Source organism: Staurois parvus, unplaced genomic scaffold (genome assembly GCF_062004578.1).
Source record: "Staurois parvus isolate SC_StPar_1 unplaced genomic scaffold, SC_StPar_1.0 ptg000502l, whole genome shotgun sequence".
NCBI classification, from domain to species: Eukaryota; Metazoa; Chordata; class Amphibia; order Anura; family Ranidae; genus Staurois; species Staurois parvus.
In genome coordinates this window covers 64,101-136,189 of record NW_028318298.1, presented here as the reverse complement: position 1 = coordinate 136,189, position 72,089 = coordinate 64,101, and the positions used below count along the sequence as shown (strand labels likewise).

Sequence of the window (72,089 nt, the reverse complement as noted above, 5' to 3'; positions counted from 1 at the left end):
GTTCCCTCTTCTCTGCCATAATTCCCTTGTTCTCTCCAATCTTTCTCCTGTGGTCTGTAACCCCTTGGTGCCATATTCCACCCCCGGTGATGGTATGAAAAACCCCCCCTCGGTGGAAAAAAATTTTGGTTTTGATAACCTCCTCTCCTATATCCATTACCCCTATATCCACCTTGACCTCTATAGTTGGAAAAACCTCTTGAAGGTCTACCACTATATTCATATTGATGAGGTGATTTATCATGAACATTTTCAGGTGTTCTATTGCCAGAATTCTGAAATGTCACTTTTTGTTTAGGAGAAGATATAGTGGTTTGATTAACCGTTGGGGATTTTAAATTAGGTATAATAATTTTTTCAGGTGTAGAAAGTTGGGAGTCACACCCATCTGTAGTGATCTTATCTTGCCATTTATACACTCTATTACTCCTATAATCTTCAGTGTCTCTTTTATATTTTTTAACCTTTTTGTTTTTAGTTCTCTATCATCCATTAATTACTAATTCTAACTAATTCTCTATCATCCATCCCATCATTGGCAGGTATATCCCATCTCAACCTCCTGGGAGTAATTTTCTCTTTTAGATAGAGTTCCAAAGTATTCACATCCCACCATATTTTAATTTGCTTCTCCAAAAGGTATTTTAAACTTTTGAAATTTTCTTCTAAATTCATACTATTTGAAATACCCATGGGATTGAAAACTTCACTAATATCAACTTTTCTTTTTTCCATATATCCAAAAATATCCATGGCTGCCAATTATAAAATCCCTCTAAAAAGAGAAATTACTAAAAATAAGAAAAATTAATAATAGCGCCTATGGTCAAAATTATATAACTTACTAATAGTGTACCAGCTGCAAAAAATCACCATATATAAAGTGTACCAAAAAATAAATAATTTGCGCTAGTAAATGTGTATAAATATATAAATATATATAAAGAAATCATCAAATCATAAGTCCAGAAAAAAAAAATATATATGCCAATACCACAAAAAAATATAAAAAAACTTTTAAGTGCAAAAAACTTTTGTGCAAAAAAAGTGTCTGAATATGAAAAATTTCACCAAAAAACCTTGATAATATAATGGCAGATCAAATATGGTGGGATGTGAATACTTTGGAACTCTATCTAAAAGAGAAAATTACTCCCAGGAGGTTGAGATGGGATATACCTGCCAATGATGGGATGGATGATAGAGAATTAGTAGATGAGTGGTTTCAGTTTTTTAACCATTGTGAAAGCAGTTTATTGGAATTAATTATAAAAAGGCGACAGGTTAAATTGAGGAAAGTAGACTTTAAAATTAAAGAGTTGAAGGATGTGATGTTACCTTTTGCAGATACAAATGATTATAAAGATCGATCAAAGAATTTACAGGATCATATTGTTAAAGTTGATAAGGATACTAAAAACAAAAAGGTTAAAAAATATAAAAGAGACACTGAAGTTTATAGGAATAATAGAGTGTATAAATGGCAAGATAAGATCACTACAGATGGGTGTGACTCCCAACTTTCTACATCTGAAAAAATTATTATACCTAATTTAAAATCCCCAACGGTTAATCAAACCACTATATCTTCTCCTAAACAAAAAGTGACATTTCAGAATTCTGGCAATAGAACACCTGAAAATGTTCATGATAAATCACCTCATCAATATGAATATAGTGGTAGACCTTCAAGAGGTTTTTCCAACTATAGAGGTCAAGGTGGATATAGGGGTAATGGATATAGGAGAGGAGGTTATCAAAACCAAAATTTTTTTCCACCGAGGGGGGGTTTTTCATACCATCACCGGGGGTGGAATATGGCACCAAGGGGTTACAGACCACAGGAGAAAGATTGGAGAGAACAAGGGAATTATGGCAGAGAAGAGGGAACAAGAAATACAGAGGCAAAAGAGGAGGAAGGAGACAAAAAGAGAAAAAGAGAATAATAGGGGCAGGAATTTATAACTTGAGTGATGTTACTTTTTCTGAAAGAGAAATTAAAGTTTTGGACCTTGGTTTGAAATATATACCTAGGACGAATTTAAATAAATTCGATGTTTTTATTGATTTGCAAAAATTTGTGAGAAAACTTAATATTAAAAATGTTTTTGAATTGAATAAATCTCAAGGAAACAATCCTACTTCATCTTCTCATGGTTTTCAAAATAGTGGTTTAAAAAATGCTTCTACATTTAACCCTAAGATTTCTGGTAATGCTTTTTTGGAGGTATTTAAAAATATGGTAGAAAATGAGATTAAGAGTATTAATGTTAAAAATTTGTACTATATTCCACCAGATATAAAATTGGGTATTGAGGATCTTGAAAAGAGAAAGAATATAGTAATTAGAAGTGCTGATAAAGGGGGAAGTATTGTTGTTTTAAATAAGAATGACTATGAAAAAGAAATGAAGAGATTATTACAATCTGAAGATACATATAAAATTTTGCAAAAAAATCCCACTAAGAAACTTAAATTACTACTTAAGTGTATTATTAACAAAGGAAAAGAGTTGGGGGTATTAACTGAAAAAGAAGCAAAATATTTATTGATTAAACATCCGAAAATACCTACTATATACTATTTACCAAAAATACACAAAAATAAGGAGAACCCACCGGGGAGACCCATTGTGAGTGGGATAAATTCTTTATTTGCAAGAGTTGGTGAATATGTTGATACTTTTCTGAAAAACATTGTTATGACAAATAGGGCTTTTCTGAGAGATGGTGGACATCTTATTAACATTCTTAAAGAATTACATAATGTTGATAATTGTATGTTGGTTACTATAGATGTAGAATCTTTATATACTAACATCGATCAAAATGATGGAATTAATGCGGTAAAATGGGCCCTTAAACATAAATCACTCCTGAAAAGATCGCAGAGGAAATTTGTTGTTGAATTACTTGAATTTGCGATGAATAACAATTTCTTTTGGTACAACAACACTTTTGTTCAGCAATGTAAGGGTGTTGCCATGGGGGCTAAGTATGCTCCCAGTGTGGCAAATCTGGTAATGGATAAATGGGAGGAAGAAAGTATTTTCAATAAATGGCCAGAGATGGCGCTATACAAGAGGTATATTGATGACATTATAATGGTATGGGATGGATCCAGAGAAAAGCTCGATTCCTTTATGGAATATATTAATATGAACCGCTATGGATTGAGATTCACTGTTATTAGTGATTTTGAGCAAATTAATTTTTTGGATCTGGTCCTATATAAAGATAATGGTCAAATTTGTACCAAAACTTACTTCAAGGAAGTGGACAAAAACAGCTATATACCTATTTCTAGTGGACATCATCCAAATTGGTTATATAGCACTCCAAAAAGTCAGTTTACCAGATTAAAAAGAAATTGTAGCGCTAACAAAGATTTTTTCGATCAATCTGAGGTGTTAATTGAAAGATTTATAGAGAAAGGGTATAAGACCTTTTTGATTAAAGAGAGAAATTCGATTAGTATTAAAGATAGGGAGACGTTTCTTGGAAATAGAAAGGCTCATTTGGGATTTGAAAATAATGTACCCTTTATTACTAACTATAATATGCAATACAAAAATATTGAACGAATTTTTAAAAAATATTGGCCCATTTTGTTAAAAGATGATATACTAAATAAATTCTTATCTAAAACTCCTAAATTCATTTATAAGAAAAATAAGTCTCTTAGGATGAAACTGGCTCGCAATGTCATCGAACCCCCAAAAAAGTTCGATCTGTTTCCAAATTTAAATGGTTTTTTTCCTTGTAGGAAGTGTAAAGTTTGTAGGACTGTAAAAGTTGGTAATAATAAAAAAAGAAAGTCATTCTGCTCTTCATTTTCCAAAAAAGAATATGATATTAAATCCCTGATTACATGCAATTCTACACATGTGATTTATGTTTTAGAATGTCCATGTCATTTGAGATATATTGGGAGAACTGGGAGATGTTTAAAAACAAGAATAGGCGAACATATAAGAAACATAGTAAAAGGATTTGATAAACATAGTGTATCCAAACATTTCAAATTGGTACATAATTGTGATCCGAGCTTACTTACCTTTTATGGGATCGAGATGGTAAAACCCCATTGGAGGGGCTCGGATTTGGTTAATGCGATTTCCAAAAAAGAGACGTTTTGGATTTATGAACTAAATTCCTTGCAACCATTTGGGTTAAATGTCGATATAGATTTGAATTGTTTTCTCACAAATTTTTAATTTTTAATTTTTATGTTATTTTAAGTATATTTTTATATAGGCAACTGTTTAAAGATGATATATGGGAGATTGTATGCTTTTTGTACAATTTCTGTATTATTTTTGTATTATTACTAGAGTTCCCCTTTATTTGTGTTTAAAGTGTTACTGGCCCTTTAAGTTCCCTTTTTGAAACACAGTCTTAGAGGGTACTGGCCCGTTAATGTATTTATTTATTTAATTTATTTATCATTATTGTTTTATTTAAATTTTTTTGTTCTCTTGTTTTAAAGTTCTTTTTGCTTGTGATGGCAAATATATTGGATACATTGTATATCCTTTGTGGACTCCTGCCATCTATGGGGCGGCTTGCTTTGCTTGATTCCCCATTGATGTCAGCTGTTCGTTTCCTGTGAGTGAATATTTAAGGAGGTTGAGACGTCTCACATCTATCCGCTCCGTGAGGACGTCGATGACGAAACGCGTAGGGCGGAGCTTGATTGATGTGACGTCATTACGTTTTTGGCTGCCAGCTACTGCGCATGTGCTGAGTAGCCAGGCTCGTTTATGTGATTGCTGTTATGCTGTTGATGCTGGTGTCGGCTGGGACACCTCTTGAGTAAGTGCAATGAGTACCTAATAAAGGAATTGGTTTTTATAATATTGCACCATGAAGTCTTTCTGTTTCTCTCGAGTGCTTGGCATTTCCCCCCATGGATACGTTTGAAGGTGGTCCTTTATCTATTGGAGAAGTGGATTTTCGATTAACTACAAAGTTTTTCATCCTGTTATTTCGATCGATGAGGATCGGTGTGTTGCAGAGTTTCCGTTTCTGAAGATATATTTATGGATGATCTGCCATTATATTATCAAGGTTTTTTGGTGAAATTTTTCATATTCAGACACTTTTTTTGCACAAAAGTTTTTTGCACTTAAAAGTTTTTTTATATTTTTTTGTGGTATTGGCATATATATATTTTTTTTCTGGACTTATGATTTGATGATTTCTTTATATATATTTATACACATTTACTAGCGCAAATTATTTTTTTTTTTTAATATGTTACATAGTTGGTCTGGTTGGAAAAAGACACAAATCAGTCAATTTCAACCAATAGAAGAGGGAATTATATAAAATACTATATACACAATCCTATACCCACAGTTGATCCAGAGGAAGGCAAAAAAAAAAAACAATAAAGCACAAGTCAATTTGCTCCAGCAGGGAAGAAAAATCCTTCCTGATCCCCCAAGAGGCAATCAGATATTCCCTGGATCAATTTTACCTATATTTTGCGCATTTCTGAAAGAATCCAGGACTTTTTTTAGAACAATCTGTCCTTCTTTTGAAACAATCTGGCCAGAATCAGCTCTTGAAGGAGTCTATTCGACATTTTCACAACTCTTACTGTGAAGAAGCCTTTTCATATTTGGAGATAACATCTGTTTTCCTCTAGACATGAAGAGTGCCCCCTTGTCCTCTGTGATGACCATAAAGTGAATCACTCTACAAGTTCACTATATGGACCATTTATGAATTACTACATGTTGATCATATCCACCATTAATCACCTCTTTTCACGAGAGAATAAATTCAGCTCCTCTAATATTTCTTCATAGCTGAGCTCCTTCATGCCTCTTATCAGTTTGGTTTCCCATCTCTGCACTTTCTCCAGTTCCCCGATATCCTTTTTGTTAATTGGTACCCAAAACTGAACTGCATATTCTAGATGAGGTTTACTAATGATTTGTACAGGGGCAAAATTATGTCTTTCTCTTTGGAGTCTATAGCTCTCTTAATACAAGAAACGATTTTGCTTGCTTTGGAAACCACAGCTTGTCATTGCATGCTATTATTAAGCCTAAGATCACCTGGATCCTTGTCCACCATTGATTCCCCCAGCTGTTCACCTCCTAGTATGTATGTTGCATGCGTGTTTTTAGCTCCAAAATGCATAACTTTATATTTATTTATCAATTAAACCTCATTTGCCACATAGTTGCCCAATTAAACAGTACATTGAGACTAGCTTGTATGTTGGAGACATCCTGTAAGGACGTTATTCCACAGCATAGCTTGGTGTCATCTGCAAAGACTGAAATGGTACTTTTAATCCTAGACCCTATATAATTTATAACTGTATAATAAAAAGTAAGGGTCCCAACACTGAACCTTGGGTACACTATTAATAAACTTACACCATTCAGAGTATGAATCAGTAACCACTACTCTCTGAAAACGGTCTTTTAGCCAGTTTTCTATTCATTTACAAACTGATTATTCCAAGCCTTTAGACTTTACCTTACACATTAGCCATTTGTGGGGAACTGTGGCAAACGGTTTTGCAAAATCTAAGTATACTACAGTTGTGGCCAAAATTATTCAACCCCCACTGAAATTGAGTGTTTTGGCCAGTTTGACATTGCTTTTGATCATTCAGTCATCTTGCTTACATTTACATTAAAGAGGCACTTGTAGGTCAGACAAATATAACATAACAGTTATAATGAAATAACCACAAATGTCTTTTCTGTGCTCACAGCATTATCAGTTTTATTCAACCCCCAAGTGACATTCAATCTTAGTACTTAGTACAGCATCCTTTTACAGTTATAACAGCTTTTAAACGTGAAGCATAGCTTGACACAAGTGTCTTGCAGCGATCTACGGGTATCTTCGCCCATTCTTCATGGGCAAAGGCCTCCAGTTCAGTCACATTCTTAGGCTTGCGCACTGCAACTGCTTTCTTTAAGTCCCACCAGAGGTTCTCAATCGGATTTAAGTCTGGTGACTGCGATGGCCACTCCAAAATGTTCCAGCCTTTCCTCTGCAACCATGCTCTAGTGGACTTGGAGGTATGCTTGGGATCATTGTCCTGTTGAAAGGTCCAACGTCTCCCAAGCCTCAGGTGTGTGACGGACTGCATCACGTTTCCATCCAATATCTCCTGGTACTGAAGAGAATTCATGGTACCTTGCACACGCTGAAGCTTCCCTGTACCTGCAGAAGCAAAACAGCCCCAAAGCATGATTGACCCTCCACCATGCTTCACAGTAGGCAAGGTGTTCTTTTCATCATAGGCCTTGTTCTTCCTCCTCCAAACATAGCGTTGATCCATGGGCCCAAACAGTTCTAATTTTGTTTCATCAGTCCACAGAACACTATCCCACAACTTTTGTGGTTTGTCCACATGGCTTTTGGCATACTGCAGTCGACTCTTCTTATTCTTTGGAGACAGCAAGGGGGTACGCCTGGGAGTTCTGGCACGGAGGCCTTCATTACGCAGTGTGCGTCTTATTGTCTGGGCTGAAACTTCTGTACCCACATCTGACAAATCTTTTCTCAGTTCCTCAGCAGTCACACGGGGACTTCTCTCCACTCTACGCTTCAGGTAGCGCACAGCAGTCGAAGTCAGCATCTTCTTTCTGCCACGACCAGGTAGCGTTTCAACAGTGCCCTTTGCCTTGAATTTGCGAATGATGCTTCCTAAGGTGTCTCTTGGTATGTTTAACATCTTTGCAATCTTCTTATAGCCATTGCCCTTCCTGTGAAGAGAAATCACCTCTTCTCTTGTCTTCCTGGACCATTCTCTTGCCTTCACCATGTTTGTAACCACACCAGTAAATGTCTAGAAGGAGCTGAGTATCACAGTCATTTTAAAGCTGCCTAATTGGTGCTTATTATGCTTGATTGCTGCTCGGTGACATCCACAGGTGTTTTCAATACCTGATGGAAAGCACCTGTATGAACCTCTGTTCTTCAGAGTGGTAGTCTTTAAGGGGTTGAATAATTGTGGCAATGAAGAAACCACATAAGAACCATTTACTACTGTATTACATAAACAATTGATGTCATTTTAGTTGCATTTGGGTAGTTACAACGTCCTTGTAGGATTTGATTCTGAATACAATTCCAAATGTACACTATAGTCCCTAAACCCCTTTACAGCATTGGGGGTTGAATAATTTTGGCCACAACTGTATATCCACAGCCACTCCTTTGTCCATGTTTTTGCTTACCTCAGATTTGTTTGACAACTTCTGTCTTTCATAAATCCATGCTTCTCGTTATTTTTTCTAGCAAGAACTCATCTATGCGGTCTTTCAATAAACTCTCAAGTATCTTCCTAACTATAGAGGTTAAACTAATAGGTCTGTAGTTACTTGGTAAAGACTTTGATCCCTTTTTAAATATAGGCATTATGTTGGCCTTACAGCAATCCAGTGGTACTATGCCAGTCATTAAAGATTCCCTAAAAATTAGAAACAGTGGTTTTCAAATGACAGCTTCATTTTTTTAGGACACATGGGTGTATGCCATCTTTCCAGGATCTTTATTCACCTTTATTCTGTCTAAGCATTTCTGGACCATATAAATTTTGAGCCATAGTGGTTCATTTGGAGATATGTCAATATCATCCCTATGGACATGATCTCTCCCATGCTCCTTTGTATACACAGAGCTGAAGAAGGTATTTAAAAAATTTGCCTTCTCTTTGTCTCCAGTCGCCCAATTCTAAATTATTGAGCCTCCATGCTCAGACCTGACCTTTTTACTATTAATATATTTGGAGAATTTTGGGGGTTTGTTTTACTATCTTTTGCAGTCTATCGTTCTTGTTGAATTCTTGGGCCCTTGATTTCCTTTCTACAAATTCTTATATATAGTTTGTAACAATTAAACAACGATAGTGTTATTTTCATTTTTATATTGCTTTTAAAAGCTCTTTTCTTATTAGATTTCATGTTAGCCTTTTAAATATAGTAGTTTTGAAGAATTCCCATTTTTGTTCTGTGTTCTTCGATACCAATATTCCCTCCCAGTCTAAGATTTGGAGAGCAGCCATCTTCCTTGAAAAAATTGCTCTCTTAGGGCTCATTTACATTTGTTTCAGCTTCAACACACAGTAAAGCGCATACCGCTTTAGCATGCTTTTATTAGTACCCCTGTTCAGCAGATCCCCAACTCATTGGTACCCTTGTTCAGCAGATCCCCAGGTTATTGGTAAATTTGTTCAGCAGATCACCTGCTCAGTAGTACTCTCAGCTCTTCTGCTCCTCCATTCAGTAGTAACCCCCAGCTCTGCTGATCCTCTGGTTTGCTGTTTCTCCTCTCTCTCGGGTCCCCTCCGGTTATATTGCTCCCATGCTGTGCAGCCCTGTGACATTACTCGTTTCCCTCAGCTCTGCTGATTCTCTGCCACTCAGTCCTCTCCCTCCAGTCCCTGCTCACCTTCTGTTAGGGAATGTGCACACCATGTGTGCCATCTGCTCTGCTCTGGTCCGGAACCCCAATCACCTTTCTGCTGCTCCATGCTGCACACCAGATGTGATGTCTGCACCAGACACTCCCAGAAGAATGGAGGCTCGTATATCTACAAAGCGAAAAGGGGGGGGGGGGAGTTAGTGGCGAAATGCCTATGATTTGCAATGGAATGGAAAGCTCATCAAGGTATTATGGTCAGGTGTCCACAAACCTTTAACTATATAGTGTATAAGCTAGAAATATATGTTATGTTGCTTCTGTAAGCATAACCTGTTATCCAGTGAAAAGGGGGACAGAATACACAGACAGAATAACCTTTTATATAATATATATATCTAAATATTGCATATATTTCCAATATATTAATTTCCTCAGTAGTACACATATTTTATAATAAAGATGCTTCCGGATCAGTGATGTTTTGAAGCACGAAGAAAGCGACATGGGGTATAATTGTTGAAGCGAAGCAAACCAAAGCAAAAGCAAGGTGCAAACAGGACTGTAAGTTAACCAAGTTTTTTAGTGACAGGGGCTTTGGTTCACATTCAGAAGGCTTTAAAAAAGCATGTATGAAGCCACATTTTGAAGCATGTATAAAAAGCCTTAAAAGTTAAGTGTTTTTTTATCTTTCCAGTATGTATTTGTTGTTTACAGCTAAGATTACATGAAATCATGTTATGGTCATTGCTACCCAGATGCTTTTTTTTATATGAACATTAGTAATAAGCTCTGCATGGTCTGAGATTACGAAGTCCTACAGATCATAATTTGTAGCTGAGGCCTCTATGAACTGTACCATAAATGTGGACCATATGTAATAGTCATTCTATAAGACTATCACAATTATTATTGTTCTAGGCATACCTCTGCAAGGTATTATAGACATACCTCCACAAGGTAGAAGTCCATGTCTGGAGAACTCCAATAGCTAATTGAGCTCCAGACTCCCAGTACCTCCAATGGACTGCAAGGAGCAGCAGTCCTCCCTGCAGCAATCACATCCTTCTTCTCCTGTGTGGGCCGAAGCCCATCCTACCCTCATATTTATATCAGAGGTGAGTAGGCTGGATCCAAAAATCCCAGAAACAACAGCACAAAACATTAACCCTCTCCCAGCCTGGGTTAGCAACTGTCTAGCTAAATAATCTGTAGGCAACCTGCCTACACACTTGCTCCAGATATGCAAGGCCCCTCTAATGGACTGTCCCCCTATACTGACGAGGTCTCTCCTCCTTCTCACCACCTCTCTAATGAGTACATATAGACCAACAAAAAACTCTCTTCATAGTGTAGTGTTTATTAAAAATGACCACCATAAAGGAAGTTTCCTGAGGACTCCGTATTGGCAGAACGTGTGGAGGCTGAACTTCTGGTTGTCATTTCTGGTTCCAGTGACATCAGTTCTGGGGCGTAGCTTTCCAGTAATTGGAACACTGGAATGGCTCCAGTGACAGCAGAGCAGCTGCATTTCCAACAATATACATACATCAAAGTGCTGGTCGTTTTGGTGCCATTCTGGGTACAAGCATATGTGAGTCTACACTTTTAAATATGTTTTATGGTGACAATTTTTAATAAATACTACACTATGAAGAGCCTTTTGTTGGTCAACACAGTATGTACCCACTGGAGAGGTGTGGTGAGATTGAGAGACCTTGTAAATATAGTTGGAGAGTGGATTAGAGGGGCCTGGCATATCTGGAGCAACTGGAGTAGAGAATCTTTTTTTACACTAAAAGAGAGTGCACTTTGACCTTATTATACCAAAGGGGTCATATAGATTTGGTGAGTGAGCATTTCTTTCAACTATATGGGTTGAAGTGCAGCTGCACAGTGGTGGAGGATAAGAAGAACATAACCTATAAATTTAAAGATTTGCAATTGCACTTATGGACACTAGATTCAATGTGGAATAGTGTATATATAATAATCTCACATTTTTGTTTATATTGTAGTTTATGCACAGGAACGTTATTGGATTTATTGGAGTATATAGCGCCACTTTGTGTAGAATTATCACAAACCTAAGTTCGGGCTGAATTTAGGCTGTTGGGATATTTGGACAATATCTGAACTTTTGCGACAATTGGCAGGAATCACTCTGCAATCTTCAAGTGCAAGACTTTAGTCAATGATGGTTTTGTGCAAAGTTGCAGCCCACACACTGTAAAAGGCTGCTGCCTCAGTAGCCCTGTGTCAATGAGTGCGAGTTTAGTGTGGGAGACTAGTCGGTTGAACTAAAAAAGAAAAACTGACAGATTGCCATAACAACACAAGTGATTTTGATAGTGGGGAGGCTCTCCTGCCTCCCCCCACTCCCTGCCAAAATTCACAGATGCTGGTTTTCCATCATGTCCCTTTGATAAAAGCAGGTTGTTAGACTAGCTTCTGTTGGACAGACAGCTGTACACATTGACTGAAAGTTGACCGGTTTTTGCTGAACCAGACAATTTTTGGGCCAGTGCCTACCCAGCCTAAAAAAAATATAAATACATCCTCTTACAGTTCTAGTAGAAAAATGGCTGCAAAATGTTCTAAAGAACAATCAACAGATAAATTGAACAAGCTATTCTCCTGGGCTATGGAGCTGTGGGATCAAAAATCAACTTGATTGATTTTTACTTCCTAAATTGACAGTTGAATTGGAAACTGCATCAGAAGTACAAGTCTGTTTTATCACAACATTATTTAGATTTCAGGCAACTTTTGTCAGGCATCACAGATTTTAATGTTGGAGAAAAATTATGACAGAAGTGGTTTATTCAATATCTCACTCTTTTCTCTTCTTTTTTTTTTTTTTCAAATTTTGCACACATGTAAAAATGCACATTTTAGGCCTGAACATACTGTAATATATAAATTCTGAATCCAGTAACCATGTAAAATAGAATCGTGGCGGTTGCAACGTTTTATGTCACACAATTATTACACTACTTTTTATCAAGTGTTGCCTAAATAAATGCCAATTATGTCAAGATTCAAAGCTGTGCATGTCTGTGAAACTACAATACCCAAAATTGTCCATAAGCAACTGTCACGGTATAGGGGCCCGGCCAATTATTAATTCCTGCTTACTGATCCGGAGTGTCACGATACAAGTTCTCTGCCAGCCCAGTTATTAATTCCTTCTTCCTTTAATCCCTCCTGGCCATAGGAAGAGCATCCTCTAATTAGTATTCACTCCTGTGTGCCAAAGGCCCCTAGCTGTAATTAACTCACCCCTCCACAAAAGGTCCCAAATTCAATTAGTATATCCTCCCATTGTTATCCTGTTTACAAATCCAAATCCAATTATTGTGTTCCCTTGTCCAGCCTGTCCAACCAGTCTTTTGCCTAAATATAATATCCCCCCCACTGTCCTCCTGTTTACAGCTACAAGTTCAATTACTGTATGTCCTTTCCTGTCCATTCTCTCCATTGTCATCCAAAATGTCCCTAAACTCAATTAAGGCAGTCCCTACATTGTCATCCTGCTAATGACCCCCCTCCACCACTCAGCCTGCTCAGGGGGTTTAAGAGGTCAGTGCTGGTCTCTCCTGAAGAGCCATTCTGCTGGGCAGCCACTGAGAGATCCAGCTGGACTCTAGTGGTCCAGGCTCTGCTTGGGACCCCCCAAGCCTGGGGGGGGAGATTGTCTGTACCTACCTGAGACCCCCAAGCTAAGGGGAGACCGCCTGGCCCTACCTGAGACCCTCCAGCTGAGGGGAAACCACCTGGCCCTACCTGAGACCCTCCAGCCAAGGGGAAACTGCCTGCCAGCTACCCGAGACCCCAGTCCAGGGGTAGATTGCCGCCTGTTGCCTGAAACCCCTGCCCAAGGGTAGGTTGCCCGAGACCCCAGTCCAGGGGTAGATTGCCACCTGTTGCCCGAGACCCCTGCCCAGGGGTAGATTGTCCGCCTGTTGCCCGAGACCCCAGTCCAGGCGTAGATTGCTGCCTGTTGGCCGAGACCCCTGCCCAGGGGTAAGTTGCCCACCTGTTGCCTGAGACCCCTGTCCAGGGGTAGGTTGCTGCCTGTTGCCCGAGACCCCTGCCAGGGGTAGGTTGCCGCCTGTTGCCTGAGACCCCAGTCTGCTGTGCGGTCACAGAGGGAGCCCAGCTGAGGTGGGACCCTCATGACCAGGCTCTGCCTGGGACCCCCCAAGCCTAGGGGGGAGATCACCTGCCTGTTGCCCGAGACCCCCAGACCAGGGGTAGATTGCCGCCTGTTGCCCAAGTTCCCTGCCCAGGGGTAGGTTGTCCGCCTGTTGCCCGAGACCCCTGCCCAGGGGTAGGTTGCCCGCCTGTTGCCCGAGACCCCTGCCCAGGGGTAGGTTGCCACCTGTTGCCCGAAACCCCAGTCTGCTATGCGGTCACGGAGGGAGCCCAGCTGAGGCAGGGCCCTTGTGACCAGGCTCTGCCTGGGACCCCTCAAGCCTAGGGGGGAGATCGCCTGCGTGGTGCCTGAGACCCCCAGACCAGGGGTAGATTGCTGCCTGTTGCTAGAGACCCCTGCCCAGGGGTAGGTTTTCCACCTGTTGCCTGAGACCCCTGCCCAGGGGTAGGTTGCCCGCCTGTTGTCTGAGACCCCTGTCCAGGGGTAGGTTGCCGCCTGTTGCCCAAGACCCCTGCCAGGGGTAGGTTGCCGCCTGTTGTGCGAGACCTCATTCCGCTGTGCAGTAACGGAGGGAGCCCAGCCGAGGTGGGACCCTCGTGACCAGGCTCTTCCTGGGACCCCCCAAGCCTAGGGGGGTTATCTATATATAAAACAAGCATGCAGCGCTCCTATAAATTATATAAAACAAATAAAATACAAAACATATGTATATTATTCCGAATTTAACATATATGCTTATATGTGTGCAAAATAGTGTATAACACACACAGCTATGAGTCACCGTGCATAGATACGTTCATGAATAAATTTCCAAAACTGAAACGTGAAGATGGGTGACAGTCTATTTGTAACAAACGAACAATATTCGTGACATCAATGGTGAGGAAATGAGAATAGTATGCACTAACCAGATAGCGCTATATAAAACGCATGTAGATGATGAGATCATCTAGGTGTGAACATCTGGACCCAGGTGTTCTGACTATGGCAACATCTATCACAGCATTTCAACAGGATTTCCAAATGGCAGAGCTCTGATTGAAGACCACCAGAGGGAGCCAGCAACCAGGATCTCTTCAGACCAGGTATCCCAAGGCGTATAGTGTGTTCACCGACCACCAGAGGGAGAAAGAGCTCAGGAGAATATCCAATAATTTCCTTAGGGAAAATTGGCTGTGTTCTCGGCTCGCTGTGCCGGGATCGGAGCCGCCTGGGTAACCGGAGACGTTGTACAGATCACAGCAGCCCTGCAATAGTGCATACTATTCTCATTTCCTCACCATTGATGTCACGAATATTGTTCGTTTGCTACAAATAGACTGTCACCCATCTTCACGTTTCAATTTTGGAAATTTATTCATGAACTTATCTATGCACGGTGACTCATAGCTGTGTGTGTTATACACTATTTTGCACACATATAAGCATATATGTTAAATTCGGAATAATATACATATGTTTTGTATTTTATTTGTTTTATATAATTTATAGGAGCGCTGCATGCTTGTTTTATATATAGATGTTATCCCAAGAGGTTTTCTGAGGTTTTACCTTTTTATGCTAAGCTGCTCCACTACACAGATCTAGCGCTCGTTTCTTTTAGATATTTGTTTGCTAGGGGGGTTATCGCTTGCCTGCTGCCCGAGACCCCAGCCCAAGGGTAGATCGCCTGCCTACTGCCCGAGATCCCAGTCCAGGGGTGGATTGCCTGCCTGCTGCCCGAGACCCCAGTCCAGGGGTGGATTGCCTGCCTGTCGCTGGAGACCTCAGCCTGGGGGGGAGATTGTTTGCCTGTTGCCCGAAGACCCTAGTCCAAAGAGAGGGGAAGACCGCACAAGCCAGCCTGCTTGAGACCCCTCGCCTGTCCCGGACCTCCAACAGGTATCTGTGTCTTACTTTCTTATCCCTGGGGGACCAGACACCCTGTCGGATCTGTGGGCACATGCTGTCCCCTGTTGTACCTGAACTGCTGATGGGACGATCCCGTTTTACCCGAACTGTTTCTGTGATGATCCTTGCCCCTTGTGGGATTACCATCTGCCACAGAGACTCTTCCTTTGCCCTTGGTGCTGGGCTACCAGTATCTTAGCTCCTCCTCGCTGTCACCCCCCTATTGGCCAGACCACCCGTGCCGGGACTTGTCTCTAGTCTGCGCACAGATCACCCTTCCTGCCATTTCCACATCGAGTGACTGTCATTTTGTTGTCTTAATAAAGCTTGGTGTGTTCTCCATCCTCTTTCTGTGTTCTGTCCTGCCTGCGCTTCCATCACACTTCACACAGTATTTACACTACTTTTTATCAAGTGTTACCTAAATAAATACCAATTATGTCACGATTCAAAGCTGTGCATGTCTGTGAAACTACAACACCCAAAATTGTCCATAAGCAACATTTAAAGAAAAATAGAGGAAGGTGCCTCTAATTGTAGTACTGACAATTTATTTAGTAAACAATGGATAAATTGAACTTACAAGATAAACAGTTAAAGTTAAGACTCATCGTGTGGTAATTAGATCCAGGTGGGACATCCAGCCGTCCAGCAGCAAAATCTGTCTATAAGATCAGGAAGTAGAGTCCAGGATGTGCCTGTGCATCAAAAATGAAGCTTGGAGAGCAGAGTCAGGTGTAGGAGGTGAAGGGGGCGGTAATGCATTTCGGAGCATGCTCAAAAGGCTCCTTCTTCAAACCTGAGCCCCAGTAGAACCCTGATGTTTTTATAGTGTGAAAGGAATGGGAGGGAGGCAAGTAGTTCCTGGGTCCTAAGGACCTACATGTTTTCCTGCATCGTACATGAATTAATACAAGTATAAAAAAGATATAAAACAGAAATAAAAATACAAATAAAAACACACAAGAGAATAGCTCTAATGCTTTTGGGTTAAAAAGTATACGAGTGTGTATGTATACATATAATAACATATATCTAAAAAAATGGCATATTCGATAGAAGGGAAATGGAAAATGACAATTATATTAAATCTAAAAATAAATAGAATAGAACAATGGAGGTGAAAATAAATATTAATAATAATGAATAAATCAATGAGATAATGAAAAAGGTAGATTATTGTACCATAAATAAAAAAATAATAGAAATAAATATAAAAGCAAAATTAAAAACAACATTAGAAAAACGTATTTTAATAAAAACACATTTTAATAAATGGGCTTGCTATAATAGTATGTGAATTTTATGTATCTCCTTATTATCCCTTTGTGATGTACTAAAAGGGATCGTAGTTAAGTGAGAGAGGGATAAGGAAGGGATACCTAAATTTGTTGGAGGAAAGGACTACTAGTGATAAAGTACAAACAACTGTATAAGGATATTGTGTTGATATTTATAACCACCATTTGGAAGGAAGCGAATGTCTCTATAAAATGGAGCTTATTTCAAGCTCTTCATTTAGGCCCCCAGGGGATAACACATCCAAGGTGTAGATCCAAAAAGTTTCCCTCTGACAGAGACGCAAAAAAACACTCTGCCAGAGGGAGGTCCCGTGGCATTCCTTCAATGATCCACACACTAAGACCGTCAGTGGATTTTTCGTGGCATTCAAGGAAATGTCTGGGTACGCTATGCTGATCTTTTCCCACCTCTATAAGGCGACGGTGCTCACCAAAACCTTTACGAAGGGTGCGTGTGGTTCTACCCACATAGTTCAGACCACAAGGACAAATTAGACAATAGACCACATATTCAGAAGGGCATGTGAAAAATTCCTTAATCTGATATGATATCCCTTTGACAGTGTACTCCTTTTGTCCATGATGAATAAACTGGCATGTCTTACATAAGGGTTTTTTGCACTGATACATACCAACAATAGGGGAAAGGGTGAGAGGAACTGTGTTCTTTCTCTTAGTTTTAAGTTTGCTGGGTGCTATTTTCCCTTTTAAGTTGGGAGCTTTCCTGTATGAAAACTTGTGTTGTTGTGGTAAAAATGATTTGAAGTAAGGGTCTTGGTGCAAGATTGGCCAGTGTTTACGTATAGTATATTCCATTTGCTTATGATGACTATGGAACTGAGTGACAAATCTAATCTGTGATGGCATATTGTCAGTAGGATGTTCTGATGTTGTAGGGCCATTGGTATAAAGTGTGTGGGCGTCTTCTACAATATCCAAAGGGTAACCCTTCTCGATAAATGTATTTTTAAATAATTTAGTCAGATTGCTGGGTGCAGTTATGGCGCAATTGACAAAATTGGCTTTTAGGAATGTTTCTAAGCTACCGTGGGTGGTGGCAACTCTTATAATGTAAAAAAGAGTTTCCGGCTGTGGGTTTGGTGCAGTTCCTGGAATGGATCTGATTGTTGCTATGATAAATATCAAGATCAAGAAAGGCTAGGTGGTTTTGGTGAACTACATGGGTAAATGCCAGGCCCATATCATTGATATTACAGTAGGATAAAAAATCCTGAATGTCAGTAATGTTCCCATCCCAAATAATTATAATATCGTCAATGTAGCGACTGTAATACACGATGTGTGATAGATATGGGTTGTTATGCCAGATATAAAGATGTTCCCAGTGGCCCATAGTGAGATTGGTATATGAAGGGGCAGAATTAGCTCCCATTGCTGTGCCTTGTAGCTGCAAGTAGAAATCTCTATCAAATTGAAAATAATTATGAGTAAGGCAAAATAGTGTAGCATTGAGAACAAATGTGGCCTGTCTAGGGTTAATGGTAGCATCCTCTGATAAAAAATGTTGTATGGCCCGTATGCCAACATGGTGGGGTATAGATGTATAGAGAGAGGAGACATCAAGGGACAGCCAATGATATGTAGGGTCCCACCGATAGGTATGCAGTAGTTCTAATAAGTGTCTCTGATAAATGATTGCAGATTTTGGGCTAACGGTTTTAAGAAGACATCTACATATTGTGAGAAGCAGCTAGAAACACTGTTCATGGTGGCCACTATGGGTCGGCCAGGAGGATTGGTAGTATTTTTATGCGCCTTGGGCAAATAATAGAAATACGTCGTGTGGTAAAATTCTCGGATCAAAAATGATATTTCCATTTTAGAAATAATACCATCATTAAATGCTTGGGTAGCTAATTGTTTGGCCTCAATACTGAATGTAAGGAGTGGATCACTTTTTAATTTAGTATATGTGTCTGTATCTGACAGTAGTCTATGCGCTTCCGAAAGATAGTCATTACGGTTTAAAATGACTATACTACCTCCTTTATCGGCAGGTTTTATAATTTGATTGTCGGTGGTGAGTAGCTTAAGAGCTTTTTGTTCGTCCCCTGTGAGGTTGTGTTGTCTATACTTATTTTTCTTAGTGTTGTTACACATAGAAATGAGGCCGGAATAGACAATTCAATAAAAGGTTTCCAAGCATGGACCTTTGTACTGTGTAGGGTAAAAGCTAGATTTGGGTCTCAGTGTGGTTTGTCTCATAACTGGAGAGGATATAAGGTGTTGTGGAAAGAGGACAGCCTCCAGTTCTGATAGATGATTATATTCAGAATTATCAGAATATAGTTCTTGTAATATAGTTAAGGCGGTTTGGTCATCGACAGAGATGTTTGGGCTAGTGTCATTGTCGTTGTCTATCTCATAGTCAGAAGGGCCTCTCTTCTCAGCCTTTATGCTGAAGTATCTTTTTAAAGTGAGATTGCGTACAAATCTGTTGAGGTCCTTGAACAATACAAAGGGGTTGGGTGGAATGGCAGGGGCAAAGGATAGTCCCCGACAGAATAGAGTGGTCTCCTGCGAAGATAAAAGATGGTCGGATAGATTGAAAATCTTTACCGTAGGTGCTGTTTTCTGAGATGAGGGTTGGGACTTACCTCCCCTTCCCCTACAGCCTCTTCTACGTATTTTCTTTTGCATTTAAAGCCTTTTAAAAGCCTTTAAAACTCATCCATTTACAGCTAATCATAAATGATTTGCCCTGTATATGTGCATTATTGTGCTCATGTGTAAGGGGGCAGAGGTAATTTTTTTTTTTCATTATATATATATAATTTTTTCAAATTTTTCACTTTATTATTTGTTCACATAACTTTACGGGTTGATTCGGAGTGACAGGTACACTTTATAGAGACATCAGGGTTCTTTTGGTTGCCTCCCCTATACTCAGACAACTCTGAGGAAAGAATGTCCTTGACAAGCAACCTCCTAGCCAGGAACTGATGGCTCTGAACCTAGAGATGCTCAGAGCCATAAACGGGAGGGTTCACACTTCACAGGAGAGATGGAGAAAAAGACATTTTCATAAAACCAATCCTTGAAAATGCTGTAACATCATTTCATTCATATGCTGGAGGTATGTCTGGCTGCTGAGAGGGGCGATCCTTTGGATAGTCTGTGTGTTTTAGTGAAGTGCATGTCCCATGATGCATTAGGAGATCACCAATGAGAGGGTGGGATTGTGAGTGTTGCCAGTTCTTGTTGATTACTTCTCATTTTCTCTGAGGTGGAACACCCAACAGGTTATGCAGGCGTGGATGTGTGGGACAGAGCACAAGCCTCGCCAGCCCAGGTCCTCCAACTAAATAGGGTGCTGCCTTAACCTCATCAGCACTGATTTGATAGAACTACATAAGGGAAGTTACACGACCGGCCACCTCTCAAGATGAGAGCATAGAGATGGCTAATCTTATAAACTGGATATTAAGGAGAATGAACCCAGAAAAAAATATCTTACAGAGCAAATTTTGAGTGGCTGCCACACAAAATGAAAAAGGAACTTGGAATTTATAGAGGGTAGAGATCGCTACTAGACAGGTGTCTTTATTTTTGACTGCAGTTCAGCCTGGAGTATTTTTTTGCATAGTTCAAATGTGCAGGTCCTGTATTGTAAGAAAATTGATCTTACTAGAAATTGTATTTATCTGTCTGAGAGTACTCTGTATTCCCTTCTCTCTTTCCCAAGGATCTCATATGTTTTTTGTCTTTTATTTAAAATTCTAACCACTTTTTAGAAGGGCAGACAGTCACAGAAGGGTAATCCATCATAAAGACAGTGATTGCCAAACAGTTTAACAGTTTACTGCTTACCAGGTGCTCCAGATTGACACATTGCAGAGCACGTTGACAGATTTGTGGGTAGAGCTGGGGAAGACCCAGCTGTCATGATACAAATTGGTACAAATGGAAAATTAGAGGAAGATGGAGCATACTAAAAAAAGATTTATTAAAAAACGTATTGGTTTGCCCTGGGACTTTAAATGAGGCCTCCATGAGGGACCCAATGCTTACAATTGCTGTAATGCTTACAGCTACAATTAGATACAGATAACAATATTTCCAAAAGGTGACTGTCAGGGTTGTCTAATGCTTGAGCTATGGAAGTAGGACCCAAGAGGACAAACAGAAGGTAGGTATAATGTAGGTAAGGTCCAATCCATGATGTCGCTCATGATGTCCGCATGCTGGCAGATGCCAGTAGTGCATGTACCTCCACCCACTAGCGGCTGCTACACTGCATTGGGAGGGATTGGTGGCGATCCTGCGGGACATAAATGGGAGGGAAAGAAGGGGGGGTCATTTTTCTTTTCATTTCCTTATCAGCAGACTATGGAGCAACACTTCAGCTCTTTGGCTGCAACATGTTTCACTTATGATGGGTTTTTGGTTCCCATCATTTGAAATTTTTAATAGCTCTGTGGATTGGGTGGTTTGGTTTTTTCCTCTTTTTTCCGTTCTCCTTTCTTTTGGTGGATTTACACTATATCCATATATCTCTATACATCTTTCTTTCTTTCTTTCTTTTGACACTTTGGGCATGGGCACTCTTTAGCGGCAGATTTTACAACTGATTTGACTTTCTCTGTTCACAATTATACTGTTGCTATTGCTCCACTTTATAAATGGGAGGGAAAGAAGGGGGGGGGGTCATTTTTCTTTTCATTTCCTTATCAGCAGACTATGGAGCAACACTTCAGCTCTTTGGCTGCAACATGTTTCACTTATGATGGGTTTTTGGTTCCCATCATTTGAAATTTTTAATAGCTCTGTGGATTGGGTGGTTTGGTTTTTTCCTCTTGTTTCCGTTCTCCTTTCTTTTGGTGGATTTACACTATATCCATATATCTCTATACATCTTTCTTTCTTTCTTTCTTTTGACACTTTGGGCATGGGCACTCTTTACCGGCACATTTTACAACTGATTTGACTTTCTCTGTTCACCATTATACTGTTGCTATTGCTCCACTTTATTTTTGTTGATACCACTTAGTTGGATTCCGGTACATAATATATTCAGGCACATATTTCCCTTATTGTTACTACTTTGGGTGACATCATGGATCAGACATGCCTTTAGCTTACCTACATTACATAGGTGTAAGAGGGGTCTTCCTGATAACGTCAGGCTCACCCACCAGGTATGCAACAGAACTATGGGATGGTAATTTCTAACCTTGATAAATTGCAAGTAGCCTTACTGTTTTCCTAATCATTCATTAAGGAACACAGGGTCAGATGGGACTCTGGACACTGGCAGCAAAAAAGCTAATAGTCAGTCCATATAACCCATCCCATGTCCATCATGCTTCAGTTCTCTTGCTAATGTCCTAGAAAAATAGATCTTCACTTCTCAAAAGAGACGCAAACTCATTTTACTTGACTTTTTTAAAAAAAAAAAAAATTCTTTCAATCAGGATTTTTTGTTTTCTGCAGAGCCAATAGAGCTCATTTTGCAGCTTGATCTGCACTGCGTTGGAGGTGGATGGAAAGAAAATAGCATAGACTATGGGCTGCTTAAAACATGGACCACTTCTTTTGTCTTTTAATTCATTTCTTGCCTCAACAAAACACTGAACGTTCCTGTAGAGTACAGTCCAGTGTTTAAGGATCCCATGGACAAAAGGCTAAAAATCCTTTCTTAGGCCATAGTCAGTTTTCCTGGAAGGCCTTTCCCTACAACTTGCCATTGCTTTTGTTTCCATTTGTCCTGAGTGTCTGCACCTGGGATATGACTAAACCACCTGGTGGATTCTAACTGATCCCTTAGTTTTGAAACAGCTGGAACTCTCACCTGTTGCCCTAGACTACTCTGTGGATGGGCTGGCAGATATTGTATGCCTCATATCCTGAATGAGCCTGTGTGTGCACAAGTGGTCTGCTGAAGAGCAGTACAAAAAGTGCCTATTGCATATACCCTTTGAGGAAGAGTGTTTCTTTTTGACACCTTTATCAAGGATGTCACTGGAGGACAGAGCACCTTCTTGCCCAGCAGAAGAATTCTAAGCCTCAATCTGAAAAAAACTTTTACCCTTGGTTCTAAAAAGAATGTATTCTCTTACTCCTAGGCGTCCAGATCAAAGGTCTGGTCTTGGAACCACTTACATTGTGGACTCCCAAATCCTCCTAATCTGGGGGCTAATCCTCCTTGCAATGAGGGCCCTACTCCACTACTCAAAGTGAGGGAACATCTGTTGGTCCTTTAACCCCACCTGGACCCCAAACATCTTGTATGCATGGGTAAAGCATATAATTTCCAGAGGCTTCAAGCTAGAATCTAAATCTCTACTTCCACTCTGCTTCATGTTGTCAACCCTACCATTATTGCTACCTCGTCTGGCAGACATCCATACACAACTCCTCTCTCAGAGAATCATTGCCATAGTCCAGAGATTCCCAAAGCTAGAGGGGGCATACTGGATTTAGATATGGATCTAAAAGCAGTCAATATCCTAATTCAAGTACAAAAAATAAACTTGGAATCTGCTAGGTCAGTCATTGTCTCCCTCCATTGGGGGGTATTTTCTTGGCTTCTGTGGAAAGGGTGTCTACTGAGTTAGAGGCTCTCTCATAGAGAACTGTTTCTTGTCCTCCACATAGACAAGGTTTTCTGTAGCCTTCTTTCTCTGTAAGGTGGTCTTTTTCTTCCACCTTAGCCAGGATGTTGTTCTTCCATTACTCTCTGTCCTGCTTCTGTGCACCCATCCCTCCTATATTGAATGTGGTGGGAGCTGTTCAAGTTAACCTCTCAGCTACATCTTTTTTCTTGCTGACCGTCTGCCTTTTCTTCAATCTGGAGGGTCCCTGTAGGGGATGGCCTGTCTCTCATTCCACATTCTTTTAGGTGGATTAAGCATCTCATCACTCAGGCATATAGGCTTGAGGACAAGGTTCCTCCCTTTCTACCAGGTCATTCTCTACTAGATAAGTAGTGCCTCCCTGGCCTTTTATTGTGCTTTATTGCTTGTTTGCATATTGTATGCTGTGTTTCCCACCCATCAACTGGATTGCTTTTGGACATTTCTTACATCTTGGGATCTCCTTCTGACCTTGTGCCCCCTAATGAATGATTAAGACAGCAGGATTTTTGACTTACCATAAAACTCTTTTTATGATCACTCCTACTCCTTTTGCATGACACTGAAGCATGATGGGAGTGGGAGGGAGAGGTCTTTAGCAAAAACACAAACATCAAAGATAAAGTAAAAAAGTTAATCAGTCAATATAAATTGACTGATTAACTTTTTTACTTTATCTTTGATGTTTGTGTTTTTGCTAAAGACCTCTCCACCTTCCTCTGGCACTTGAAACAGAGAATATCAGATAATGAGCCAATCATATCAACCCTGTGTCTTTCTTAAAACACACCTGTGGTAAGGATAAAACAGCTCCCAGTCCTGCCTATATCATATTAACATGATTTTAAATTGTTTTAAAGGGAAAAAAACATATAACATATTCAGCACTTCTTATCCTGCCTATATAATAACATTATAATAAACTGTTATAAAGGAAAAATTATATAATACATGCTCAGCTAAAAATATAGCTCCACCCTCCCAAGGAATATGATGTGGGCTTGATATTTCAGCTTACCTAGCTTTGGAAACTGTCATTCTGACTGAGCCACACAGTCAGTTGCTCTTATAATGTAATATATAATTTGAGGTGATTTGAATGCATACGTAGATGGTTTCATCCTTGGGAGACCAAAGCAGTGTTTCCTTGGTGAGAAGGGAACTATTGCACGGCTTTTTAAATCAAATCATTTATTATTTGAACTCGGGCAAGATGTCCTGATAGAGGAATTTATTTCTCCTGTAGGTCTGCCCTCCTTTTTTCTTTCTAAAAATAACATAATTAAAAAATACATTATTAGAATATTTTTGGAGGTATCTGTGTTTGACACAATAAAGCCTCATGCACGCTGGACATTTTTGGAATGCTGCTGTTGGGGGCGTCTGGCATTTTTTTTCTGCCTCTAAGTGCTCATGCATGATAGCCTATGTGTCCATACACACATAGGCGTTTAGAGGCAGAAAAAGAAAACATTGCCGGGACATCCAGGAGAAGAAAAATGCTTGGCGTGTGTAAACATGTCTAAAGACAAATTAACGCTAGGCACATTTAGAGCTGGAACGTTTATTCATTTTAATGGCCAGAATACATTATTATTCTGGCCATTTAAATTAATTAATGTCTAAGTCCTTGAAGCACCTAAATGTGTTACATATGTTACATTACGTAAGGTCTGAACCATGCTTTCTGAATGTTATCTGATGTCTGGAGTCAGTAAAGTGAACCTGTTGCCACAAACATTGGTGTTTTATTTTCTGTGAAGCATCCAGTTTACATTAAAAACAAGGCGTAGTAATAGAAATAGTAACAGGTGTCTTTGTGAACTGCCCCTTGCTGCTCTCTTCCCTCTTGCAGCAAATAGGGAGACCACTGAAGCAAACAAGGGCCATTTACTCAGTAATCCTGTTTTTTTTTAAGACAAGTTGGGTATTTTAGGAGAAAGGGATTCTGTGAGAACCAAAATGTTCCTTTACAATTATTAAGACAGCAGTTGGACTATAGGTTTTTCAAATTTTTTAGTAAAAGCCGTTGGTCTTTTTTATTTATTTACAGCAGTTTTGAGGGTTAATTGGTTTCCAGGAAAAAAAGGTGAACATCACGATGATACCCTTATGATAAAATATATTGATAAGAATAGTTGCAGACATAGAGATACTATAAAGCAACTTTTATTTTAAGTATATGAAATAAACTGTGTTTTGGGGGGAACTTACCCTAAGAACAGTTATTTGCTGGTTAAAAAAAACAGACACATATATAATATATATAATATATTTTTTTTTTTTCAGAAAGTAATTACAGAGTGAAAGTTTTTAATGGTTAAAAGAGCTCAAATGTCTATTTCCACATTCACAATAAGTACAGACAGAATCAGTGTAATCCCAAGACCCCCAATAGACCTATTTGCACCATTGCCTATGACGTCTCCATCTACATCCTCCTCTGTCCTATCCTCCCACCCCGTGATCTCATTCTCACTTTGCCCAGGTTGACCTCTATAGAAAGAGGAAGGCTTGGGTGGAAATGATAATCCTGATAGGTTCCCTGTGGGCAAAGGACTGTGTGAAGTGCAGAGCCGCATGTCCCGTTCCTCTAGAAAGCGCAGGTCCCTTCCCTTAAGAGCAGGAGGCGAAGAGCAAGTTACTGGGGAGCTGGAGACACCTGGGGAAGAACGGAACCAGCCCCATAGTGATCGACAACTGCAATCACAGTGCCAAGGGTTCCCATTGAGGCGCAAGAACTGGAGGGAGGGAAGAGAGCGCAAAGAGTCTCCTGAGAGAGAAGGGAGGCTGTTGTTAAAGAGAAAGAGAATGGTGAGGCTGCTTAAGCCTGTGAAAGCAGCAGGAGAAATAGTCACTAAGCGGTTACTATGAAGTAGAAGGCGATCCAGGCTTGAGAGGCCAAAAAAGGTGCCAGCTGGGAGCGACTGTAGAAGGTTTCCGTACAGAAATAGCTGTGTAAGATTTGACAGGTCACCAAAAAGGCCATCCTAGAAAAAAGGAGAAGAAAAAAAGTTAATGTGATGCCACCTTCTTTAAATTGTAGTTGTATAAATAAGTTATCATGTTAGAATATAACACCACTCTCAAGACAACTGTTTGTTTGATAATATGTTGCACTTTTCTAGGTGAATGTGAGTTGTTTTATTGAGGAGTCTAATTTTTCCAAATATTTCATCCAAGTACTGTATGTCTACCTGACTATGCTTGCTCTCCACAGTGTATACTTGGAGTGCGGAGACACAGTTGAACACAGCACCCTAATCATGGCTTCCCTGCTTTTTCACAGGTAAATTGCTGCTCACCTCTGCTTTCTCCACTCTAAACTGCAACCTTAACAACGCATAGAATCCTGCTATCTCTGGCAACCTCAACAACGCATAGACTCCACGATTCCTCCCTTCATGCTGCCAAACAAGCCTACTTTGTCACTTTCATCAATAGCTTGTCATCCAGTCCTCATCGTCTCTTCTCTGCTTTTAACTCTCTAATTTCTCCACCTCCACCAAGTACCTCACTCACTGCTCACGAGATTGCAAATCATTTCAAAAACAAGATTGATACAATTCATAGGGGCATCGTCACTGCACAGACATCCATTCCACTTATCATACCTTATACTAAACCTCCCTCAACACTTTCCTTTTGACCTTCCTACTACTGAAGAGGTCACTAAGGTTTCCTCAGAAGCCTGTCTCACTACCTGCCCACTGGATCCTGTCCCCTCACAACTACTACGGTCACCCTCTTCTTCCATCCTGTGCTCCCTCACTCACATCTTCAATCTCTCCCTCTATAACGGTGCCTTCCCCTCCCCTCTAAAGCATGCACACATCACTCCCATACTTAAAAAGCCCTCCCTGGATCCCACCAACCTGAACAACTTAAGACCCATCTCCCTGCTGCCATTTACCTCTAAACTCCTAGAACGCTTAGTCTACAATCGCCTGAGCTCCTACCTCACTGACAACAACCTTCTTGACCCTTTACAGTCTGGCGTTTGCTCACTACACTCCACTGAAACTGCCCTATTAAAACTCACTAATGATCTACTAACAGCTAAAACCAATGGCCACTACTCCGTACTCTTACTACTTGACCTCTCTGCAGCTTTTGATACAGTTGATCATCCCCTCCTCCTCAAAAAACTCCACTCTCTTTGCCTCCGAGACTCTGCTCTCTCCTGGTTCTCCTACCTATCGCAGCACTCCTTCAGCATTACCTATAACTCTGCCTCCTCCTCTCCACTTCCTCTTTCTGTAGGGGTCCCTCAAGGTTCTGTCCTTGGACCCCTTCTCTTCTCCATCTACACCTCCTCCCTTGGTCACTTGATAAACTCTCACGGCTTTAAGTACCATCTCTATGCTGATGACACACAAATCTATCTTTCTACCCCTCACCTCACCCCTTCAGTCTCCTCTCGCATTACTAACCTACTAAGTGACTTTTCGGCATGGATGTCATTCCACTTCCTCAGACTCAATCTTTCCAAAACTGAGCTCTTAGTATTCCCTCCAGCCCGTGCCCCCTCCCCTGACTTCTCCATCATGATCAATAACACAATCATCAGTCCCTCCCCTCATGCCAGGGTACTAGGTGTAATCCTAGATTCCCATCTGTCCTTTCAGCCCCAAATCCAAATCGCTGTCTAAATCTTGTAGACTTCACCTCTGCAACATCTCCAAGATACGGTCGTTCTTATTCTCGGGAACCACTAAGCAACTTATTCACTCCCTGGTTATCTCTCGCCTTGATTATTGTAAATCCCTCCTCATTGGCCTACCTAATCACAGGCTATCCCCTCTTCAGTCTATCATGAATGCTGCTGCCAGACTCATCCACCTTACTAACCGTTCTGTATCAGCCACCCCTCTCTGCCAATCCCTCCACTGGCTTCCCATTGCCCAACGGATACAATTCAAAACATTAACAATAACATGTAAAACCATTTATAACTCTGCCCCAAATTACATCACTGATCTTGTCTCCAAATATCACCCAAACCGTACTCTCCGCTCCTTGCATGACCTCTTGCTTTCTAGCTCCCTTGTCTCCTCCTCCCATGCTCGTCTCCAGGACTTCTCCAGAGCTTCCCCCATCCTCTGGAATTCTCTACCCCAATTTATCAGACTATCGCCTACTCTGTTTACTTTTAGGCGATCTCTGAAACCCTATCTCTTCAGGGAAGCCTATCCTGCTGTCAGCTAATAATGGAATCTTCTACTCTTCCTACCAGTACATTCCCCACAGTAAATACCTTTTTTACCACTAGCCCCTCCTTCCTAGATTGTTAGCTCCGAGGAGCAGGGCCCTCCTATCCCTCTTGTATTGAACTGAATTGTTGCTGTATTGTCTCCCATTATATTGTAAAGTGCTGAGCAAACTGTTGGCGCTATATAAATCCTCTAAATCCTCCGACCATCATCCTCGGGGACTTCAATATCCCCATCAACGACAACAACCCGGCTACTTCCCAATTCCTCCACCTAACCTCCTCCTTCGCGCTCACACAGCACACTCAATCCTCCACCCACTTCAGAGGGAACACCCTGGACCTCGTCTTCTCCCACCTCTGTACCCTCAACCAGTTCTCTAACACCCCCTTCCCTCTCTCCGACCACCACCTCATCACGTTCTCCATCTCCCCTTCCCCCAACTCCCCCCCCCAAAAACGCCAAACCATCACCAGCCGCAACCTCCGCAACCTGAACCCGGCCCCCCTCCACTCTGCCGCCGACTGCCTACACGACACCATCCTCTCACTGTCATGTCCTGACATAGCCACCACCTTGTACAATGACTCACTGTCAGCTGCCCTAGACTCTCTGGCACCCCTTACCACACGCATCATCAAACCCAGACCGCTTCAACCCTGGCAGACCGACAGCACTAAACGCCTCAAATGTCGCAGTCGCGCACTGGAGAGACTGTGGCGCAAAACCAGGTCCCCTCATACATTCTCCCTCTACAAATCTGCATTTCTCACCTACACCTCCTCCCTCCACGCCGCCAAGCAGGCCTACTTTGTTAACCTGATCAACACCCTCTCCTCCTGCCCCCACCGACTCTTCTCCACCTTCAACTCCCTGCTCTCCCCCCCCCCCCTCCTCCACTCAGTACCTCTCTCACCGCCCACGAGATTGCCACCCATTTCCACAACAAGATTGACGCTATCCGTAAGGACATCATCAACTTGCAATCTACCTCCCCACCTAGCCTCCCCACCCCCGTCACCCCTTCATCTTCCCCCTCCTCTGCCCTCACAACCGCACTGCCCCCCACCTCTCCCAAGGCCCCGCCCACCATAACCCCCCCTGCACTGCACTCCCTCAGCCCTGTCACTACTGAGGAAGTCGCCAAAGTTCTCTCAGAAACCCGCCTCACTACCTGCCCCCTGGACCCTATCCCCTCTCAACTCCTCCGGTCACCCCCCGCCTCCCTCATCCTCTCCCTCACCCACATCTTCAATCTCTCCCTCTCTACTGGCGCATTCCCCTCCCCCCTAAAGCACGCGCATATCACCCCCATCCTCAAAAAGCCCTCCCTGGATCCCGCGGACCCCAACAACCTCAGACCCATCTCCCTGATGCCACTCACCTCCAAGCTCCTTGAGCGCATAGTCTACGATCGCCTAAGCTCCCACCTTACAGACAATAACCTCCTTGACCCACTACAGTCCGGCTTCCGTCCCCTATACTCCACTGAAACTGCCCTACTCAAAATCACTAACGACCTACTAAACGCCAAAGCCAAGGGCGACTACTCTGTCCTCCTTCTCCTGGACCTCTCTGCGGCCTTCGACACAGTTGACCACCCCCTCCTCCTTAATAAACTACTCTCCCTTGGCATCAGAGATACCGCTCTCTCTTGGTTCTCATCCTACCTATCCCGACGCTCCTTCAGTGTCACCTACAATGGTGCCACCTCCCCCTCCCTCCCCCTCTCTGTTGGGGTCCCCCAAGGCTCTGTCCTTGGACCCCTTCTCTTCTCCATCTACACCTCCTCCCTGGGCAAACTCATACACTCCCACGGCTTCAACTATCACCTCTACGCTGACGACACCCAAATCTACCTCTCCACCCCTCTCCTCACCCCCACTATCTCCGCCCGCATCACTCACCTCCTAAATGACATCTCAGACTGGATGTCGCTACATTTCCTCAAGCTCAACCTCTCCAAAACCGAGCTCCTCGTCTTTCCTCCTGCCCACACCCCCCCCCATCCTATCCATCATCACCAACAACTCCACTATCACTCCCGCCCCGCAAGCCAAAGTCCTTGGCGTCATTCTTGACTCGAACCTCTCCTTCCAACCGCATGTCAAATCACTCACAAACACATGCAGGCTCCATCTCCGCAACATTGCCAAGATACGTACCTTCCTCACCCTTGCCACCACCAAACTTCTAGTACACTCCCTCATCATCTCACGCCTTGACTACTGTAATTCTCTTCTCACCGGCCTACCCAAGTGCAGGCTCTCCCCGCTCCAGACCATCCTGAACTCAGTGGCTAGACTCATCCACCTCACCACCCGCTCCACCTCTGCCACCCCCCTCTGCCTCTCCCTCCACTGGCTCCCGATTGCCCAACGCATCAAATTTAAACTTCTAACCCTGACCTACAAAGCCGTTCATAACACGGCCCCTGACTACCTCACCAACCTGATCCCCAAGTACCGCCCTACCCGTACCCTTCGCTCCTCACTGGACCTCCTTCTATCCTGCTCCCTGGTCTCCTCCTCCCATGCACGACTGCAGGACTTCTCCAGGTCCTCCCCAATCCTCTGGAACTCACTGCCCCAATCCATCAGACTGTCGCCTTCCCTCTTCACATTCAGGCGCTCCCTCAAAACCCATCTCTTCAGGGAAGCCTACCCCACCCTCACCTAACGGCCATTCTCCCTCTTTCCTCCCACCCCTCATTCCCCTCAGCCACTTCCTACTGTACCTTTACCCCCTCCCTCCTAGATTGTAAGCTCGAAAGAGTAGGGCCCTCTTACCCCTCGTACGTTGTTTGTTATTGCTGTACTGTGCCGTGTATTGTCCCCCCCTCTATTGTACAGCAAACCCTTTGGCGCTATATAAACTCGATGTAATAATAATAATAAATCAAAACTGCAGCGCTAAAAACACAAATAGAACCAGTGTACTTGACATATATTGCAATATAAAGTGACAAGTGATATTTAAAATGCTGATAATGAGCGTAACAAGGTGACAAAAGTGTGTCGTCCTATGATGGACGAATAATAGTGACATAAACACACATCGAAAAAGTATAACAGTTCATAAATAAACTAATCCTTAAAGTGTTAATATCATCCAATGTATGGTGAATATCGGTCACTTCTCAATGGAATTGCATAAATATGGTGCTCATGACTTCTTGTGGATAGGAAAAGAGGTGTGTTTGCACTCACCGGACGCACAACCAAATTGCGCATATAAATGGTAATCAGAAGGGCACTGGTGGTCATCTAAGAACCGATGGGGATAAGGCACTTCTCAGGTACTCGTTATACCCTGGGTATGGACTCCAGACCTCTCAGTAAGAACCCTCTCAGCAAACAGGGATCTCTCCTTGGCGTTAATTACACCCGGCTTCACAGCAATTCAGCAGCACTGGATATCCACCTTAAAGCAGCTCCAGGAATAAGCCACCAAAAAAAGACTAATATGGTGTAGTATTTTTATTATTAAGCCAATGGCATAACAGCTTATATAATTGCAGCTGTAGTAGGTATTCAGTCCATTATATATAAATGCAGAGTTGTAAGTAGCAATACCATAAATATAGGAGAGATTCCAATGGAAAATAAGTACTGGGAATGACAGAGATTCCACTAAGCAGTAATAAAAATGGCTGCCAGCCTTACATTTGGACCTGGCAGTGTGTGAAGTCAGCGTGGCAACCTCCTCACTAACGCGTTTCATGCACTAGCACGTTGTCAAAGGGATAGGCTCGCCGCCGACGTCTGCCGCTTAAATAGCCCTTCACGCATGCGCGAGTTGGGCACCATTTTGCCGGAGTCCAGCAGATCAACCACATCACTGCTGGGACACAGGCTCTGAAAACACCCGATGGTGTAATCGGTCATCAAAAATAAATTACTGAGATAGGTCGGGGCTGTATGTGTCTATTGATAACTATAAATACCTTGGAAAAACGAGGCTTAGATGGATACCTGAGTAAGAACATTGACGAGGTTGCTAGATTGAATAGGGAGGACCTTTTAGTAACCAAGAATACCGCCAATGCCCCAAAAATCTGTCCCTTTATAACTGGCTTCTCAGTTCAACATAGGGACATTGCGAAAATCCTTAGGAAAAATTGGGGGATCCTTAAGCAAGTTTTGGGTAATGTCCTCCCAGAACAGCCTGAATTTGTTTTTCAAAAAGCACTGACTCTTAGGCACCAAATAGCCCCTAATGTGGTTAATCCGCCCATTAGAATTACACTCTTAGGAGGGCTAAAAGGATTTTATCCATGTAATCGGTGCGTAATATGTACTTGTAATAGGACTAGGAAAAAGAAAATTAGTAATTTTAAGTCTAATGTAACTAATAAGAACTATGAAATAGAAAACCTAATCACCTGTAACAGCACTCATGTTGTATACATGTTGGAATGCCCCTGCAAGAAGCAATACATAAGGAGAACGACAAGAAGATTGCGCGATCATCTCCGTGAACATGTCTACAACATTAAGAGAGGATTAAAAGATCATACATTATCAAAACACTTTAGGTATTATCACCACAGGAATCCAGCGGTCCTTAAATCTATGGGAATTTACCTCATTGGGCATTGTTGGAAGGGCAATAATAAAAGAAGAGCTGTCTCAATGCTAGAAAGGAAATGGATATATGAGGTCAAACCTTTTTTTTCCACTCGGGCATAATACTGAATTAGATATCAACTGTATTATTGATAACAGTTGATATAAATATAGTTTCTATCAGAGTTTTTTTTTTGTTATCCTGGTCTATTTTTTGAATGTTATTCTATTATCATGTCTAACTACAATGTATTATTTTTTCATTATTATGTATTATTTTTTCACTTTTTTGGTTGTTTCTGACATGTGTATAATCAATTATTGATAGGTAAACGGCGGGTCACGCATCACTGCAGTGATGGTTACTGGCAATAGTGAGATAATGATGAGTTTATGACCCTAATCTCCATGCATTTTTACATTTCATTTTTCTATTTATCACATATTTTTACTTACCAGATTTTATAGTTACATACTGGTCTCTTATAATCATATCTAGTGTCAGTTTTAAACATATTTATTTTAAGTATTAATGGATACCACCACTCAATAATCTTCCTCTTGAGCTATTAATTTTAATTTTTATTCTTAACCTATTTATACTATTGATATTTTTTTATAAGGTTTATTAAAGGTTATCTAACCCGCTACTATTCTTTTTTATTAGTTTATTCATATACATTTTGTTCAGAAATTTGGTGTAATATACAGGTGAAACTCGAAAAATTTGAATATTGTGCAAAAGTTCATTTATTTCAGTAACGCAACTTAAAAGGTGAAACTAATATATTAGATAGACTCATTATATGCAAAGCAAGATAGTTCAAGCTGTGATTTGTCATAATTGTGATGATTATGGCTTACACCTCATGAAAACCCCAAATCCACAATCTCAGAAAATTAGAATATTACATGCAATCAATAAAACAAGGATTGTACATAGAACAATATCGGACCTCTGAAAAGTGCAAGCATGCATATGTACTCAGTACTTGGTTTGGGCCCCTTTTGCAGCAATTACTGTCTCAATGCGGCGCGGCATGGAAGCTATCAGCCTGTGGCACTGCTGAGGTGTTATGGAAGACCAGGATGCTTCAATAGCGGCCTTCAGCTCTTCTACATTGTTTGGTCTCATGTCTTTCATCTTTCTCTTGGCAATGCCCCATAGATTCTCTATGGGGTTCAGGTCAGATGAGTTTGCTGGCCAATCAAGCACAGTAATCCCACAGTCATTGAACCAGGTTTTGGTGCTTTTGGCAGTGTGGGCAGGTGCCAAGTCCTGCTGGAAAATGAAGTCAGCATCCCCATAAAGCTCGTCTGTGGAAGGAAGCATGAAGTGCTCCAAAATCTCCTGGTAGACAGCTGCGTTGATCCTGGACTTAATGAAGCACAGTGGACCAACACCAGCAGATGACATGGCTCCCCAAATCAACACAGACTGTGGAAACTTCACACTGGACTTCAAGCATCTTGCAGTGTGTGCCTCTCCATTCTTCATCCATACTCTGGGTCCTTGGTTTCCAAATGAGATGCAAAAGTTGCTCTCATCAGAAAAGTGGACTTTGGACCACTGAGCAACAGACCAGGTCTGTTTTTCTTTAGCCCAGGTAAGACGCTTCTGATGTTGTTTGTTGTTCAGGAGCGGCTTGACAAGAGGAATACGACATTTGAAGCCCATGTCTAGGATCCGTCTGTGTGTGGTGGCTCTTGATGCACTGACTCCAGCCTCAGTCCACTCCTTTTCCTGACAATCCTCTCCAGGCTGCAGTCATCCCTGCTGCTTGTGCACCTTTTTCTTCCACACTTTTCCCTTCCACATAACTTTCTATTAATGTGCTTTGATACAGCACTTTGGGAACATCCAACTTCTTTTGCAATGGCCTTTTGAGGCTTTCCCTCCTTATGGAGGGTGTCAATGATGGTTTTCTGCACATGTGTCAGGTCAGCAGTCTTTCCCATGATTGTGATTCCTACTGAACCAGACTGAGAGACCATTTAAAGGCTAAGGAACCCTTTGCAGGTGTTATGGCTTAATTAGCTGATTAGAGTGGGACACTTTGAGCCTAGAATATTGCACCTTTTCACAATATTCTCATTTTCTGAGATTGTGGATTTGGGGTTTTCATGAGCTGTAAGCCATAATCATCACAATTATGACAAATCACAGCTTGAACTATCTTGCTTTGCATGTAATGAGTCTATCTCATATATTAGTTTCACCTTTTAAGTTGCATTACTGAAATAAATTAACTTTTGCACGATATTCTAATTTTTTGAGTTTCACCTGTAGGTATCTAAGCCATTTATTTATTTATCATGAAGACTATCCATTGTGTTTATCAAATAGCATATATTCGTTATCTGGATTGCCGCTGTAACTATACCTATATAGGGCAATCATCTCCCATTATTACATTTGATATGTTTTTGAATTTATAATTTATATATTATAATATTATACCACTGGTAGAAATAAAACTACAGTAATATGGCGCCATCAGTATTATAAACGTGAGCCATGGAAAAATGGCCACCGTAATACTGATAGACTGATTTTCGGGCTACAATAAAATAGCGCATTGGGTGTTTTCAGAGCCTGTGTCGCAGCAGTGATGCAGTTGATTCACCGGACTCCGGCAAAATGGTGCCCGACTCGCGCATGCGTGAAGGGCTATTTAAGCAGCGGACGTCGGCGGCGAGCCTATCCCTTTGACAACGTGCTAGTGCACGAAACGCATCAGGGAGGAGCTTGCCACGCTGGCTTCACACGCTGCCAGGTCCACATGTAAGGCTGGCAGCCATTTTTATTACTGTTTAGTGCAATCTCTGTCATTCCCAGTACTTATTTTCCATTGGAATCTCTCCTATATTTATGGTATTGCTGCTTACAACTCTGCATTTATATATAATGGACTGAATACCTACTACAGCTGCAATTATATAAGCTGTTATGCTATTGGCTTAATAATAAAAATACTACACCATATTAGTCTTTTTTTGGTGGCTTATTCCTGTAGCTGCTTTAAGGTGCATATCCAGTGCTGCTGAATTGCTGTGAAGCCGGGTGTAATTAACGCCAAGGAGAGATCCCTGTTTGCTAAGAGGGTTCTTACTGAGAGGTCTGGAGTATACCCAGGGTATAACGAGTACCTGAGAAGTGCCTTATCCCCATCGGTTCTTAGATGACCACCAGTGCCCTTCTGATTACCATTTATATGCGCAATTTGGTTGTGCATCCGGTGAGTGCAAACACACCTCTTTTCCTATCCACAAGAAGTCATGAGCACCATATTTATGCAATTCCATTGAGAAGTGACCGATATTCACCATACATTGGATGATATTAACACTTTAAGGATTAGTTTATATATGAACTGTTATACTTTTTCGATGTGTGTTTATGTCACTATTTTTCGTCCATCATAGGACGACGCACTTTTGTCACCTTGCTACGCTCATTATCAGTGTTTTAAATATCAATTGTCACTTTATATTGCAATATATGTCAAGTACACTGGTTCTATTGTGTTTTTAGCGCTGCAATTTTGATTTAGATGTTTTCAAGGATTTAGAGGTTTTTTCCTTTTGCAAGCTGCTTCTATTTATTTATTTATTTATTCATTCTAAATTAGCGCTCGCTTGTTTAACACTTCAGGCTATATAAATCCTGTATAATAATAATAATCTGAGGACATTCTTTGGGTTCATGAAAAGTAGAAAAACATTGAGTACTTAATTTTGTGGTGAAGATTGTCTTTCAAAGAATACTTTTCTTTCAAGAAACCTCAGTCAAGTTTCATACTACTGTAACTGCCTCCAATGAGTTTCCTCTTAATCAAGCAATGTTGTCTTTTGGGTAACCTCCAAAACTCATACCAAGGAGTCTATATACAACTATATCTAAATTTCTAGGGCAGGGAATCTTACAGGTTCATGTGTTTTAAATGGCAGTGATTGATTCTCCACCAAAGAATGATTAGTTACATCCTCTGCTTTATAAAAAGCCCCCCCAAGTTTCTCAATGGAACATTTAGTTTTTAACCTTCATGGGTTTTCCATAAGCTGGTAAGCACTTGGGTGATGCCATTGACATGCATGGTACATTACAGTTAACACTTGTTTGTATGGCTCTAGGTTCGAATAATCCATCACAGCATTTGTTAGCATCTGCCTTTTATTATTAGTTAGCCTGTTACCACAAATGTCTGTTTTTCATACCTTATTGTGGGGTTGATTTACTAAAGTAGTGTATTTTTTGAAAGTTAATATTTATTTATCTTAGTGATGAAGTGAAGCAAAGTGAAAATCAACTTTGCAAAATAAATAACTAGTTGTGTGCAAGGAAATTTAAAAAAACAGGATTTTTGCTTGCATGTGATAGAATGATTGAAGTCAGCATACCCTAACCTATTTAACTAAGCTACATGACAATAGAAGCGATAAGTGCAAGAAGAAATTTTAACCCTAGGTTTCAAGGTTCCTGGGCTCTCATGGGCTCTCATGAAGCTAGCAGAATTAAAGAAGCAATTGCTTCACTTTTGAAAAAATAGTAACAAATAGCATGGCATTTTTGCCAATGTTTAAATTTGAACACTTTATTACTAAGGAACGGTAGGAAAAGCCTTCAAGAACAAGTTTTAGTAAATATGTCCTTTATTAAATTCTCCCATTATCCTGAGTGCTGCGTTAAATACTCACTTTCCTTCCCACTACATCAATCATGCTGTGATCCATTTCAGCACAACACAGTAAATAATGTCCCTGGTTTCTGCAAATCCATTAGTTTCTTAATTTTAAACATGCTACCACAACCTTTTTTGGCCCTGGACTCATCTCCCTCTCCTGGCCACACAGGTCTTTCAGGAAAGGGAGTAAAAGCAGACTATTATCTTCTGTAAAGAAGTCTTAATCAATTATGGGAATTTGGGATAGGTAGTGGATGTCCATCAAAGCCTTGACAAACAGTGGTGTAATTATTTGTGCTATTTGCAAATAAAACTTCAGCAAAACAAAACCTAGTCATGTCTCTGTTCATACTACACATGATCAATCCTAACATGCCGCCAAAGCCTAATGCTTGTCGGCTTTCATATACACAATTTTGTAGTTTTCACCAACCTTTAACTCTAACAGACATGACGGGGTTTATTTACTAAAGCTGAAGAGTCCAAAATCAGACTCCCTTCTGCATAGAAACCAATCAGCTTCTAACCTCAGCTTGTTCAATGAAGCTTTGGCAATGAAACCTGGAAGCTGATTGGTTTCTATGCAGAAGGGAGTCTGATTTTGCACTCTCCAGCTTTAGTAAATAAACCCCGACCTGTCTACTCCCAGACACTGACTGTTTGTCTCAAGTGAGTCCAAACTGACTGACAGGGGCAGAGAAAAAACTGTAGAAGAAAGAATGTATCAGAGGATCAGAGGTCTCGAAAGGTGTGAGAAAGTAGACTAGGAGATACATAAATCCCAAACAGGACTTTTCCACACTCCCTGCAAGACACTTTGCTACATTTCCCACAACCCCTTAGTATCAACCTCCAGGGTTGGAACACCTGTAGCCAGAGTGGATGTGAGACATGGCATCTATATTTCTCATCTTAGTGCCTGTTTGGTGTTTCACTATAAAGAATAATCCTGTAGAGCCAAAAACCTAATTGTCTCTTTCTTCTGGGCTATCCATTTGAGGAGAGCATGTTTAGTGATCAGCCCTAATAAGTAGTATCTTATGGAGTCCAATGCCCATTTCATAGTTAAACATTGTTTCTCAACCATTGCATATTTCTTTTCTTGATCATTAGGTTTTCTGCTCAGGTACAGTGCAGGGTGTTTCTCCTAATCATTCACCCGTGACAGGGCTGCCCCAGACAAACATCCAATGTATGCATGTGAAATACAAAATCCCTGGAAAAAATCTAGGGAGTACAGAGCTGTCTGTGCATACAGAACCCTTTTCAGGACATGAAAAAATTATTTTTGATTTGGGAGACCATTTTACCATCAAAGATATTTTCCCTTTGGTAAGGTTCCAGAGTTGCAGAGTATAGGAGTATAGCTATAACAGCGAGTTATGCCATGGAAAGCTCTGATCTGTTTCTTGTTTGTGGGATGTGGCCATTCTTGGATGGCTTCTGTTTTCTTCAACTAAGGCTTTATGAATTCACGATCAATAGTGTAGCCTAAGCACATAATTTCCTCTAAACCAATGGCACACTTTTTGGGATTTGCCATGAAACCTGCATTAAAAGAAAGCATCAAGTACAGCTTGGACATGGGGTAAGTGACACTCCCAGTCAGTGCTATTTATCACTATATTGTCTAGATATGCTGCAGCATTGCTGGTGAGGGTTTTGGGTTCTGACTATTACTCTCTAAATATTGCAGGAACATTTTGTAACCCAAAAATAATTTTTTTATATTGTAACAGTCCCTCAGGGATTAATTTAGTTCCCTAACTCTCTCCATCTCTTCGAACGAACCATGCCACTTAGTGAGAAACTTTCTTTCAACAGTAGGGATCAACAGCAGCATTCTGTCACTGAATGAGAAAATGCAGACTTGGGCCCTCTGTTGTATATCTGTTGTTGCGCTGCCTGGACCTAAGCTACATTTTTTTTACACTTGGCATTATTACTGCAATTATATCCAGCATTTGTAAAATATGTTCATTTACACTTGTGTGTCTTCCTGGCTTCATCCAAAAGTCCCATAGGCCTAGGGTGTCTCCCATAGAGCAAATCAAATAGAGATGACAGTGGTGGCAAACATCAAGTAAGGAATTACATAGTCCCAATTTTTTAACCATCCTTGTCAACAACGTTTTCTTTTTTAACATACTCTATAAGGTCTTATTAAATCTTTCAACCAAGCCATCAGTTTGAGGGTGATGCATGGAGGTTCATAGATGTATCACCTTAAACAATGTGCACAACTCTTTTGTAACCCTTTGACATGAATGCATATATGAACCTCAGAATTAGTGCCAGAGTCCTGAAAGAGGTTACTCAAAGCGGCTTATCATGAAAACAAAAAACCTGATATACCAAAAATTATTTATTAATCCAATATAAATGTAGCTCTAACCCCTTAGGAGCTGCTGAGTATTTTGGGTCGCCTGTTCCCTCTGAGCATGATTTGAAGCACAGCCCCTGCTGACACCACTGTATAACCTTGGCCAGGAAAACCATCTGACTGTGAAACACATTATAATCACACAGCTTAAAGTGAACAAATGCTCTGAGTGTATTGAAGCTAGAGTAAAGTAATGCAAGCACAAAAGAAACGAGAGTAAGTATGTACAAAAGAAAATCACTCTGGAAAACTTAGCCAAAATTAACATGCACAGTACCACTTTAAATAGACCCATTTATACTACAGGACCAGTTTAATCATTAGTTTTCTGCATGCTTGATGGGGCCCTAGTTGGTGCATATCAAAGTTGAGGTCCTTATGAGTGGATACAGGATCTTCTAAAGATGGTATAGCAAGAGAAGAACCACCCCCCCCCCCCCGGACTAAAGGTGAGAAGCTGGGGAAGGTCTCTTCAACACAGAAGATGAATGCAAAGGGGGCAATGAAGATGGCTGCACATTGATTTGGATCCCCACCGCCCGGGCGTGCTATAAGGCATATCACCCGCTAGTATCACGCCTGACACCCCACATCCACCTTCTATTCTCTCCAGCTCCTCTGGACCAACCAGCAGCTCCACTCTAGCTGGGGCTGCCACACCACCGGTCTCAAGCTCCCAACCGTCAGTGAGATCCTGTCCAGCTTTGTACAGGAAGAGGAAACCAACTCCGCGCTGGCGTGAGTACACGCCACATACCACCACTCTACCTCCTTCACGGTTGGATTACTTGGTGGGCTTACCCTGACCCCCAGCCTCGCCCATGGACTTATCCTGGGCCACATTGGACCCTCCTGGTCGCAGCTGACACAGTGGAAACACCGTTCCGCCATCCTCAACCCTCCATCACTGACCCACCTCCATACTGGCTCCCTGCATCTCCCATACCAGGGCAGGATAAGCAACACTTTGCTGCCACCACCGCTGCAGTTTTAACTATTACATGATGCCCACAGTACATTGTGGCCCATAAACTCATATGCCTGTGCAGAAAGGTGGCCCCTTACTCCAGTGCCAGTCTTTACACCCTGCAGACGGACAGTTTTCGGCTGGAACTGTTTTTTTCATCTTGATCTGCTTTTTTGCAACACAGATGTTTCCATTCTGTTCCATCTACTGCTTGTCTACCGTAACACAGAGGTAACTGACGGCCCATAAGCGGGATGCCCCTGCACCTCCCATATTAAAGCAGTCACTCACAGAGACACTCACAATTGTACCTGGGATCTCCACAGACTATCTGAGCTTACCATCTAGTGCTCTTTTTATTTTTCTTGGTGTGATCTCTCCAACACCCACCCGCAAGCGCTAACGCCTACTGTAGCTCTTTTTGCCAATTTTTAGCACTGTACCTGGGCTGCCCTGTTGCAGGAACTCTTGATCCTCCCTGGGATCATACAAAAACTATCTGCCACTACACCAAGCAAGCCAACCAAATCTTCTTCAAACAACTCTAAAACTTTAGCACCTTCCAGAAAATGGCCTTCATCTAAAATGACCCAGGAGGTCATCTCTCACCTGGATCTCTCTGCCGGGCAAACAACTGACCCTATAGAGGTGACTGTCCGAGATTCAGCCCTCCTTGAGAAATTTAAGCTTCTCCTTCAACAAGAATTAACTACAGGGACGGAACAACTTCCTGCTAAGATCACATGTGAAATAAGGGACATAGGTTCCCGTATACATGATCTGAATATAAAATGGATGACGCTATCCTAGTGATTGATAATCACAAACAGGACACTTTTAGGCTAGACCTTACCTCTGCCTTGTTACAAGAACTCATTCCAGGCACCTCAATTGAACGACTGGAATTTGACAGGATTCATAGAGCTCTGGGCCCAAAAAGAACTGAGGGACCTCCCTGTGATGTCACAGTTTAGTCTTGTAGAAAGTAAGCTTAAGAAACAGTTATGCAAGCTGCCTGGTCTAAGAGAGATCTCACTTTCCAATCACACAAATACCAAATGTTTTCTGATCTAGCCACACTGTTGTGGCGCAAGGGATTTAAACCATTTCTCCAAATACTACAAAACCACTGCATCAAATACCAATGGAACTTCCCATTTTTCCTATGGGAACCTTTACCTCGACAACAACGCCCTAAATCAAGACAGAGCAGACCAGCCTCCAGGCCTGATGTCCCAGCCGAAGATTGATACATTATCTTAACCCTTTGTTGGTCGTTCTTACTGTTTAGACCATTCTTTGTTTTTTACCCTACATGTCTATCTTTTCAGATGGTCTGTGAATGGTTATACAGTATCTGAAGTTCCCCTTTTTCCAATTCCTTTCCTTTTTTTCCCCCTTCCTGCCTCCTATGTCAGGCAACTGTCTCACAACATTTACCTTCCATGTTCTCTTTTCACTATGCTAATGTACGAAGTGCACGACCGGTCAGCCTGGTTGACCCTCAACTATGGCTGTGCCTATAACCGCTGCCACTGATTGCTGCAGCAATTTTTTTTCCCCTGATGACCCAGTGGTTGAGTCCACCCTACTCCCTCCCTTTTTGCTTCTACTTTCTATTCTTTTGTTTTTTTTTATTTTAGCTTTACTTGCTGTCGGAGGGCCCGAGTCTGAAGCACTTAAATCAAATTGGACCTCTGCTGCAATTTTCAGATGCTTAATTCTCTACCCACCGTGATGGCTACTTCCCCATTCACTAGTGTCCCACACGTACAAGGTTTGAAGTCCCCCCAGAAACGTAAGTGTGCTTTTACTTTTTACTCCTTACTCCGAACCCATATTGTCGACATACAGGAGATACATTTCTCCACGTCTTCCTTTCCAAAATATTTCCACAAAAATTACCCCCAGGTGTTTCAGGCGACCTTTGAAGAAAAAAGAAGAGGTGTTTTGGTGGCATTCCACAAAAGTGACCTTTTCATATGCTCCTCTGAAATTGCAGATCCTATGGGTTGTTATCTACTCCTACAGGGAACGATCCTAGATGTTGAAGTAACTATAGTTAAATATTACGCCCTTAATGCCCATCAACCATGTTATTCTCCCACTTATTTAAGGTCATTAACTAGCATAGGAAGGAAAAATTGGTTATGATAGGGGTGTTAAATAAGCAGTTGGACTGGTCTTCTTCTACCACTTCCCCCCCAGTCTCCACCGATGCTAGCTCACAAGCTAAACTATTCCAAGAGCTCTTGACTGAAAAAACTCTGGTGCAGTGGTGGGCAACCTTTTTTTTCAACTGAGCCAAATCTCGCCAAAACCACGATTGAAATTTATTTTGAGAGCCACATTTTTAAAACTGAAAATACATCCCCCATATAGTAATTCATCCCCCATAGTAATTCACCCCCCATAGTAATTCATCCCCCATATAGTAATTCATCCCCCATAGTAATTCATCCCCCATATAGTAATTCATCCCCCATAGTAATTCATCCCCCATAGTAATTCATCCCCCATATAGTAATTCATCCCCCATAGTAATTCATCCCCCATATAGTAATTCATCCCCCATATAGTAATTCATCCCCCATATAGTAATTCATCCCCCATAGTAATTCATCCCCCATATAGTAATTCACCCCCCATAGTAATTCATCCCCCATAGTAATTTATCCCCCATAGTAATTCATCCCCCATAGTAATTCATCCCCCATAGTAATTCATCCCCCATATAGTAATTCATCCCCCATATAGTAATTCATCCCCCATATAGTAATTCATCCCCCATATTAATTTATCCCTCATACAGTAGTAAGTAGCAAGTAGTAAGCCAAGTCCCCCCTGTGACAATTCACTTACATTTGCTCCGCGCGTTCCTCTCGCCGTGTTCCTGCGCCGTTCCGGTCTTCAGGGCGGACTGTGAGAGGAGCCACTGGCTATCAGGATGTGAGTGGCAGCGAGACTGGCCAATCATTGCATTTGAGCGCGCTGCCCTGGCTGTTTTTTTTTTGGATCGCGCTGCAGAGTCCCTGCCGCCCGAGAGGAGGGAGGGGAGCGGGCGCCCGGCACACAAGAGCCGCATTAAAGCATGTAAAGAGCCGCATGTGGCTCGCGAGCCGCGGCTTGCCGACCACTGCTCTGGTGGATGCCTGGAGGGAATTTAACCCGGGGGGGGGGGTGAAACTACACATATTATTCAGCACCTCAAGATTGTCATATACGAATAGATCACTTTTTTATCCCCCAATCATTCATTTACGATGTTCTGAATATTAAGATCCTATCTACTACTTGGGCCAACCACTCACCACAACAACTCACCTACAAGTGTCTGGCCCCCCAATCTTATTACTGGCGCCTCAATGACTCGCTATTATCTTTTGATGAAACGGCCACCACAATCCGAGAATCCATCTCCGCTTATTATGCAGACAATTCTGGGTCTGTCTCTTACCCCATGATTTTGTGGGAAGCCCATAAATTTACACTTAGAGATAAGCTTATACAATTAGCATCAGAAAAAGGGACTCCCAGATAGAAATTTTATATTCCCACCTCACACAGCTGGAAACACAATTTAAAGCATTCCGCTCTTCTTCCTTGCACAAACCGCTAGATGCTACCTGGGTGAAGCTGAATCTTCTCCTGAATGACAAAGGTGAAAAACAGAATAGATGGTCATGACACAAATATTATGTGTGTGCCAACAAGCCAGGTCCATTGTTGACTAACCTCACTAAAGCTCACACGCGAGACATTAAACCGATTATATTACGACTACCCAATAAAGTGATTACAGCTAACCCTTCTAAAATTGTAGACTCTTTCACTTCAGTTCTATCCACTTTATACCAACCTCCGCAACCCTTTTGATGGGACTTGGCTGATATGTTCTTCCAGGATATTCACTTTCCTAACTTTTCTCCTCTTATGTTGGATAAACCTGAACCCTGCCCCCCTCCACTCTGCAGCTGATCAACTCCATGACAGCATCCTCCCCCTGTCCTGCCCCGACCTGACTATGACTGCCTACAACAACGCGCTGTCAACGATCCTTCAGCGTTACCTATAATGCTACCACCTCCCCCTCACTCCCCCTATCTGTTGGGGTCCCTCAGGGCTCCGTCCATGGGCCCCTTCTATTCTCCATCTACTCCTCCTCCCTTGGCCAACTCATACACTCTCATGGCTTCAACTACCACCTCTATGCCGATGACACACAAAGCTATCTCAACCCCTCGCCTCACCCCCGCAATCTCCGCCCGAGTCACAAACCTACTAAACGACATAGACTGGATGTCTCTCCACTTCCTTAAACTGAACCTCTCTAAAACCGAGCTCCTAGTCTTCCCCCCAGCCCGCATACCACCCCCCACTGACTTCTCCGTCACGTCCAACAATGCCACTATCAGGCCCGCCCCGCAGGCCAGAGTACTTGGGGTCATTCTAGACTCCAACCTATCCTTCCAGCGACAAATCCAATCACTAACTAACTCCTGCGGACTCCACCTCCGCAACATCGCCAATATCTGCACTTTCCTAACCCCAGAAACCACTAAACAGCTCATCCACTCCCTCATCATATCACTCGCCTACTGCAACTCCCTCCTCACTGGCCTGCCTCGCCACAGGTTATCCCCACTTCAGTTAATCCTGAGCACGGCAGCCAGACTCATCCACCTTACCAACCACTCCGTTTCCGCCACCCCCCTCTGCCAATTCCTCCACTGGCTTCCGATTGCACAACGGATCAAATTCAAAATCCTAACTCTGACGTACAAAGCTGTCCATCATACTGCCCCAAACTACATCACCGACTTAATAGCCAAGTACCACCCATCACGCACACTCCGCTCCTCTCAAGACCTCCTTTTCTCTAGTTCCCTAGTCTCCTCCTCCCATGCCCGCCTCCAGGATTTCTCCAGGGCGTCACCCATACTCTGGAACTCCCTACCCCAATCCATCAGACTGTCACCTACTCTCCTCTCATTTAGGCGCACCCTGAAAACCCACCTCTTCAGTGAAGCCTACCCCACCCCCTGCTAATTGCCGATCTCCTCCACTCTTCCAACCACTCCATCCCCCACAGCTATCTCCTCCTGTACCACTATCCCCTCCCTCCTAGATTGTAAGCTCGAAAGAGTAGGGCCCTCGAACCCCTCGTGTATCACATTGTATTGTTATTGTACTGTCACATGTTCTGTCTCCCTTTGTAATGAACAGCGCTGAGCGAACTATTGGCGCTTTATAAATACTATATAATAATAATAAAATGACAGCTGATATATCTGTGTCATGGAAATTTTGTATTACAGGTTGAACTTTAAATGTGTCATATATTAGTGTTATTCATATGTCTCTCGTGTGGTTTAATTAAAGCTCTGAAGGCTGCAATTAGGCCATGCGCATTTACAATGTATATATTACAGTACTCAGCTCGGTAATGGATGAGATGGCAGATCTGCGCTTATAGACCGGTGTGTATACCACCACGGCATTCGATGCGAATGCCGCCGGCGGTAGGCCGCGGGCCTGTATTCCCATATCAGCAGCATAGTACCACATGGACTTCGTATGGCCAGGCGCCGGGCAGTGCGAACTCCGCGTGTAGGCTCATGTATATCTTACAAGCCACTACCGACCTGAACTGTATCTGGATGGATGTGTTTTAATAAAGATCGTATCGGGCCCATTCAGATACAGACTGGCACTGTTTAATCTAAGGGATGCTTGTACAGAGAATGTACCTACTACTAGGAGCTGATAGCATGTAAGGGATGGGAAGTTCGCTCTCCACAGAGCCCACCAACTGCAACCTGAGAGTGTCGTGTGATCATTCCTGGGTAACGGGAGCTCCATTTTCCCCACATCTCAACAGAGCTAAACCAGTTGGAGGCGCAGGATTCATAGAGTTTAGCTGCAGTCGCGGTAAGCAAAGTTCGCACAGCTTTATGGGGGATTACTGCGCATCCAACTGTGGACACTCACGGTAAGGAGAAATTCGTTGAAAGCGAATTTCCAAGACAACTGTCCCTGAGGTCCTCGCAGCCATTAAAACACTTAAAAATGCAAAAGACTCCTGGGCCCGACGGCATCTCGGTGTTGTACTACAAAAAAATTCTTTGACATCTTAGCCCCCACTTAACCAATTTATTTAATCACCTGTGCTCCCATTCTGACCTTCATCAGTCATCAACAGCTGCCCATATAGCTATGATACTGAAAGGATTCTGAAGACCCACATAACGTTCGTCCTATCTCCTTCTTAAATGTCATTAAAATTCTAGCCAAAATCCTTGCCATTAGAATAAACTAATTTTTAAACAATCTTATCCACAAAGACCAAATAGGTTTTGTCCCTTATAGGCAAGCCCCTCGATAACACTCGCAGGGTAATCTATCTTATCCACTTGATGCATCAATACCGTATCCTTGGTATGATTCTCAGCCTTCATATGCACAAAGCTTTTGACTCCCTCTCCTGGGAGTACATGTATTATGTCCTAGACAAGTGGGGATTCTCACCCTCTTTTCAGTCCAGGCTAAAGGCTTTGTACCACATGCCCTCAGCCTCAGTTTGATATCTTTCCTGGGAATCTCCTTCCTTTCAAATTCATAAGGGCGCCAATCAGGGGTGCCTCTTATCCCCTATACTTTTTATCCTGGCCCTAGAACCTGTACTACATCTTATTAGATCCCATCCAGACATTAAAGGAGTTATGGTTGGCTTAAAGTTAGCTAAATCGCAGACGATTTGCTCCTGACATTGACACAACCACCAAACTACGCTTCCTGTCCTCTTTTCCACCCTCACAACCTTCTCTACCATTTCTGGCCTGGTTGTTAATGAAGATAAATCATCTGCCCTCAACATTTCCCTCCCTGAAGCAGAGGTTGCCTTACTGAAATATAACAACAACTTTACTTGGCCCAACATTCATATAAGCTATCTAGGAACTCGTATCACAAAATCCTACCACAAGCTTTACGAGGCTAATTATATTCCTCTTTTCCATTCTCTCAAAGCCCTACTCACATCTTGGTCTCATCACCACCTTTTCTGGATAGGTAGAATCAACTCCATAAAAATGATGATTCTCCCAAAGCTCCTGTACCTCTGCCGCACCCTCCCTGTCCCTATCCCCTCCCCTGCTCTTAAAACATTTCATAACCATGTCCTGAGATTGATATGGTCAAAGAAGAGACCTTGAATCTCCAAACGTGCTATGCCTATGCACAGGGAGCAAGGTAGCCTGGGAGTTCCTAATTTTTCTAAATACTATGTAGTGGCCAAAATCGCATCCATTACCTCCATATACTTGGTACAACAAGCCCCTATATGGATCGCTCCAGAAACAACTTGTTGTCTCCCGGTCTCCCTTCGCTCACTTCTGTGGATTCCTCCTAAATACAGGCCTGCATTAACCAGTCTCTCATTGTCCCATTTATTTTGTGTGTGGGACTCTACTAAATATTCCAGTGGTTTAATCTCTCCCCTCCTGCCACTTCTCCCCCTCTTGGACAACCCCCTTTTTCAGCCAGGCCTAGAGTCCCCTAGTGCCTTCAACTGGTGGGTTTCTCACAATCTTCACTGTGTCCATTCATTCCTCACTAGTTGCTCTGTCTATACCTGGGCTGAAATCAAGGATAAATACCAAGCTCCCACAACTTAACTTTTCTGATTTCTGCAAATCAAACACTGGTTGACCTCAGTGATAAAGACTTCACAACCTAACTGTCATTGTTTGAGCATATCTGTCACAGGACACCCTTGATCCCCAAGCTTATATCTATTCTTTATTTGCAGCTAAATAACCTTTCAAATCCTAGCATTCACACTTATTTTTCCGGCTGGGAAAGAGACCTAAAATGTACCAAAGATAGAGGCTGTTGGTCACAGATTTGGACAACACTAACTTCTTGTTCGAGTAATGTCCTCACCATCGAGTCAGCCTTTAAAATGGTCATGAGGTGGCATTTAGTTCCGTCCTGTCTAGCACACCTCACCCTACCACCCCTGGGACCTGTTTCAGGGGCTGCACCACTTTGGGAGACCCTCTCCATATCTGGTGGACATGCTCCATGATTTCCCGGTTTTGGACGAAGGTCCTCAAACTTCTGAATTCCTTATTATCACACTCTTTCTCAAGAGACCCGAGGCATGTCCATCTACATTTGAAACCTTAAGGCTTAACTAAAAACCAATTCAAACTGGCTACTTACTGGCGGCAAAACAAACCAAAGCTAAAGCATGGAAACAACAGTGTATATCTTTCAAGGAAGTCAAAGGCCGCCTGGATTTTCTCTTTATCAATAAGAAGCTAGCTAGTATTCTCTTGGATACACATGACACATTTCTTAAAATTTGGACTCCATGGATCCAACAGGCCCATCCCGCCATGTTGGTCGTTAGTTACACATCATTATAACATATAACATATAACATTGAGCCCTCAGGGTTCGGGCTTGAGCATCTTTCTTTATCTCCTATTTTCCACTCCCCCCCCCTTTTTTTTCCTCTGGGCTCCACCACAAGACTGATCTGTTTATGTTTATATTTTTCCTTTTTTTATTTATATTCATTAAGCCATGTAGTTCTTACATCGTTACTCCACCCATCTCTATCTGTTTTTACAATGCAGATGTGTGGACCTTTTCTTGTTACCCATGTTGGGCTGTTTCTCTGACTTGTTTACTACGCTTTTCGTGCATGACGTTATAACGCCTCTAACCTTCAAACCATTGACTTTATCCTTCTGTTAGTATCTGAAATTATGATAACCATTATACCTTTTGTAAAATTACCCAATAAAAACCTATTGAAAGTGAAGATGAATGCAAGAATTGTTAAAGTTGAAAAAGGGGCAGAGGTAGACTTCAGCAGAATTGAACCCCTGTAGTTGGTGAATTAGCCTGATGAAGCAATTTCCTTTACAGCACTAAAGCAATAGGCCGCAGTACTGAATGGGCTAGGAAGTCTTTGTCTCAAAGTGGCAAACTGTGATGCAAGGTGTACTGAACTGAAGCAACTGGAACAACAAAATCACTTGTATATCATGGTAGTCTGGGTTATGGAACCCTCTCAACCCCATTCTGTGGTCTTAGCAGAGTGTATGATGATCTCTCAGCTGGGGGCCCCATGTTTTCTTGCTTCCTCTGCAGAAGATACAATGCCGATGACAATACCACAATCCGCCTGCCTGCAGGATCGACTATCCTGCCTTTCAGCGATACCAGCAATCTGCAGTTCCTCTTTGTGTGACCCAATCTGGACCACACTGCCTTCTCACACACATTCTCACCCTCTCACAGATTCCTTCCTCTCCCCCCTCTGGGCTCTCTTACTTTCCTTTTTATCTGCTCCTGCCCCTTTGCTCAAACATTTGGGAACTGTTGTTCTGTGTCAACTAAACTGAAGGAAGAAAGCCTGCTTGAAGAATAAAAGTCCCAGCATTGCAAGAAATTAGTTAACAAGCATTGAAGCAGATTGCAGCACAGTACAAAGGCACAGACATTCAATATAAGCTGTAGTATATTGCTGCATTTGAAGGAGTAAGCAGGCAAGCAGGTTGGTGAACAGTTAATGTGGCTTAAGTAAATTGTCTCCCTTGATGAGACTAGAAAAGTAGGTAGATATATATATCAGCCACTGTATGAGCCTGTATCAAGCTCATAAAGTTTACCCCTAGGTGGTATATCAAAGGTTAACTAGATCCATGCATTGGAGCAAATAGTTGCTGTCTTATGCAGAGCTTAAGCAACCAGAGATAATCAGTAGACAGATAAGAGTGATAAAGGCAGATGCATACACAGTCACTCAGTTTAGAGACTGTAAACAGGGGGTTATTTGCTAAAAATTGAGGCTGCAAAATCTGGTGCAGTTCTGCATAGAAACCAATCAGCTTCCAGGTTGTATTGCCAAAGCCTAATTGAGCAAGCTGAAATTAGAAGCTTAGAACTGCACCAGATTTTGCACTCTCCATGTTTAGTAAATCTCCCCCAAAAAGTGTGTGAAAACTCATCTCCAGTTCACTCGACCCGACTGTTTTGTGATCATCCTCTAGTACTGATCCACTGCCGCTTCAAGTTTCCTCCTTCTTGACACCGCTAAATCTGTAGTGCCTGTTTTTCCCACCCACTTCCACTTACCTGCTGCCACTCAGTTTCAAAACAGACCATGGTTACAGTGTACCGATTCTGCCATTGGCTCAGTATCATCTAGAGGAAGGAGGCACCGCCCTGTGATCACATCACAAATATGTGACAGATGACGCCAACATGTTTCACTATTCCCCAGTGTAAATCAGCTTTATCAGGACTGTTGGCATGAATAGAGTACCTGTAAGGACATCCTTAGGGACCCCAGCGTGGCTAATCACCAGGAACAGTTATTGGGAATGTTCTTGTCAGATGTATTGCATAGAGTAATTGTCTCAGGGTAACAGGTAACATAATCCATAATAAGAGTATGCTGATGTCCACAGGAAGACCTGGGCAGTGGATCCAGAAAGTCCATAGCAAATCTCTCAAAGGGCACTTAAATAATTGGTAAGGAAACTGGGGCACTTCCAAAGAGGGGCAGGGATGCAGACAGGACAGGAATCACATTTCTCAATTGGAAATGGCTTATGACATCTTCTATATTTTGTTACTGGCCACCTACATGTCCCTACCTAGCCACTTCTCTACAACAGTCCATTCTCATACTCCCTCTACACACTTGTCCCCCTCACTAGACACAGAATCAGGCACTGACTACAACCTTGGAAACAGACAGTTGCCAGGAAAAACTGTAGTTTTGGGTGGAAAGTCGTTGGTGTAGTAGGAGAGACAACCAAGTTCTCACCTGCAAAGTACCTTTTCAATAAGCTCCAATGAGCTTTGTAGTCCACTAGTTTACCTATTTTTTCAAGGAGATAGGTAAAGACCTTAGGTGACCACCCACCCCACTATCTGTGGCCCAGACAGGGACTTTGATTTCAGCCACTTATGGACCGGATGGATAAGGCTTTTAAATAACAGCACTCAACTCTCTGAGGATGTAAGCTATTTGGTTCAATGTTTCTAGACTATATCAATTTTAGCCATAGTGGTTCTTTGGGGCTATGTCAGTATGGTCCACCTGTGAGGGGGATATCATCCGTACATCGCCATTTGGGATTCCAGTTAAAGGGCCCCTGCAGTCAGTGTCCTAAAAGCCTTTTGGCCCCTTGGGGGTCTGGGCGCAGAGGTGAGGAGGCAATTTAGCTGGTGTGGGATTCAACAATCATTTACCTATCCACGTTGTGTTTTTTTTTTATGCATTTTTGTTGGACATTTTTGCACATAGACTTTATGTTGCATTTATGATTTTTTTAGTCTCATGTTAATTTTTTCTTCATTGTGTTATTGTATTTTACGGTGCACAGTAATACATTATGTCAGGGAAGATCGCCGCGGCGCACGAATCTGCACATGTGCAGGGTCAAGGCAGGCGGCACTAGGACCCAGGCGCACCTGTCATCATTGACGGCGTCGGGCAGGCACTAGGACCCAGACGCGCCTGTCGGGCTATTTAAATGGGCCACTGCAGGATCCAAATTGCCATATGGTCTAATTCCCTGCCTGAGATTCCTGAACTCTGTGTTGCTTCCTGTTGCCGAACCAAGCCCTGCTCCTAACTACTGTTGACCTTCTCCTGCCCTGACCCTTGGCTTGTCTTTGGATATTCTTCTGCCTGCTCCTGATTGTTGGACCTCCTGTTGCTGAACCTGGCTTGTGACCCGACTATCCTTCCGCCTGCTGATCTGTTCTGCTCTGCCTTCTCAGATACCAAACCCAGCCTGCCTGACTCCGCTACTAGCCTCTCGGTGCATCCGCATCCATCCATCCCGCACGGACCCATCTGTTCCCTGCTCAGGTATGCTCTGCCTCTTCACATCAGGCTCACCACTAAGATACGTGACTCTAGCGGATCCCTCTATCACAGCTGGGCGTACCTAGGGGCCGCGACCTGGTCTCAGCCTGCTCCAAGTCCATCCCCGCAATCAGGGGCTCTGGTGGACAAGCAGTCTGGGGCTTAGACTGTGCGCCCTAGGGAACCCCAAACTGTGGAACTATAGAGCTACCGCCTGAGTCCCTTACAGTACCATACGGCCATGTCCGAGCCTGGAAGAGGACCCTCTCCCCTGGATGAGATATGTCAGCATTTGGCTGCACTCACCCAAGCCGTTAAGACCTTACAGGATGGATATGCCCATTTGGAAGAACATATCCAAGCCTTGGCTACTCCCGCTTCTGCACCAACGGCTCCGGCTACTTCCCCCTCAGCCAGTGATCCCTCAGAATCCCGCACTAATACGGTGGTCCAGTTACCCTCTGAACCTCGTGTGCCTACTCCGGAATGATTTAATGGGGATCGAGGTAAATTCAGGGTGTTCAGAAACGCAGGTCAACTGTATTTCGACTTGCAACCACGAACTTTCTCTTCCGAGACTGTAGGATTCATAATCTCCTTGCTGCAGGGAGAACCCCAAGGTTGGGCCCATCGCCTGCTCGAGAACAGCCATCCTCACCTAAACACCATGACTAAATTTTTTACCGCTATGGCTCAGCTATACGACGACCCACAGTGGATGACTACCGCTGAAACACCGCTACATGCGCTCCAACAGGGTCGCCGACTAGCAGAGGACTACATTTCCGACTTTAGGCGATGGAGTGGTGACACAAACTGGAACGATGCAGCCCTACAACATCAGTTCCGCCTGGGTCTGGCCAAGCTCCTGAAGGACGAGCTAGCTCGGGTAGGCATACCTGATTCCCTGAAAGATTTGATCACGTTATCCATCCAAATCGACCGCCGGCTATGTGAACGCAGGTTGGAAAAAGACAACCAAGCTCTGAAGCCTACATGGGTGCTGCCCATGTTTTCGGCTCAGCCCAGTCCTCCTGCTCAAACCCGGGATTCTGAGGCCACGGATACCCCAGAACCTATGCAACTCGGCCTAATACACCCCTCACTGACTGCAGAAGAACGCCAGAGACGTAGGGTCCACAACCTCTGCTTATACTGTGGAGAACCTGGCCATTATGTATGCTCCTGGCTAGCTAAGTTGCGTAAGTGTATCTCTGTTTCGTCAGCTGCTTCTCATTCATGTTCAAACAGTTCTACTCACCTGGCTGTTCCCATCTCCTTCCAGCTTCCCGGAAGAACCGTGTCGGTGACGGCAATTATTGACTCAGGGGCCTGCAGCTGCTTCATAGATTTAAGTTTTGCCGCCCAACAAAATATTCCTTTACTTCCAAAGGAACACGGGTTAAACATTTTTCTGCCTGATGGGACCCGTATTAAGTCCGGACCGGTAGACAAGGAGACCCCAACCACCATCAGGAATTCTTACGTCTTGATGCTATCACCTCCCCACTATTTCCTGTCATACTGGGCCTTCCCTGGCTACGGGCACATGAACCCCAAATAAATTGGAAGTCGGGCTTGATCCAATTCCCCTCTTCCTACTGCCAGGAGCACTGTTTTTCCAAGGGATCCTCAAGTCCTTCTTCCCTACTGTGCATGGACTCGGATACGGAACTTTCTCAAGTAATTCCTCCAGCTTACCACGACTATCTAGACGTATTCAGCAAACGGGGAGCAGATACACTTCCCCCTCATCGGTCCTATGATTGCCCAATCGATTTGCTTCCCGGGTCTGAAATCTCCTTTGGGCGGATCTTTCCTTTATCCGAACGGGAACTTGGAGTATTAAAGGAGTATATCGAAGAGAATCTCCAAAAGGGGTTCATTTGGCCCTCCACTTCACCAGCCGGAGCCGGAATATACTTTGTGGAGAAAAAGGACAAGTCCCTGCTGCCTTGCGTAGATTATCGGGAGCTGAAGATCACCATTAAGAATCGTTACCCTCTTCCCTTGGTTCCTGAACTATTCCAGAGACGCAAGTCTGCCTCTATATTCACCAAATTGGATTTGAGAGGGGCATATAACCTGGTCAGCATACGGGAAGGGGACGAATGGAAAACAGCCTTCCGCACCAGTTTTGGCCACTTCGAATAGCTGGTCATGCCATTCGCGTTGTGTAACGCGCCTGCAATGTTCCAACATTTCATTAATGATATTTTTAGAGATTACCTGGATGTTGTCATCTATCTGGATGACATTCTGATTTTTTCCGCGTCTCCAGAAATACACCGAGACCACGTCAGATGAGTGCTGGAAAGGTTTCGCCAGCATGGACTATATGCTAAGGCAGAAAAGTGCAACTTCGAGCAACAGAGCATTCCATTTTTGGGTCTAATCATCTCCACTACCGGAATTGCAATGGATCCCCAAAAGATCACAGCAATTTTGGAATGGCCGGTACCCTCTGACAAGAAAGGAATTCAACGGTTCATTGGCTTTGCAAATTTTCTACCGGAAATTCATTAAGAACTTTTCAGGCCTCATCGCTCCTATTACTCATCTCACTAAGTTAGGAGTCTGCTTCCATTGGACCCCAGAGGCGCAAGCGGCTTTTGAGACACTAAAGAGGTTATTCACGGCAGCCCCCATCTTAAGCCATCCAGACTCCTCTCTTCCCTACATCTTGGAAGTAGATGCATCTGAAAATGCAGTAGGGGCAGTTCTTTCTCAACGAAGAGGTCTGAAGGAACTGATGCAACCGGTGGCCTTCTTCTCCAGGAAACTCACCTCGGCTGAGAGAAACTACGACGTTGGGGACCGAGAACTCTTGGCAATTAAGACTGCATTAGAGGAATGGAGATATCTGCTGGAAGGGGCCATACACCCAATCTTGATATATACAGATCACAAGAACTTGGAATATTTAAGGACTGCTAAGCATCTTAAACCACGCCAGGCTAGATGGGCACTGTTCTTCTCCAGGTTTGTTTTCCACATTACTTACAGGCCGGGATCCAAAAACACCAAACCAGATGCGCTTTCTCGTATGTTCGAGGATCCAAAGGATTCTCCAAAACCTGACACCTTCCTACCGGCAGGTAACTTCTTGCTATTACAGTCGGAACTCTTTTCTCAATTACAACAGGCCTCGGTGGGTACCTCTAGCCCACCCGGAATCGCTGTACAGAGCAGGGAGGTGCTCTTATGGAAAGGAGAGCAAATTTTTGTACCCGAAGGGGCACGAACTCTGATTCTGGGTTACTGCCACAATCACTCGCTAGCAGGTCATTTTGGGGTTTCCAAGACATTGGAATTGGCCCAATTCTCGTTCTGGTGGCTGAATATGGCTAAGGATTGTAAAACATATGTAAAGACGTGTACCACCTGCAATTGAAGCAAGACCACCCGGAACAAAGCCTGGGGTTTACTTAAACCCCTACCAATACCCGATAGGCCTTGGAAAATGATTTCCATGGACTTTATAGTGGAACTTCCGCCCTCCCAGGGGTACACCGCTACTTTTGTGGTGGTGGACTGGTTGTCTAAAATGGCCCACTTTTTACCATTAAAGAATATTCCCTCGGCTTCTGAGACTGCTCGAATATTCATTAAAGAAATCATAAGACTTCATGGAGTTCCCATAGACATTGTCTCGGACTGGGGGCTACAGTTTACCTCGAGTTTTTGGAAGGCACTATGTGAAAGCCTGGAGATCAAGCTATCTTTCTCCTCTGCTTACCACCAACAGACAAACGGGCAAACTGAACGAACCAATCAGACCCTGGAACAATACATCAGATGTTACACATCCTTCCTCCAGGACGATTGGGCGGCACTCTTGCCTCTGGCAAAGTTTGCATATAACAATGCCAGTCATTCTGCCACTAAACAGTTTCCATTTTTTGCCAACTATGGGTTCCATCCTACCTTTCTACCTGATCTGGCCCCAGAAACGTCCGTTCCTGCTGCTCAGAGTATGCTAAATTTCTTTGCTTCTAACAATAAGTTGTTGCAGGAGGCGGTTGCAAGAGCTCAGGAAGACAAGAGGATCTTCGACAAAAAGAGAAGAGGAGATCTAATTCTGCATCCAGGAGACCAGGTCTGGCTAGCTACAACTAATCTGAAGATGGCATGCCCTTCGTGGAAGTTGGCATCAAGGTTTGTGGGACCATTTCCGGTAAGACGTAGAATTAACAATGTCTCTTTAGAATTGACGCTTCCGGATTCCATTAAAGTACACCCAGTCTTTCACATGTCCCTATTGAAACCTGCAGTTCCTTTTCCTAATCGTAGGTCAAGACCCCCCGAGCCCATAAATGTGGATGGGGAAGAGGAATTTGAGGTCGAGGCTGTTGTGGACTGTAGAAAGAGAAGGGGCCAAATTCAGTGCCTTATTAAATGGAAGGGGTATGGTCCAGAGGAAAACTCATAGGAACCAGCTCAGAATGTTCATGCCACAGACCTCGTTCAGGAATTTTTTTCGCAATCACCCGCAAAAGAGGAGCCAATTGGGTATCTGGAGGCTGCCCATAAGGGGGGGCAATGTCAGGGAAGATCGCTGCGGCGCACGAATCTGCACATGCGCAGGGTCCCGACAAAGCATACAGGCAGGCGGGCACTAGGACCCAGGTGCGCCTGTCATCAATGACGGCGTCGGGAAGGCACTAGGACCCAGATGCACCTGCCGGCGCCGGGCGGGCTATTTAAACAGGCCACTGCAGGATCCAAATTGCCATATGGTCTAATTCCCTGCCTGAGATTCCTGAACTCTGTGTTGCTTCCTGTTGCCGAACCCAGCCCTGCTCCTGACTACCGTTGAACTTCTCCTGCCCTGGCCCTTGGCTTGTCTCTGGATATTCTTCTGCCTGCTCCTGATTGTTGTACCTCCTGTTGCTGAACCTGGCTTGTGACCCGACTATCCTTCCACCTGCTGCTCTGTTCTGCTTTGCCTTCTGCTGATACCAAACCCGGCCTGCCTGACTCCGCTACTAGCCTCTCGGTGCATCTGCATCCATCCTGCACGGACTCATCCGTTCCCTGCTCAGGTCCGCTCTGCCTCTTCACATCAGGCTCACCACTAAGATACGTGACTCTAGCGGATCCCACTACCGCAGCTGGGTGTACCTAGGGGCCACGACCTGGTCTCAGCCTGCTCCAAGTCCATCCCCACCATCAGGGGCTCTGGTGAACAAGCAGTCTGGGGCTTAGACTCTGCGCCCTAGGGAACCCCAAACTGTGGACCTATAGAGCTACCGCCTGAGTCCCTTACACATTAATTTGGTTTCACTGTGCGTTTGTATCACCATTTCTGTTTTATACTCTATATATGTTTGCCACATTTATTTATGGTATTTATATGGTCATTTATTAGTCGTTTTATGTCACATGGCCTTTTGATGCACATTGTGTTATGACTCTTTAGTCGCATGGTCACAATTTTTGGCCTCACTGTGCGTTGTTATTGTCATTCTTCTGTGATAAGTGGTATGTCCACTTTTAATATTAAGCACTTCATTTTGTATTTTTCACAATTTTCTCCACTTTCTCATCAGTTGTATTCACGTTATTTAATTTATGTTATGACGGACTCATATGTCCCACTATTACTGTGATTTAGTTAATATTTTATTTTTCCCTGATCATTTCCATGCGTTTTGCTCACGGTCACGGTTTATTGTCTGAGACACCTTTTTGTCTTCATTTTGGACCTTTATTATTTCACCTTAACCTTCACTCCCATATTCCTTCCATTTACTGATTATGTTATGGTGTATTATCTATTGTCTTCTCATCTCATTATTTATTTTGGAATGTCTGTGGCATTATTATGATTAGTGCAACATCAATTTTCTGTTTGTTGTTTTTTGCTAGTGGTACAGCCAGGTGTGTGCTGCTGTCCCAATAGTCCCATCTTTTCTAGTAGCAGCGCAAAAAGTTTTTTACATATTTAATAAATGCACCTTCTCTTTGCCCCCCGTGATCAGCTCTAAATTATCTTGTAAAGGACCTAACATGTTCAAACCTGACCTTTTTACTATTAATATATTTGAAGAATTTTTGGGACATTGTCCAACTCTCATTTGCAACCTGTTGTTGGGTCTGATTTTTTGCGGTCCTGATTTCCTTTTATATATATTCTGTTATATTCTTTGAAACTTTCAAATGATGATAGTGTTTCTTCATTTTTATATTTCCTAAATGCCCTTTTCTTTTTTAAGTATTTTTTTTAAACATTCGTCGTGAGCCACATGGGTTTTATTTTTAGCCTTTTAAACATGTTGCCCATGAGATTATATTTTGCAGTGTGTTTGCACACAGTTGATGTGAAACATTCCCACTTATGTCCTGTGTTTTCTGATGACATTATTCCCTCCCAGCCTAGGTCTTGGAGAGCTGTCTGTTTCCCCCTTAAGGAGAAATTATATGATATAGGCTCCCTGTCTACATGCTGGTTTGGTCCACCCACTGAGAAAACCAGTGATCACTCTCCTCATGGAAAATTAAACGCAGGAAGCTCTCTGCCTACCTAATATATAATTTCCCAGGGAGCCCCTCTCCTAACAGGGGCAATACAGATTCTTTAGTCTCCCCTGACTTATGGCTATGTGAACATATAGTAGTTTAAGCGGGAATTACAATGGACCACGTCTGTGCCATACCCTTTCTATGTGTGAATAAAGTGTTGTTTATCATTAAATAAAACTGAATTGTTAAGTTCTCCATTGCATAAGGTGATAGTGTGGGCAGTTATATCCACTTATATATTATTATAGCAGGAAGAAATATAGAAGGGTAGCTCAAAATAGTGGGTTACATTGTACAGTGTGATCTGGACTGCAAACACACTTACAGCAACTGGTTACCAGTCTTGTGCTGTTCACATATAGGCAAAGCTGTGTGTACTAGCTTAGATAGGTATGATGTCTGCAAAAATTGTCACTTCAGTAGTGTGCTGCTCCAGCTGACTCTTTTCACCAGCTCAGTGCAGAGCAGGATGAAGGAGACAACCACTTTCATGCAACTTTTTTTATGTCCAGTTTTAGGGTACAAAACCTCAGATATACAGTCAGGTCCATAAATATTGGGACATCGACACAATTCTAACATTTTTGGCTCTATACACCACCACAATGGATTTGAAATGAAACAAACAAGATGTGCTTTAACTGCAGACTGTCAACTTTAATTTGAGGGTATTTACATCCAAATCAGGTGAATGGTGTAGGAGTTAAAACCGTTTGCATATGTGCCTCCCACTTGTTAAGGGACCAAAAGTAATGGGACAATTGGCTTCTCGTGAGCAGATAAAAGGTCCAGAGTTCATTTCAAGTGTGCTATTTGCATTTGGAATCTGTTGCTGTCAACTCTCAAGATGAGATCCAAAGAGCTGTCACTATCAGTGAAGCAAGCCATCATTAGGCTGAAAAAACAAAACAAACCCAGCAGAGAGATAGCAAAAACATTAGGCATGGCCAAAACAACTGTTTGGAACATTCTTAAAAAGAAGGAACGCACCGGTGAGCTCAGCAACACCAAAAGACCCGGAAGACCACAGAAAACAACTGTGGTGGATGACCGAAGAATTCTTTCCCTGGTAAAGAAAACACCCTTCGCAACAGTTGGCCAGATCAAGAACACTCTACAGGAGGTAGGTGTATGTGTGTCAAAGTCAACAATCAACAGAAGACTTTACCAGAGTGAATACAGAGGGTTCACCACAAGATGTAAACCATTGGTGAGCCTCAAAAACAGGAAGGCCAGATTAGAGTTTGCCAAACGACATCTAAAAAGCCTTCACAGTTCTGGAACAACATCCTATGGACAGATGAGACCAAGATCAACTTGTACCAGAGTGATGGGAAGAGAAGAGTATGGAGAAGGAAAGGAACTGCTCATGATCCTAAGCATACCACCTCATCAGTGAAGCATGGTGGTGGTAGTGTCATGGCGTGGGCATGTATGGCTGCCAATGGAACTGGTTCTCTTGTATTTATTGATGATGTGACTGCTGACAAAAGCAGCAGGATGAATTCTGAAGGGTTTCGGGCAATATTATCTGCTCATATTCAGCCAAATGCTTCAGAACTCATTGGACGCTTCACAGTGCAGATGGACAATGACCCAAAGCATACTGCAAAAGCAACCAAAGAGATTTTGTAAGGGAAAGAAGTGGAATGTTATGCAATGGCTAAGTCAATCACCTGACCTGAATCCGATTAAGCATGCATTTCACTTGCTGAAGACAAAACTGAAGGGAAAATGCCCCAAGAACAAGCAGGAACTGAAGACAGTTGCAGTAGAGGCCTGGCAGAGCATCACCAGGGATGAAACCCAGCGTCTGGTGATGTCTATGCGTTCCAGACTTCAGGCTGTAATTGACTGAAAAGGATTTGCAACCAAGTATTAAAAAGTGAAAGTTTGATTTATGATTATTATTCTGTCCCATTACTTTTGGTCCCTTAACAAGTGGGAGGCACATATGCAAACTGTTCTAATTCCTACACCGTTCACCTGATTTGGATGTAAATACCCTCAAATTAAAGCTGACAGTCTGAAGTTAAAGCACATATTGTTCGTTTCATTTCAAATCCATTGTGGTGGTGTATAGAGCCAAAAATGTTAGAATTGTGTCAATGTCCCAATATTTATGGACCTGACTGTATGTTAAAATATGAGCAGAAAGTTACTTAACAGGCAGTGCAAAAGCTATATACTAAAATTCTGCTTGAAACCTAGATGTATTTATTAAAGAGTATGTAAACCATTACAATTACTTTTCTTACTTGCTTTAAAGAGTAACTTCAGTTTTGTTGAGAAAAAGCATTCCCCTCTGGGTATTCCACAGCAGGGCTTTACATTTTCACTCGCCTGCTCGCCAATAGCGAGTGGAAATCATGGTGGGGGCGAATGTGTCCCCCAGGGCTGTCTTGCTGAACAGGCTTGGAGCTCAGGCCGGATCTGTCATTGGCACTGGGAGTCGTCAGACTGCTCAATAGCTGAGCGCAGTGAAAGCAAAGCAAGGAGAGTGTGCTGTGCTCTCTGCCTCCCCCTAAAGTGCAGTACCTGGATCTGTGAGTGAACAACGAAGTACTGCAACTTTGTGTGTGTGTGTGTGTGTGTGTGTGTGTGTGTACGTGTATATGTGTGTGTGTTTGTGTGTGTCTGTGTATGCATGTACAATTGTAAATGTATCTGTGTGTATGTACATGTATGTGTGTGTACATGTGTGTGTTTCTGTGTATGTACTTACATGTGTCTGTGTGTACATGTGTCTGTGTATGTATGTACATGTGTCTGTGCGTGTGAAGTTTTGTGTATGTACATGTATCTGTGTGTATGCGTGTCTGTACGCACCTGTGTGTGTATACATGTGTCTCTGTGCGTGTGTGTTCATGTTTCTGTGTGTGTGTATGTACATGTCTGTGTGTGTGTACAGGTGTCTCTGTTTGTGTGTGTTTGTTGGTGGCGAGTAACTCTAAGGACTGGCTAGTAGCTCAGGATGTACATTGCAAGGATTTTAACAAACTTAATTGCAGATTCCTACCTCTTGTTGTTCTGAAGAAAAAGCGGTTTGTTTTTCTGTGTCCATGTACAGAGTGAATCTGTATGGGAGTGGTTTTACATTTATCAAACAGCTGCTGTACCTGTAGGACTCTAATGAGGAAATTGGCAAGGTCTGCACCCCTTTACATGTGATTTCCCAAAGGGGAGTATCTCAGCAAAAATTACATTTTGTTGCAGGGGATGCCAAAAATCTAATACAAACAGTAATCAGTGTAGCACTAAAAAATGACACACAGTGTAAGACTGAAAAATATTAAATAATAATAATTATTAGTGATGATGATAATAAATCAATAATTTATATTAGTGATAGCAAATATAAGTGGATGAAATACTATGATTGGCGCAATAAAATAAGTGCAACTGTTAAAGTCTTAAAGCAAAGAGAGTTCATAAGGTGGTGAAGGCATGACACAAACGGGTCAGCATACAGTGTTGGAAATGGTCCTATTGCACAGGTGGTGTCAGATTATTCCATGTGGCTTTATCATTGCGGGAGATTGATAAAAATACGCACTCACCAGATGAGAATAATTAAAGTGCAATATGTTGAACGGTATATTAACCAAGAATCTGCAGGAAGCCCCCTTTAAATGGACCACACAGACAGCGTGGGAAAAGGATCCCTCCTCTGGATATGAGACTCCTCTGCAACCGCAATTCCACTGGGGTCCTGGGAATCATTAGCTCAAAAAAGTGCCAAAAAAGAAGGTTCTCATAGTGTAGTAATATTTCTGATTTACTAGGTAAAAAAGTATTAGATAAATCTTCCACGTGGAATACAGCAAAAATCAGAGCATAAAATCAATGGGGCTGAACAGCCACTCACTAAGATGGCCGCCAGACCTTCGTGAGGCTCTGGTGGCATGACATCACGGCATACAGCTCCTTCTTGACGTGTTTCGTGCGCACACACGTTATCAAAAGTGGTGATGCCAAAAATCTGACTTGTATCTTAATGCAGACTTCTAGGAAAATCAGCAAGCCAATCACTCAAGCAGGAAATGACTTTTTCAGAGGTCATTCTGAACTCCATTTTTGTACAGAACACCTCCAGGTAGCCATATTGCATTGCATTTTACAGAAAATTACAGCGTTGCAGATTGAAAAAGAAAGGTAATTTTTAATAACATTCAATTACAATATGACTTAGGTCACAATTGTATTCGCTATATTATTTTTTTATTTTTTTTCCCCACAGAAGTGGAGCTACCCTTGTTTTTTTTATATATATTTACTTTATTGATGCTGATGAAATCTATCAAGCTTGTAAGTTCCTGTACAATTTGCAGTGTTACCTAAAGCAGCCCTGCCTGGTTTTATTTCTGTGAACTACAACTCCCTTCCCCCATGTTATAGTATTGATGAGAGAGATGTGGTCTGAGTCCTAAGCACATACCATAAACCATAGGATGGCAACACTGCTCCTACTTGGATACAGTACAGTGAATGAGCCTTGTCACCTTAGGATGTATGTGTGGTGTTTTACTGGTAGGCTTGTTGGTTTTGCAAGGCAACATTGTCCTGATATACTGTACCTCTTTTCATAATTTCCTTCATGGCTTCTGTATATTAGTGCCTCAATTGTCTGCACCATAGGTGGATACATTTATTGTATGCATTATGAGTAGCTCTCTTGGCTTGCTCATTTGCAATGATGAGTCTGTGTAGGTGTTCATCCAATTTTCCTTTACTAAGGACTTGCTTCTTATTTCAAATCATGCATTCATCACCTTGCAAATGAACTGTGAGACCATTGTTAGCAAGGGTTTTCACTAATAGCAGGTGTCCTAGGCCTGGGACATAAGTACATTGGCTTGTCCCCTGATGGTGTGATGCATTTCAAAAACCGTTGACTATTACCTTCTGCAGCAATACTTTTCCCATTTGCTAGGAAGACTGTCTTTTGAACTGAAATCAATGTGTGTAAAGAAGGTCTCATCCTTCGTCATGTGGCTTGTTGCAGCTGAGTCTATACACCAACCACAGGGTATTCTACTGGCAGTCACCTTAAAGGTGCCACTCCATGATTTGCCTGCAGTTTCCATTGTGACTGCTTTAATTCTTTCTCTTGTGGACAATCCCTGTCTTCGCTTCTCGGCTTTCCAGAGTGAACAGTTCTTGTTTCAGGTGACCAGTCTTTTTAGATTGGAAACAAATTCTGCTTTCTTTTCTTTGCTTTGTGCCCTCATTCACCTTAAGAACTTTCTCATTCTCTTCATTATGCATATTTCCTTCCTTCTAAAACATTAAAAAGGGCATTATATGACTCTGGAAGGCTGCATAGCAGGAGCACCATCACACGGTTGTCTTTAATTTTCTCTCCAATCACTGTTCTGCGTCCTAGGATGGCATTCTCAGGTTCGCACATTTCCCAGTATTTTTCTAGCCTCATCTTATGTAGTTTGCATAGCAGATATAGTTTACTGTTTGGGTTTCAACACTCATGCAATTTTTGTAGTGCAGTTCACATACCTCTAACTTTCCTTTCTTATGTGGATGAGGTGATCCTCTTCTGCTAGCAGGCTTATGATCACTTTTGCTTGCCTGTTCTTCCAGACCCATTCCTCTGTGTATCCATTAGTGGGTCTGTCTGTATTCAGTACTTGCCACAAGTCTTCTTGGCTTAGCAGCATCTCCAGCTTGAACTTCCACAGCTGGTAGTTGGTATTGTTGAGCTTTGCAGCTGCAAACCTCACATCTGAGCAAATCATCTTTCAGGAGCTTGGATGCAGCACTATTCAGCTTGTAGTATTCTGTTTAGTGCCTGGGCCCAAAACCAGTTGCTTACAGTATGTGTTAAGATGAGGCACTGAAGACTTGAAGAATGTAGAGTTCAGCTTTACTTTCATAGGAGAACAGCATACATGTGTGAGAACAGCATTACTGGAGAGAACAGAGAAAAAACAACTTGCAGATTCTACAAGCATATATAAACACATAAATGCTAATAAATCACTACAGCATCATCTATAGTTTCATATGCAAAGAGCATACTGTTGCACTTTAAACAAGGATCACAAGGGAGATATAAGGAAACAAATGCAGCTATCACATCAAAGAATAGTAAGCTAGAATATAATTCATTTTTGTCCTTGGATTAGATACTTTACCTAAACAGTCTCATCTACTGAAAATTTTTCTTCCATATTGATCAGGTAGGATTTATCCCAAATAGGCATGCAACTGATCAAATTCAGAGAAGACCATTGTTTCATGTACAGGAATGAAGACAACACAAGCTGCTGGTGTGAGGAATCATGTTGAACAATGGAACTGCATCCAGGTCAGGCATAGAACAGGAAACAGGAAGTATAAGGCAATGCAATATTATCATATGCAAGTAGAGTCACAGTATTTGCATAATAACTCTATAACATCTCCCTTTTTTACATTCAATTCAAACCTTGGAAACAATTAAGCTAAAACAGATCCTGAACAGTCTTGAACATGGCATACTGTGTTACTGGTAGATACACTACAGATTGAGTCTATGTGGTGGTCTTGAAACTCGATCACTACGCAAGGCCACAGGGATTTTGCCTGGAGAAATCCGTTCAGCTCCAGAATGTGTTGATAAGAAGCTACCCTCTTTCCTGGCTGGTGTTTTTGGCAGAGAAGAACTTGACGGGATATGTGGCTGCATTATGTCATCCTCATTGTATCCCGATATGACAGCAGAGTTCTCTCTGCTTTGAATATATGGTCCAGTAGGACTCGGGGCATTGAGCACCTCATGATGATCACATGCAGGATGCTCATAGGCTTGTGCGGTGAGTCATTCTGCCCTTCGCAGGTCCACTTGATTGCCTTCTACATCCACAAGATATGATCGAGGAGCAACCCTCTGAACACAGGAACCCAGTCTCCAGCGACCGATCCTATCACCTGGAAGCGGCTTCATATGGATTGGCTCTCCAATGCTTAGTTCAGGAAAGTCTTTAGCAGACACATCATATGACAGTTTGGCAATCTGTTTCCTCCACTGTAGTTTTGCCGGGACACCTGTAACCACACAAGGATCAAGTAATTTGTTGGCCCAATCAATGAAGTCTTCAGTCTCCTAGACATCCAGCGCTGTGCAGGACTACTGTCCATGCCTTCAGATGGGGTGTTCCTCCAATGTAGAATGGCCTTCCGTGGATCAGTACCATCAAACTTGGCCTTCTTACAAAGATTCTTCACTATCTTGACAGCCGATTCCGCTTTGCCATTGGCTTGCGGGTGCCTCGGGGATGAGGTAACATGCTCAAATCCCCAATCTGTAGAGAACCGTCTGAATTGCTCACATGCAAATTGAGGTCCATTATCTGAGATTACTCTATCCGGCTGGCCATAACGTTCAAACTGTGCTTTACAACGCTTGATGGTAGTATCAGCAGACAGGTTAGGCAGTAGCTCAATCTCCAAAAAGTCGGAATAGTGATCAACAATTAGTAGAAAATCCTGCCCAGCATAATTCAGTAAGTCCATGCTTACAATTAGCCAAGGCCGGGTGAGCAGCACATGCGACATCATAGGTTTTTTCTGTTGTGCCTGCGCATATTCATTGCATGCCGAGCAACAGCTAACAAAGTCTCTAATCTCGTTCTGCATGTTGGGCCAGTAGAAGGTATCACGTGCTTGCTTATAGCATGCTTCTCTGCCAATGTGAATACGAGTCAGCATCTCCGATCTTAAAGATTTAGGAATGATGACCCTTGGCCCCTTGTACAGTATACCATCTTGAATGCCGATTTCATCACTGAAAGTCCAATATTCTTTCACAACTAATGGCACTTCCAACTTGGAATCAGGCCAACCATTCAGAACAACATATTTAAGAGCCTGCAAACTCATCGGTTTCAGTGTGCTGTTTTATCTGAAGCAATTGTTGGTCCGTGACGTTTAAATAGTCTGAATGATTAATCTGTGACAGGACATCCAGGTCCCATTGAACATTGCAAACTGTGTGTTGTGCGTACTCAGGTGTATCACCTGCTACTGTAGCTCTGCTAAGAGTGTCACTAATGTACATTTTAGGACCAGGTTTATAGACAACATTTAGGCAATAGTTTTGTAACGTGAGCAACATGCTCTGTAGACGTTTGGGTGCACACAAAAGTGGTTTCTTGAAAATAGAAATCAGAGGTTTATGGTCAGTTTCTGCCGTGATCTCGTTGCGCCCATAGAGGTAGTGGTGAAAGCGCTGGCAGGCAAACACTATACTCAGACATTCCTTTTCTATTTGTGCGTAGTTTTGCTCGGTAAGAGTCAGTGCCATTGAAGCAAAAGCGATAGGCTGGCCAGCTTGCAATAGGCAACACCCAACAAGTCCAGTTTTGCTTGCATCACTTTGAATAGTTACAGGTTTTGTAACGTCATAGTACTTCAGGACAAGTGTGTCCGTTGCCAAGCGTTTGATGTCCTGCACTGCATTATCATGCTTAGGAAGCCAATGCCAAACAGCGTCCTTGTCCAGAAGCCTTCTCAATGCCTCGCAGAACTCTGAGAGGTGTGGTAGGAATTTTGCTAGGTAGGTAACAATTCCAATGAAGCGCTGCAGGGATTTCACATTTGCTGGCTGCGGCGTATCCAATATGGCTCTGATTTTTTCTGGATCAGCCTTCAAACCCTCCCAGGTTAGAATGTGTCCATGAAAGCAGATCTCTTTGACTGGAACTGCATCAAGGTCAGTCATAGAACAGGAAACAGGAAGTATAATGCAATATTACCATATGCAAGTAGAGTCACAGTATTTGCATAATAACTCTATAACAACCATCAATTTCATCTCTTTGCTCATGTAGCATTACCCCTTTAGGGGTTACTGATGAATTGGATCTCTCTATAGTCTTGCACAGCCAAGCAATCAGCATTCTCCACACAAGCTTGTGTACAGAGTCACAAATCAGTCCTTGAGCATTGGTTTTGTTGTTTATCGAGGGGATTTAGAACTGGGATAGGGTAAGAGGGGTATAGGATGCCCAAGGCAACCAATAACTGAGGACAAACTTCCTGGAACTATTCACACTCTGCAACACAGTCTCTGTTAGAGAGCTAGCCAGTATCTCCTTGATGTACCACCCCAGACCCTAGATGAAATTCTCTCCACCCCGCAATCTTGTGGTTTTCCTGAGCAAGGGATGCAGTTCCTGTCCCTTTAACTGGATGAACAGTCACTAGACTAATCTGGTTTCTCTCCAGAGTGTTCCTTCCCCTATCCGCCCAGGGGTGCAGGTGTTCTCACTCAGATCCTCTCCTGTACCGTTTGAGGGTTGGCTGCTGCTACCAGGCCTACTACCTGGCATACACGTGGTCCTTGCTCAAGGGGCTGTTGAGTTCTAAGTTTTTTTTAAATCCAAACAACCTTTATTGTCAAGATAATAAAAAAAATGGAACAGTACTTACAGAATCCACAATGACATTACTGCAACAACAGGATTACATATAAATGGAATAATGTGGATACACAGGCCCCGTAATAGACAGAATAACAGAAATAGTAATCAAACAAAACAAAGACCACAAGGATCCAAAGCCTTCTTGACAATACCTTACTGTTTCCTTTTTACCTTTTATTCCTTTCCGTCCAGATATAAACATAAATGGGGGAAAGGAACACAGCCCAAAACATGCCTTCAAACAATAAAAATAACCACAACAAAGTCTGGTTCACCTGAGACATCAGAAAAAATGGGGGATGCACATGATCTCCCCTAAGGGGAGGAGTGGAGTCACACACCTGATATAAAATGTCACACCTGCAAAAGTCGGTCCGCTATCAATTAAGGAGGGGCAAGCCCAGGTGTATCCAGCCAACCCTGCCATATATTCGCTGCGAATTTAACTTATAAAAAGGGTGTTTCTAGGCTTCAGAGAGCCTTTATATTAGTGCAGAACACTGTACCTTTAATTTAAATGCCCTTGGAGTCTGCTGGGGAAGAGAAATAATACTGTCAGTCAGTATGACATGCAGATGAGTGCCGTCGATCTTAGAATCACCGCACACTTCACTCATTTGGGCAGTCACGGGGCCAAAACCAGAGTGTGGAGCCACAGTGTGGCGGTGGAGGCAGCAGCAATGGGAGGCCATACAGCACCCTATGACAAAATGGAACCCACCAGCAGTGTGAGGAGACCTGAAAGTGGCACATGGCAGAGTGTGGCGATGGAGACAGCAGCAATGGGAAGCCGTACAGGGACCCATGACACACTCTGGACCTGGCAGCAGCATGAGGAGGCGGTACAGGGGCCCATGACAGATTACGGGCCTGGCAGCAGCATGAGGAGTCGGTACGGGGGCCCATGGCAGATTACGGGCCAGGCAGCAGCATGAGGAGGCGGTACAGGGGCCCATGGCAGAGTGGCAGAGCGTAAGCAGCTAAAATTGAAGGCCATACAGAGGCCTATGTTAAAAAGTCCCCCCAGCAGCAGCGTGGGGAGACGACTATCAAGAGTCCAATGGCAGAGTGGCGGAGCAGAAGCAGCTTCAATTGAAGGCCATACACAGGCCTAGGTTAAAAAGCGGAAGCCGTCAGCAGCGTGAGCAGACGACAGAGACACATGGCGCAGGGTGGCGGTGGATGCAGCAGTATTCGGAAGCCAAACACAGGCCTCGGTTAAAAAGCGGAAGCCGTCAGCAGCGTGAGCAGACGACAGAGGCACATGGCGCAGGGTGGCGGTGGAGGCAGCAGCAATGGAAGGCCATACAGCACCCTATCACAAAATGGAACCCACCAACAGTGTAAGGAGACCTGAAAGTGGCACATGGCGCAGGGTGGCGGTGGAGGCAGCAGTATTCGGAAGCCATACACAGGCCTAGGTTAAAAAGCGGAAGCCGTCAGCAGCGTGAGCAGACGAAAGAGGCACATGGCGCAGGGTGGCGGTGGAGGCAGCAGTATTCGGAAGCCATACACAGGCCTAGGTTAAAAAGCGGAAGCCGTCAGCAGCGTGAGCAGACGACAGAGACACATGGCGCAGGGTGGCGGTGGATGCAGCAGTATTCGGAAGCCAAACACAGGCCTCGGTTAAAAAGCGGAAGCCGTCAGCAGCGTGAGCAGACGACAGAGGCACATGGCGCAGGGTGGCGGTGGAGGCAGCAGCAATGGAAGGCCATACAGCACCCTATCACAAAATGGAACCCACCAACAGTGTAAGGAGACCTGAAAGTGGCACATGGCGCAGGGTGGCGGTGGAGGCAGCAGTATTCGGAAGCCATACACAGGCCTAGGTTAAAAAGCGGAAGCCGTCAGCAGCGTGAGCAGACGAAAGAGGCACATGGCGCAGGGTGGCGGTGGAGGCAGCAGTATTCGGAAGCCATACACAGGCCTAGGTTAAAAAGCGGAAGCCGTCAGCAGCGTGAGCAGACGACAGAGACACATGGCGCAGGGTGGCGGTGGATGCAGCAGTATTCGGAAGCCAAACACAGGCCTCGGTTAAAAAGCGGAAGCCGTCAGCAGCGTGAGCAGACAACAGAGGCACATGGCGCAGGGTGGCGGTGGAGGCAGCAGCAATGGAAGGCCATACAGCACCCTATCACAAAATGGAACCCACCAACAGTGTAAGGAGACCTGAAAGTGGCACATGGCGCAGGGTGGCGGTGGAGGCAGCAGTATTCGGAAGCCAAACACAGGCCTCGGTTAAAAAGCGGAAGCCGTCAGCAGCGTGAGCAGACGACAGAGGCACATGGCGCAGGGTGGCGGTGGAGGCAGCAGTATTCGGAAGCCATACACAGGCCTAGGTTAAAAAGCGGAAGCCGTCAGCAGCGTGAGCAGACGACAGAGACACATGGCGCAGGGTGGCGGTGGATGCAGCAGTATTCGGAAGCCAAACACAGGCCTAGGTTAAAAAGCGGAAGCCGTCAGCAGCGTGAGCAGACGACAGAGACACATGGCGCAGGGTGGCGGTGGATGCAGCAGTATTCGGAAGCCAAACACAGGCCTCGGTTAAAAAGCGGAAGCCGTCAGCAGCGTGAGCAGACGACAGAGGCACATGGCGCAGGGTGGCGGTGGAGGCAGCAGCAATGGAAGGCCATACAGCACCCTATCACAAAATGGAACCCACCAACAGTGTAAGGAGACCTGAAAGTGGCACATGGCGCAGGGTGGCGGTGGAGGCAGCAGTATTCGGAAGCCATACACAGGCCTAGGTTAAAAAGCGGAAGCCGTCAGCAGCGTGAGCAGACGACAAAGACGCACATGGCAGAGGATGGATCTGGCAGCAGTATGAGAAGGCGGTACAGGGGCCCGTGGCACAGTGTGGTGATGGGGGCTACAGCAACTGGATGCCAGAAAGTGGCCGATAGGGCTATATACTGCATGACTACATACAGTTGTGGCCAAAATTATTCAACCCCCAATGCTGTAAAGGGGTTTAGGGACTATAGTGTACATTTGGAATTGTATTCAGAATCAAATCCTACAAGGACGTTGTAACTACCCAAATGCAACTAAAATGACATCAATTGTTTATGTAATACAGTAGT

The 72,089-nt window shown here is 43.0% G+C and overlaps 1 protein-coding gene across 1 annotated transcript; it reads right to left on the bottom strand.

Annotated features, from left to right (window-relative positions):
• Window positions 1-25,602: 25,602 nt before the first annotated feature.
• On the bottom strand, window positions 25,603-51,342 carry LOC149452018 (uncharacterized). The gene is made up of 2 exons (XM_089689861.1): window positions 51,313-51,342; window positions 25,603-26,334 (listed from the first exon to the last, which is right to left on the bottom strand). The coding sequence occupies exons 1-2, from the start codon at window positions 51,340-51,342 to the stop codon at window positions 25,675-25,677; spliced, it is 690 nt and encodes a 229-aa protein (XP_089545987.1). The 3' UTR covers window positions 25,603-25,674.
• Between the last annotated feature and the right edge of the window lie 20,747 nt (window positions 51,343-72,089).

Bases quoted from the DNA above. Each gene is read 5' to 3' on its own strand.
- LOC149452018 (XM_089689861.1), bottom strand. From the start codon at position 51,342: ATGGTCTGTTTTGAAACTGAGTGGCAGCAG. The intron at 26,335-51,312 runs GTAAGTGGAAGT...CCTTTTTTCTAG, and splicing joins TTGAAACTGAGTGGCAGCAG to GATGGCCTTTTTGGTGACCT.